Consider the following 72,089-nt stretch of genomic DNA (forward strand, 5'->3'; position numbering starts at 1 on the left):
AAGAAAGCAGATTTTAGGGAGGTAAAGAAATAAGAAAGTGAAGGAATGATTTGCATGTGTTGTGTACAAATGGGAAAAATTTTAGCGATTTTAGAGATAATTGTGTATGTGTTTTCCAATGTGTGGGGTACCATTAAAAATTAATGGCACCTCTAAAGAGCAGAGCATTTGTCTGTGTGTCAGGAACGAGCGTGATTTTGCGCGTGTTCCGCGACATACAGTAAATGGGAACTGACGCTTGGACAGGGGTACCTCAAGACTGAAAATACTTTTCAAGGGTGCCCTGACTGATAAAAAGGTTGAGAAACACTGAATTAATCCAATGATTAACAATGTGGTCACAGTTATTTTGAATCGGTTTCCCAAACAGAATAGTAAAATGAAGGTTAAATTGAGAAAAGTGCACAAAGTATAGAATAGCACATAATAAATATCCTTTGTTAGTGGAAACAGTGCATTTAAAATAAAAAAAAGGGAAATTAGGTAAAGCGTAAGGAGATATATCTGTGGGAATATATTGGAATTGGGTTGTGATATTGAGATTATCACTTGAGTATTACTTTCTGATGTGATGTTAATAATTTTATTAATGATATACATATATTTTAATTGATTTAGACAATCTTTTGGTTGCAAATAAAATACAGGTTATTGGGAAAATATGTAATATGAGGTTAGTTTAGATTAAGATGAGGTTGATAATTATATTACAGCTGCCATAATACTGAACAAAGCCAAGATGGATGGGATACATTGGAATTTTCTACAAAAGATGAAATCTAAAGGTCTCATAACTTGATGTGCGGTTCATGATGTGAGAGTAATAAATAAAATGTAAAATATTACAGACCGATCACATCAGGTTGGGATAGATGCCACCTGCACCCAAGCTGTTTTAAAGTTTTTGATCTGGCTGACGATTGTTCTCTTCTTTCATATACAGTTTGTTGGTACTTGTTTTTATTTATTTTTGAATTCAAAAGCAGAATGTGTGGATTGTGAAATTATGTGTTCCTTTTGCTTGTAAGTGCATTGGTAGACTCCTGCATTACTGCACGGTATTGTTATCATTTATAATGAAATATATTATATTGTCAGATGGAAACTAAGGACTTATGTTATCTTGTGTTATTTGCTAAAACTAACAGCAGCACAAGCAATGAGAAATTATAATATTGCCAGGAAAAGGTTGTATTTTTGAAACATAAAACTGGAGTTTTTGCACAAACAGCATGATAGAAAAAACAAGCCATTGTAATATATTTCATGCAAGCTGGACCCAATAATGAAGGGTTCACCCGGCTAAATCAGAGTAGTAGTAGTAGCTGGGTGCTACTGGACAAAATTACAGACATTAATGGTCAATTACTTAACTTTTAATGTTCCCACGTTTTGTGCAGCAAATATTGCAAACAGCCAAACTAAATATTTGTTTAATGAAAGGTTTACAAAATATGAATTTGTATTGTTGTTTATGTACACATCTAACAAATGAAAAGTGCGTATATTGAAATCCAGCTACCTTATTGCCTTTATTAGAGGAGGCTGGAGAAAAAGCAAAAACGACTTTCTTTAAACTAATGAGGTAGGAATCAGCTGCTGTGAGTCCAGTGAAGGACACACTCCCTGAAGACCCAGATATTTTTTTTTTTTATCCCGGTTTTATACCTAGGATTGCAATCCCCCTACTGAGTATGAAATTATCACCCAGAAGGACTCTCTGTATTCAGAGTCATTGGATCCTTTTTCCCCAGCTCAATAGACAGAGCTCCATGCTTTAGCAAAGCCTGTTGGCTATCAAAAGAGTTTACATTTATATAGATAGTAGAGATTTAGAGAGCTTTCGGTTCCATTTGAAGGGCCAGAAGTTTTTTTTTTTTTTTTTTTTACTTCAGCAGGTAAACCAATCAAACACCTTATTCCTTGCAATTTTGCATATACTATTGTTCACCAATCCCAAAACAAGCTGACCTTAATTTTGGAAACTGGGAATTTTTCTTATCCAGAGACTGCACTTCCATTAATATGGCATACAGAATTGGCGAAGTACTTGAAAGAAAATGAGATAGAAACAGCTTTTGATAGAGATCTGGAAATTGTGGATGCAGATAGGGAACCGCTGAAAAAACTATTTAAGAATCATAAAAAGTTGACTATTAAATTTCGAAATAGAAAATGGGATATTGTTTCCCTCCAGTCACATATTACACATACAATTATCCCTAGGGGACTTAGGGAGAAAGTTACCCCTGCCCAACATTTACACACTCCCAGATTCCTGGAAGTGTGGAGGAATGAGTGTGTTGACAGAGGCATTATATTAATGCAGTTAATTGTGCAGGAGGAACAAACCCAACCTAAAGAAATACAGGAGGAATTGGACCTGAGTAGCCAATCTCTTGAACACTATAAAAATGATGAGGACTTTGCTAGACTAAATGAAATTCTTAAAAAGAAATTTAAAGGATTCAAAAAAGTTTAAAAACTACCAAACAAAATAAATGTAGGCAAAACCTTCTGGACTGGGAGAGAGAGGATGTTTTTGATCCCACCAAAATTAGAAGTAGAAGCAGATCCAGAGGCCCCCGCTCGGGACATAGGACTCCAAATCATTATACAGGTTCCTCCTCAGAGAGCGAAGTGAATGCCACAGATAAGTCGATAACTTTTTTCGAGGACAGACTAAACCATGGGGCCCCCCTAGATTCTCGGACCAAACAGGAACCAAGGAAGGGAAAAAATAAAAGAGAATCAACTAGAAACAAAAGTAAAAGAAAAGGAAAGTTCCAACAGGCAGCGACCAGTCCGATCCCGGAATCAGAAAAAGGCAACAAATAACTAAAGATGGAGATGTGAAAGTGGTGAATCTGTCTGAATTCCCACTGGAAGATAGACACTGTAAGCTATTAAGTAAGGGGATTTCTTTCTCCCCCTCGGCCTCTATGATGGAACTAGAACTCTATAAAGACCTCAGTTTATTCCTCAGAAAGGTCGTCTTCCAAATGTGGCACCAGGGTCAAAATTCGAACAGTACTCCCGTAGAAATAGCTAGCCTGGAACCCGATAGGGAGGCCATTGATGCATTGGTTTGCCTGTTGGATGAAAACTGCTCAGATGAAGAGGAGTTTAATGGCCCTATTAGAGATTTGAATATTAGAATACGTTCCCAAAAAATGCCCCCCTATCTAAGCACAGAATTCTAAAACTTTTCTTGGACTTAGTCCAGGAGGATTTAAAAATGATTAATTGGGACAATAAGGGAAGGGACAATTTATCTAAAGACGAACGTAAGGTCCTTAAAGAGCCTGAGGAGGCCCCCAACCTGGTCATCAAGAGCAGTGACAAGGGAGGAAATGTGGTATTGATGAGCAAGTGACTTTATGAAGAAGAGACACTGAGACAACTTAATAACGTCTCCACGTATAAAAAATTATCATCCAATCCCTTTCCCTCCCTTGTCGCTGCTCTCAACCAAAAAATCAAGCTAGCCCTGGAAGCACACTTACTTTCAAGAAAAGAAGAAGAGTTTCTGAAGATAGACACCTACAATGTACCAACTTTCTATACCATACCTAAACTCCAAGTCCCTAACAAATCCACCAGGAAGGCCGATACTTTCGGCCGTAAAGGGCCCCTAGAAAAAGTAGGGAAATTTGTAGACGCTCTGATTAAGGAAATAGTTTATAAGCTCCCATCCTATGTTAAGGATACCAGAGATGTCCTGCAGAGGATTTCAAATCTGGTGGTGGATGATAATTTATTACTGGTGGGCATTGACGTTGAGACGTTGTGCATGTCAATTCCCCGTAAATGGGGTCTAAAGCCATTTCTCATTTCCTTGATCTGGAGCACCCTGCTCTTGGTGCACATAATGAATTTGTCCTGGACCTGATCGAGTTTATGCTTGAGAACAATTGCTTTCAATTTTTACACAATTACTTCTAGCAGATCAGGGGAACATGCATGGGCGCCCCTTGGGCACCTGCCTATGTGTGTTTACACCTGGGTTTGTGAGAGGAACAGGTAGTCTATCCATCCTCGATGTACCTCAGCCACTGTCGGATGTGGCTGAGGTACATCGATGTTCCTGATGCTCTGAGCAGTATCTGTGACACAACTACAAACCTTTGTAGATAAATTGAATTCCAACGAGAGAAACATCAGGATCACCTTCTCTGCCAGTCAACAAAATCTTCCTTTTCTTGATTTGCTAATATCACAAGAGAACAATAGGCTGACCACCAAAATGTTCCGAAAGGAAAACGGCAGCTAATACTTTACTGGCAACAGACAGCCACCACCCTGGATCTCTGATAAGAGGTATCCCAGTTAGGCAATTCCTACGGATTAAAAGGAATTGCTCCAAGTCGGAGGATTATGAGATAGAAGCTCAGGAACTCTATAAGAGATTCAGGGAAAGGGGCTATTCCTGTGGTGTACTCAAATGGGCATGCAAAAAGGCAGGTAATGGAAATAGGTCAAGCCTATTACAAGAAAAAGCTCCCTCTAATTGCTAAAACAACCAGAAAAGATCCGTGCATTATAACCAAATTTGGAGCCCAGTGGAATCAGGTAAAGCAGGCCCTGGAGTGACATTGGAGGGTTTTAACAGGTTCCCTGGTAATTAAAGAAATTGTAGGCCCACGTTCGCTTTGAACAGCTAGAAGGGCCAAAAGCCTTAGAGACGTGTTAGTCCACTGTGTGTTTCAGAGGACTAGTGGCCTGGGAAACTGGTTAACGTCCCTGCCGCCGCTAAAGGTTATGTTTGCCTGTGGGCACTGTTCTATATGCAAATTTGTTTTGAAGTCAGACAGTTTCACAAACTGTGATGGTATTAAACAGTTCCATATTGATGGATTTATCAACTGCTCTATGTCAAGAGTGATCTATGAATTGATCTGTCCCTGTGGGAAAATTTATATAGGTAAGAGCAAACGCCAGCTAAGAGTAAGAATTAGCGAACATCTAGCGAGCATAAGGAAGAAAGAAGATGAGAGACCCCTAGCTTTGCATTTTTTGGAACATCACAATGCTGATTCTAAGAAACTAAAAGTAAGGGGTATCTATGCCCTGAAGCTCCCAGCTAGAAGGGGGGACTTTGATACTATACTCCTGCAAAAGGAAAATCTATGGATATAGAAGATGGGATCACTTGCGCCTAGGGGCCTTAACACCGAATCGAATCTGCAGCCCTTCCTGGAGCAGTAAATATCAGAAGGGCCACAGATTTTCTGCCCTTACTCCAGCTATGTTTTTATGGGGGTAGGAGATGACCTACAGGTGGAGGCTCCCCCCCCCCTCCAGTTTTGAACATCAGAGTTTGGGATGGTTGTGCCCTTTGGGCCCACTATGGGGAGATTTAATCTGCTCTGTTGAAAACTGTACAAAAACTGTCTAAAATTTGACAAAATATTGATATGACAGGCCTTTAACCTGGGATATCTCCTATACTTATATACTTATAGCTAATTACAGACCACTATACATACAGGGTTGCATGGGGATCAAAATACTCTAAGTATATTCTCATGCTGTTTCCCCATTGACTAGACTAGTTCCACAGGGGTTATTCTTTATGAATGGCAATCCTCATAAGAAAAGTATCATATCCATTTTTCAAATTACATCTGCTAATGTATATCTTGGAAATCCCTGTGTGCCATAATGCATCCATCGAAATTTTGTATTTTTGAGTTTAGGCAGTCTCAGGAGCTGATATCACTATTTCCTTTTCATTTTTATCTTTATCATATGTTAGTCGTTGATCGCATTTGGAAGAGGTCTCTGCACTCTGAGGGCATCTAGTGTAGACTCTGTAAAATTACAGAACTAAATGTTTTCTAATTCACAAACCTGAGACCAATTAGGAAGCCCATATAGAGCGGCATCAGAGAGTCCCCTCCCAGCTCTGAAGAAACCGACGGTGATAGGCCGGTTAAATGCGTCAGTATCTGCGTTATACCCATTTGATTTCCGGGGATACCCAGGAGTCTACATCCGGCGGGTTTGGAGGTCGCAAGCCCACATATCACAGGCTGGTGACGGCTTGCTGCATGTCTCTTACAGACCGGCTTACTACTGCGGAGGAGGTGGAAGAGACACTACGACCCGGATTAACGCTTGAGCCAAGGGACCACTGCGGATCAGCCTATACACAAGACACCAGGACCTCTGCTAATGGAGCAGGTACACCTTTACTTTGACCTACTAGAAGTCTGTTTATGACCTACCAAACTTTTCTTACCCTCTGAAGGTGTACATTAGAAGTCTCTTAGCATGTCCCTACTACCCTGCATTTCCAAGCAGGCAGAAAATCAATAGAAGCAAGTCCAGAACGAATTCCCTGAATTACAGGAACTCCGGATTATCACCCTTCTGCTGTTCTTGTGTTCCTTACATACCGCAGGTCTCGGTTAAACAGACTCTCATTTATCATCCCTGCTTTGAGCTAGCATCCACGTGGACTCAATTCAGATCATATACACATACATGAATTGATATTGCAACCACGTCTCTTAGTGCTGGTCATAGCCTTCTCAGGGTGAGTCTGTTTTAGCTAAATGTACCCCATTCATTTTGATTTTATCAGACAACGTTGTCTTATTTTTAAATGATGTGAGTCAGTGTGATTTTGGAATTGGTGTTTAATTAATTGAATAAAATTTACCTTGATTATACCCAGGTGTCCTGTGTTGACCTTTGGATGAATTTTTCCTCCCCCCCCCCCCAAAGGTGTTGACCTTTGGAGGAATTGTTCCTCTTTTTTTAAACCAATCAAACATGCTAAGTTAATTGATTGGCTGTCTTCAGCCTTCCAGCTTCTTGCTGAGGTAGCCATACTAACATTAAAACTCACACATGGAAGCAGACCAGGTGTCTAAGGATGCTGCATTACAGCCCCGGACACTTGTTGGGAATAATATTCAAAATTTAGGGACCTCAGAACGAGAAGAACAAGTGGTCCACAGGGGGCAACTTCCTATGAAACAAGACTTTGGAAAATGGTGATCTTTTATATCTGCCATTAACTTTTTTCCTTCCAGCTTGACACATGGACCGTGTCATAAGTCAAAGGCAGTTATGGCTATCTTACTAAATGAGTGTGGGATAGTGGCAGGGTTCACCATAGTTGTTTTTTAATTACCTTTTCTTGTTTTACCTCTTACCAAAAGTGCTACCAAAAACTGAACATCCCTTCCAGAGATTACAAAAAGTTATATCCAGATGCCTAAGTCAGGATCTTAGGAGTATGCATTTTATCTGTATGGACATGTTTTATGGATGGCCAGAAGTTTGGCAAGTGGCTAATGCTACTGCAAAGGCCACAGTAAAAGTTTTTAGAGGTAGTTTGTAAGTACAGAGTCTCAGAAGCTAGAGAGATTAACAGAGGAACTATTTTTATGGGGGAATCCTTACAAAAAGTTTTGAGGTTTTTTTTTTACACCTCTTACCATCCACAATGTAGTGGAAAAAGTAGAGTAAGAAACTAGAAAACTATTGCCTGAATGTCTTCTATATTTTTTTATTAAGCCCGCAAGGGGATATTGGACTCTCTCCCTATGAGATTTGGTTAGGGAGTGTGTTGCTCACTTGCATATATTTGTCTCAGCAGCTGAAGGCCTCCACTCAGATCTCACAGAGAATGTTGCTGATCTTTTAAGATTTTGACAAACTATTTTATGTATTTTCTCCCCAATTCCAGATCCTAAAAGTTTGGAAGGATCTCATAAACTAAAGCCAGGTGACTTGTGGATTGTTAAGAGACATTTATATATAAGGAAATGTGTGGAGACACAATACAGCGTCTATTTCATGTACAGTTTACAAAACTTGAAGGAAAAGTCATCTGGATCCACACCAGACACTGCAAAAATGACTAAATGAAATTATCTCTATGTTTGATTTTGTTTTCCTCTTGGATTCGCAGTTTGGGGTACTATTTATTCAAAGGCTTTAATTATAATGGATATAAATATATACAGTGCATCAAGAAAGTATTCACAGGGCTTCACTTTTTCCACATTTCGTTATGTTACAGCCTTATTCCAAAATGGATTCAGTTCATTATTTTCCTCAAAATTCTACAAACAATATCCCATAATGACAACTCAAAAGAAGTTTGTTTAAAATCTTTGCAGATTTATTAAAAATAAAAAAGGAAAAAAAATCATGTGTACATAAGTATTCACAGCCTTTGCTCAATAATTTGTTGAAGCACCTTTGGCACCAATTACAGCCTCACGTATTTTTAACTATGATGCTACAAGCTTGGCAAACCACATTTTGTCATGTTACAACCAAAAACCTAAATATATTTTATTGGGATTTTTTGTGATAGACCAACACAAAGTGGCACATAATTGTGAATTGGAAGGAAAATGATAAATGGTTTTCTACGTTTTTTACAAATAAATATCTGGAAAGTGTGGCATGAATTTGTATTCAGCCCCCCTGAGTCAATACTTTGTAGAACCACCTTGTACTGCAATTACAGCTGCAAGTCTTTATGTGTATGTCTCTACCAGCTTTGCACATCTAGAGTGAAACTTTTGCCCATTCTTCTTTGCAAAATAGCTCAAGCTCTGTCAGATTGGACAGAGAGAGTCTGTGAACAACAATTTTCAAGTCTTGTCACAGATTCTTAATTGGATTTTGGTCTGGACTTTGACTGGGCCATTCTAACACATGAATATGTTTTGATCTAAACTATTCTATTGTAGCTCTGGTTGTATGTTTTGGGTCGTTGTCCTGCTGGAAAGTGAACCTCCTCCCCAGTCTCAAGACTTTTGCAGACTCTAACAGGTTTTCTTCTAAGATTGCCCTGTATTGGGCTCCATCCATCTTCTCATCAACTCTGACCAGTTTCCCTGTCCCCACTGAAGAAAAGCATTCCCACAACATGATGCTGCCACCACTATTTCATAGGGGGGATGGTGTGTTCAGGGTGATGTGCAGTGTTAGTTTTCCCCCACACATAGCTTTTTGCTTCAGGCCAAAAAGTTAAATTTTGGTCTCATCTGACCAGAGCACCTTCTTCCACACGTTTATTGTGTCCCCCACATGGCTTCTCGCAAACTGCAAACGGGACCTCTAATGGCTTTCTTTTAACAATATATTATTTATATATAATATATATTTTTTTATTTTTTCAAGGCACTGTGTGTGTTCTTCATGGCATCTTTTTATTGGGGTCTTAATAGTCTTTTTTATTTTTTTTTTTTAAGTTATTCTCCTCTGACTTCCTCTATTTTGTCAAGGTAGATCTCAACCTCTGAAAGGTTGCCTACCCCTGCTTTAAATGGCGTGGCCCAACTACTGTTTTGTCCTGCAAAATCTGCTCACACCTCATTACCTCTGCAGGCAGAACCTCTGCTTTTCCCTTTAGGCCTGAAGTACATATTTAGTAGTGTAACACTCTCCCCATAAGGCTTGCTGTGTGATTAATTCTTGGGTCTCCCTCTGATTACCTGCAGACAGTTAGTAGGGGATTTTTTACACATCCCTCCTTACTCCTTGTTGCTTGTTACTCAATAAACAGTCCAGGGGATATGATTTTATGTTTATTGCGGAACTTGGATGGGATCAGGGATGAGTGGGATACTCCAAATTGAACTATTCACAGTAGATAAGGATAACTCTCACTTGGCCTCAACAGGTTCTTTGTGGAAGCAGACACACTGCTTTGAAAATACTTCCACTTGTATAGAAGGGTTAAGTCCTCTTGCTCCCTATAGCAGGAGACTTGATGCAACTACATTATCTTCAGGATACTCTCTAGCATCCCCTTTGACTGACATCTATGCACTGACTCTTCTTAGCAGATTGGGTGGCCCTCACAGGACAGCCCCCATGACACAGATCTGTACTCACTGTAGGCAGAATCAGATCCTTTCCAGTATCTCCCTTCCAGCCAGTTCTGCAGGACCTCTGGGTTCAGCTTCTCTCTGACACTCAGGGCCTTTCCAGCTGAAAGACCCCGAGCACATGTGCCCTTGGCATTTATAAAGTACCCCAGCATGCACCGAAGCACTTTCCTCTGCCAATCACCAGGGCTGTAACAAATGACTGTGTACTCACTTATCAGGTTTCCTCCCACTGTTCAATATGCGTCCATATTGGACCAGTGTGAAACTTTTCAGACAAACTGAGTTGCACCTGAGCATCATGAGCAGACCTCACTAATGGATCCTGCTCTCTGGTAGGCAGAGAGCAACATAAATTTACTTGGCGATCTCTCTGGTAAGCATCAAGACCCAAAAACTATACTCTTTCTAGCAACTTCCTAAAAGGGTGCTACATCCACCCCCAAACTGAGCCATGTCCTCACTGGATCTGGGCATCCGCCCCTACAAAAATACCTGTACAAAAATCTACACAGAGTATCCCACAAACTTGGAAAAGGGGAAAAGGAATTAACATATGTACAAGGTCTGGGGGCATACCCCACATGTGGCCAGTAATACAATAATGTACATTAAAAAAATAGAGGTCTACTGTACATTTACAAATTTACACAGAGGTTTCCACCAGGTGCATTATATCAATGCACCCCCACCCCTCCAACAAAAATCTGTCTGACAGGGAAAGGTCAAACATCCTGACTAACCAAACTATAAATAATGTTTGTACACCTATATACAAAATAGGCAATAGGTAGTCTCTCAAAGGCATGAAAATCCTCTGCAAGCCTGCAAAAGAAATGGTGAGCATGTAGTAACCTTGAATTCTATATACTCACAGTGAGACTGTCCTCTCTGCAGAGGGACTCTCTCACCTGACAAATCTCTAACATTAGCTTTCATGTTGAGACAGCTGGAACATCCGGCCCCCTAAGGGCACGCTTGAATCGTCATCCTGTTGTGTTCCTGTTATAGACAAACAGAACAACCTGCCAATCTAACTAACTAAGCGTTTTCGGTATCGGTTCCATTTGGGAACCATATGACTAGCAATAGACAAAGTCCCTCTCAATTACCAGGGCTTTTAGGAAAGGGCTCACCTGCTGGTGGCACTATGGATCCCAGATCCATAGGCTGCAATTCCAGTGTCCACCAGCAGGTGTCTACCAGCAGCCAGAAGCTCATATCATTTGTCATCACCTGATGCTCGTTGCAGGAAGTATATTGAAGTCCTGTCTGTCCTGCTCTGGTTGCCTTGGTGTTTTGCTCTACATGTGCCCCTGACCTGCGATCCTGTGGTCCTGTATCCTGTTTCCTGTTCCTGGACCCCTGCCCTGCAGCCTGATCCTTTCCACCTGCTCTCTTTGTCTGTTTTTACCCTTTCCCTATCCTGTCTTGCCCCCAGCTCCCTCTGCTATATATCCTGTGTATGACTCTTGCTCGTCTACGATTATGATTTTGCATTCCCTACTTGCTGTATATACTTCGTTTAGGTAGTTGTTCATTGTGTGTCACTATTTGTTTGGTTAGCTGGTTTATTTTACACAGTTTGGTATGTTGGAGGTGTGTTTACATGTATGTTATTCACTTATATTTGAAATAAATTATATTATTTCACACTGTACTTGTGCCTGGTAATGTCTATACATTTCTGGTCACATCTGCATCTGACATAACACCAAGGCCAGTCCATACCAGAAGTGGCTGCACAGGGAAGCCATCTTGGCTCCGCTATTATTTGTGGCAAGATGCATCCTCAGGAGGTTGTATACTTTTGTTTGCTAGTGACAGAGGAAAAAGAATAATGCCGTCAGATATTGAAGGAGTGGGCCAGAGATCAGCTGTTAGATGTATTTATCTTGCTCATTCCCTAGTTGATCAGGGCAGGATGTTGTTTGGTGATGTTCAGCCTTTGATTCAGGTTTGTGTTGAACTGGCTTTGTCCAGTATTCCTAAAGGCAGTAATGACATTTCTCACCCCTTCAGTATTGCGAAGGTAGAATCACTGGTATGGTTATTGGAGGATGACTCGGCTTATTTCTTTGAGCACTATTAAGCATGTTACCAACAGGTGCTAGTAGAATGTAATAACGCAGTGCAGTCTCTTGTCAGACAGGCAGCATGTACACTAAATTTTGTTCAAACGCTACTACAAGCATGGTCAGATATATTACACTCAGCTTCAGTAAGCTTGCATCAACCCATTCCTGCTGTTAGACGCCTGCTTTCCCAAGTATCTCTCTCTCCATCATCCAGTATATGTGTGCTTCGGTGCACACTACTTCACTATTCATGTACAGTATGTGAAGTATATGGTAACAGGCTGCAAACAAAAGGTAGTTTTGTCAGCAACAAGTGTATGATGTGGACTCCAAAATTTAAAAAGGGAAGGCACTAGCTAAAGGAAAAAAGCAAAAAGCATACTTCCTCCCTCAAAATAAATAAGCATTGGTAAACTTTACCCCAACCTTATTTAATTTTAACCTAGCCAATAATAAAAAAAAATGGTTTATTGTGAAAAAAGATGGAGGGCAAGCAGTTAAAGAGCAATTGGAGTTGTTGTTGATGCACAAAAAAGTAGTCCTAAAAAGGACTGTTGGGTCTCTGAACTGTGAATACAGGGGTAGGTACACCAGTATCTGTAACCGACAGTTGTTGTTGATGCACAAAAAAGTAGTCCTAAAAAGGACTGTTGGGTCTCTGAACTGTGAATACAGGGGTAGGTACACAAGTATCTGTAACCGACCACACTGCTATTGACAGTATTTTAGCACAATAAAGCACTGTACTTGCAACTAACTCTCCCTACACAGACTGTCAGCAATCCCTAAGCTTACCCCAACACACTGACAAATGGCTGCTGTGACCTCACCATTTTATAGTGGGGAACTGGCTTATCCAAAAGCCCCCTTATTGGCACTTCTAAGCAAGATGACCTAATGTCATAAACTAGGTAATACATTATGGTTACAATTAATTCAGCCTAGCAAATTTGACATTAACCGCTTGCCGACTGCTCACAGTATATTTACTGCGGCAGTCAGCCCCTCACAGGCAGAGCGACGTAGGTCTACGTCGCTAGCCTGTGAGGCTCTGGGGAGCGAGCGCGCGCCCGCGGGAGGCGAGCGCGCGCCCGCGGGAGGCGAGCTCCCTCCCGCGCGGTCACGGACCCCCCCGCGCGTGTGACCGGCGGACCCGATGTCCGCCGGTCACTCGGCGATCGTCGGGGGAGAAAGTCAGGCGGCTTGTGTAAACAAGCTGCCTGTCATTCTCCTCGGTGTAAAAACACTGATCACACGGTTCTACAATGTAGAACCATTGATCAGTGTCCCTACAGCTAAAGCCACAGCCAATCACAGTAAGAATCACGCCCCTAGGGACACACACAGCCCCTCCCTCTCAAATAAAGTTAACCCCTTCACTACCAGTGTATTTTTACAGTAACAGTGCATATATATTGCACTGATTACTGTAGAAATGTCACTGGTAACCCCAAAAGTGTCAAAAATGTCAGTCAAGGGTCCGATCTGTCCGCTGCAATGTCGCAGTACCGCAAAAAAAATCGCAGATTGCCGCCATTACGCGTTAAAAAAAACAACAAAAATGACATAAATCTTTCCCTTTGTTAGTAAACGCAATAACTTTTGCGCAAACCAATAAAAATACGCTTTTTGCAATTTTTTTTACCAAACATAGGAAGCATAAAACAAATTGGCCGAAAATGTTAAAAAATTTTGATTTTTACGTTTTTTTTGGGGAATTTCATATAAAAAATGTGAAAAATATTGTTATTTTTGCAAAATTGACGCTCTTTTTTTGTTTATAGCGCATGATCAAAAAATCGCACAGGTGATCAAATACCACCAAAAGAAAGCTCTGTTTGTGGGAAAAAAAGGACGTCAAATTCGTTTAGGTACATCGTCGCACGACCGCGCAATTGTCTGTTAAAGTCACGCAGTGCCGAATCGCAAAATACCCCCTGGTCGTTTAGCAGCCAAATCCTCCGGGGCTTAAGTGGTTAATTTATCAGGAGTAAAGATTTCAAACCCGCTGGATCTGTCGAACCCATGGTAACAGTGAATTCAAACCTAATACCTAAAAGTATTATTTGCATGCTTTTTAGCAATACCAAGGTCTTCCTCTGTTTTACATAGCAAATAATATATTAACCTCGACAGATATTTGCCTTGCAAAGCACATCTATTAACCTGTGTGTCAGTGATCTTCTGAGATGAGTATGTTTACAGATACTTGTCCTTTGCCCTGTATAGGACATAAACACTCCAGACACTAATGCTGTCAAAATATGTGGGAATATTACCTGTACTGGATGATGGCTTAAATGCAAACTTTCTAATACATTTTTCACTTTCCTCTAAATGCTAGGTTCCAAAAATTCATGTCACATTTCTTCATAATTGTCATTGCTTTCTTCATCGCTATCAAATTATTATTATAATAATACAGGATTTATATAATATAATTCAATTCATTAGCTGTGGTGTAGAAATCTTCTACAGGCTTGCATTTGAAGTACACGGGAGAAATTAGGGTTGTTCCACAAGGGAGTATGAGTGGGCCATTGATTAGAGGGAGCTTTATGGAGAAGGTGAGTCCTGTTCTATGCTTTAACTGTAGTTATCATAGTATGGGTAAGGTAGAAGCGTGGCAGCCCCTATATAAAAGCAACTGTAGGGCCTCATATGAATCCAGAGTAGCCTCTGCCACAACTGAATTACATAGTTAGCCTGGTTAAAAAAAGACACAAGTTCTTCTGGTTCAACCAACAGGAAAAAAAACACACATACACACACACAATTAGAAAACCTCCATATACATAATACTATAACGAAAATTGACCTAGAGGAAGGCAAAAAAAAATCCAGAAAAGCATGATCCAATTTGCTTCAGCGACAAAAAAATTCCTTCCTGATTCACCTGGAGGCAATTGCAAATTCCCTGGAATAACTACGTTTAGTGCTAATACCTATAACAATAAGTATCCAGTTATATTTTGTGCATTTAAGAAGGAATCCAGACCTTTTTTAAAACAATCAGAAGTACCAGCTCTGGAGGGAGTCCTATTACAGTTTTTACAGCTCTTATTGTGGAGAAGCCTTTCAGAATTTGGAGGTTAAAGCTCTTTTCCTCCAGATGTAAAGATACCCCCTTATTCTTTGTGAATTTAAAGTGAATACCTCTACACCAAGTTCACTAAATGGACCACTTAAGTATTCATACATGTAATCATTTTCCCCCTTATTCGCCTCTTCTCAGGAGAGAATAAAATCAGTTCCTCTAATCTTTCCTAATAGCTGAGCTCCTCCATGGCTCTTATCAGTTTGGTTGCCCTTATTTGCACTTTCTTCAGTTCCACAATATCCTTTTTGTGAACTGGTGCCCAAAACAGAATTGTATACTCCAGGTGATTTGTATAGGGGCAAAATGGTGTCTTGCTTTCTGGAGTCCATGCCTCTTTTAATACAAGAAAATATTTTGCTTGCTCTAGAAGCTGCAGCTTGGCACAGTAGGCTATTATTAGGTCTATGATCTGACAATCTACCAATAAACCCAGATCCTTCTCCAATGTTGATTCCCCCAGTTATACTCCTCCTAGTATGTATGATGCATGTTTTTTAACTCAACTTATCTGTCAAGCCCAGGAAATCCATCCAGCCCAACAGGCTCAGTCCAGAAGCCTTAGGCCTATTGGTGGAATTTAGATCGGGCTCTATAGTAGTGTTAAAATCTCTAAGGATTATCGTTCTATATGGATTGGATGATGTACTAAAACCTTGTCATACAAGGTATGTAATATTTGAGGGTCAAAGGGTGAAGGAATGTAAATATTAACAAATACTGCCTCTTATAATTCAGCAATGCAGCTGCATACCTTCCCACTGGGTCCTTAACCACTTGCCGACCGCCGCACGACTATCTACGTCGGCGGTCAGCCCCTCACAGGCAAACTAACGTAGGGCTACGTTGCTTGCTTGTGAGGGTCTAGGGAGCGAGCGCGCGCCCCCGGAGGCGCGCTCCCGCTCCCGCGTGGTCACGGACCCCCCCGCGCGTGTGACCAGCGGACCCGATGTCCGCCGGCCACTCGGCGATCGGCGGGGGAGAGGGAGAATGTCAGGCAGCTTGTGTAAACAAACTGCCTGTCATTCTCCTCGCTGCAAAGACACTGATAAAACGGATCTAGCATGTAGATCCGTTGATCAGTGTCCTTACAGCTAGAGCCACAGCCAATCACAGTAGAAACCACGCCCCTAGGGACACACACAGCCCCTCCCTTCCAAATAAAGTTAACCCCTTCACTACCAGTGTATTTTTACAGTAACAGTGCATATGTATAGCACTGATTACTGTAGAAATGTCACTGGTAGCCCCAAAAGTGTCAAAAATGTCAGTCAAGGGTCCGATCTGTCCGCCGCAATGTCGCAGTACCGCAAAAAAAATCGCAGATCGCCGCCATTACGCGTTAAAAAAAAAAACAACAAAAATGACAAAAATCTTTCCCTTTGTTAGTAAACGCGATAACTTTTGCGCAAACCAATCAAAATACGCTTTTTGCGATTTTTTTTACCAAACATAGGTAGCATAAAACAAATTGGCCGAAAATTTTTAAAAATTTTGATTTTTACATTTTTTTTGGGGGGAATTTCATATAAAAAAATGTGAAAAATATTGCTATTTTTGCAAAATTGACGCTCTTTTTTTGTTTATAGCGCGTGATCAAAAAATCGCACAGGTGATCAAATACCACCAAAAGAAAGCTCTGTTTGTGGGAAAAAAAGGACGTCAAATTCGTTTAGGTACAGCGTCGCACGACCGCGCAATTGTCCGTTAAATTCACGCAGTGCCGAATCGCAAAATACCCCCTGGTCGGAATGGGGGTAAAATCTTCCGGGGCTTAAGTGGTTAACAACTTGCTGAATCTTACAAGACAGGGACTTGCTTACTAGGATGGCTACTCCTCTAGTATAAACAGAGTAAGATGAATAAAATACACTTTGTAACAAGGGTTTACTCAAGGCCAATAATTTGCTGCCAGTAGGGTGGGTTTCCTGACGTTTATGTTGTTTGAGGTAATGAAACACCAGAGCCAATTTTTTTCTCAAAATCTCTTTCAGGACAGCACATGAGAGAACGTAGTTCCTCCTCACGCAGGAAACACACACCCACAACAGACTTTAAATTGGAGGCCTCTCCCCACAGTCCCCAGTTATCATATTTCCTCCGGGCCAGGTAGGAACACACAGGGACAGTGGGAACTACATTCTCTAAGGTGCTGCCTAAGAGAGGTTCCTTTTTACCTTTACTTTTTTGCAACAAGGGTTCTCCAGGCAGTGTTCCAGGTGAGCGGGCCTGTTCTTGGCTCCTCTCTCCCCCTTTAGTGCTCAGGGAGAGCCAATACCGCCAGCAAGCTGCAGCCCCTCATGTCTCCTGCATGGCAGCTGCCATGTTTCCAGCAGAGTCTGGGCATGCCCACAATGTAATTTCCGAGCAGGGGCAGATCTCCATTCCCAGTTGAAGCCTCATCAGGGGAAACGCGTTGGGGGAGAAGCCTGCACTGTCACCACCCGTGGTCTGCGCTGCAGAGCAGCCACGATTGAATTTGTATTTGCCCATTTATCCAACTCAAATGTAAGTGTTCTACCTGTATTAATAAAGCTGTATAAGAGGTAATGCACTATCGCCTGTCTCTATTCTCCTCCATGGGTATTATCTGTGACTGAGTGTGAGGGGTACAGGAAAGAGATTAACCTCCCTGCAGCAACAGAAGTCAGAGCAGGATCTACATGAAAGCTCACTGCCTGCTAGTCTGGACAGTCTGCCTGATAGTTTGGAGAATACCATCACTTACCATCTGACTTGTGAAAGACTTGCCTTTGGTAAGAGTTTTCATATACCACACATCGGGTGGAAAAGGGAAAGGTTGGGACCCCTTATCTATTACACTGGCTGGTGTCATCTCTTCAAGTGTTTTATTATGTTGAGTTGGTAAGGGCATTACCTCTCTCTTCTCCACACGTGGGTGCTAAGAGGGATTCGGTGTTCTGCACATCCTCTTCTTCACCTTTTTTTTTTCACTTTTAAGAAGATCACAGCCCTTTTCAATTTGGGCTTTATTCGGACTGAATAACTTTTCACAGCACGTTTATATTCACTTTGTGTTCCATATATCATTACCTGTGTATTTATATATTAGGTATTGTGTATACAGTGTTTTTCCTTTTGGTTTACCATTCACTGTTCATCTAGTGCACCTATTTATTGCACAAGTAGATAATGTGCCACAATTTATACCTACTTCAATATACTAATCAATGTATAAATAGACTCTTTTATATAGTATACTATAAATCAATAGGTTAATGGATATATTAACAATAGTAAGTTATAAGTTAATGTATGTGTGACTAGCATAAACTAATTGTCAATTCTATTAAAAGCATCCCATAGGCCTTAATATCGATATTGATTTAAATTGTTTTATATCCACTATCTTATCAGAGTATCTGTATACCTGAGTTTATGATGGTGTGAGGTTACACACCATCATAAACTCGAGTATGCAGATACTCTGATACTCTGATACTACAGATACTCTGATAAGATATCAAGACGAGTTGGATCTATATCTAGATGTGTCAAGTACCACTTCAAGCATTATTCCTTTGGTGGCTTGCTTCCGGCGCCTGCACAGACAAAAATATGTGTCCGCTTATTTCTCTCCTCTAATGGGAATGTTGGCTGGTCTTGTCTCTTTAGCCCTGAAGAAGCCCCTTTATGCAAAACCCGTTGGCTGTGCAGGGACCCGCTAAGACCGCAATACTTATTTGAGACCTTTACTGTCATTGGTATAGATACCGATACTCCCATAGAGGAGTATTCCCACATGTAAACAATATTTTTTGTTTTCTTTTATTTATGTATGTTTTTTATATATGGCATGAATATGCACATGTTTTTAATATTTGTAATATAAATAAATAAATAATAATAAATAATAAATATATTTTTATTCAACTGAGTATGGTGTAATTATGATCATCCCTTTACTTGGCCTTCAAAACCCCATCTTTTTTTCTTTTTTTCTTTTTTTGAAATTGTACCTGGGGCTTAGCAAACCAAAGGGTAGATGTCTCCCGGCCATTCAGCTATCTCAGACATAGTAAAGAAGGAATGGCAGGATCCAAAAAGAAAAGCCTTTTTTTTCGAGATTTTACAAGGGCCTAAAGGAAGCAATAGATAAAAGGATGGATTTATTGTTGAAGAGAACATGACAATCCGCAATGGAGAATTTGAAGCCAGCTATAGCTATCACATGCATGGAAATACCTCTAGAACATTGGTTAAACCAGCTTAAAGATGAAAATTATCATGGTAACCCCGGAAGAAGAGATTTTAGATTCTTTCCCTACAATTTTAAGAGCAGTAGGATATACAGTATTGCGGATGCATCCGCAAAATCCATATGCATGATAGCACGCTCAGCTGCCTTATTCAATTCTGCAAGAAGGGCCTTATAGCTAAAAACCTGGCAGAGGGACTCCGCCTCAAAAGTAAGGCTATGCAGAATTCCATTTTCAGGAGATCTCCTCTTCGGGCCAGACTTGGAATCAATTTTGGACCGCACAGCAGATAGAAAAAAACATTTTGCCGTTAGGAAGAAAAAACATATTCTGAAGCAGTTTTTTCGTCTCTGGAGAAATTTGCAGCAAGGCAACAAATCTCAGGGGAAATGGAAAGTCTTGGGGTCACAGAAAGCAAGAGAAAAAAGAGGAGTCCTTTTCTGTACTTCTGCGCAGCCTGAGAAGTCACAATGACTTCTGCTTTCAGTGGGAGGAAGATTACAGGCTTTTCTTCCACAGTGTGAGAAAATAACGTCAAGATTGTACTTCCAGAATCTAGTCAGTAAGGGGTATGAGATAGAGTTTGCAGAGGCCCCACCAAGAAGGTACTTTGTTAAGGATATCCTGAGAAATCTGGTAAAAGCTCTTGCTATGAAGAACCTAGTTCAGGATCTAAAACTTCAAAGAGTGGCTGTACCAGTCCCTGCAGGAGAAAACGAATAGGGTTTTATTCCCAAATTTTTCTGGTCGGAAAACCTTCAAGAAAACTCCATCTAATCCTCAACCTGAAGCTGTTGGACAAAGCGGTGCTATACAGAAAGTTCCAGATGGACTCAATCTTTTTGGTCAGAAATCTGCTGTTTCCAGACTGTTACATGGCATAGATCGACCTAAGGGACGCCTATCTCCACATTACGATCAGAGAGCGCTCCCAAAAGTTTTTGAGACTGGCCCTTTTTGGTCTGTCATCCTCACCCCACCTTTTCACAAAGCTCATGGCGGAGGCCTTAGCTCCCTTAAGGTTCAGGAGCGTCATGTTAATCCCATACCTAGAAGATCTTTTGTTTCTGGCACGCTTCGAGGACCAGTTGAGGAGGTACCTACAGATGCATGGGCTGGATTAAAAATATGCAAAAAATACAACCTGACCCTTGTTAAGAAAGTCCTATTTCTGGGGTTTTGCATTTGTTCGGCTGAAAAGATTTTCTTGCCAGAAGGGAAAAGGTAAAAAGTTTGGGCAGCACTGACTCTGCTGCAGTGCAATCAGCAGGTGTCAATCAGGTTTCTGATGTCACCTCTCGGCTTACTAACAGCCTCCATCCCAGCAGTCCTGTGGGCAAGAATACACTTCAGACCCCTAAAACATTTCAACCTGAGGGTGTGGAATGGGTATTTGGCCTCATCAGACACTAAGGTGAGGGGTCCCACAAGGAAAAAAAGACCCCTATGGTGGTGGAAGAAGCAAGAGATTTTCTCAAGCGGTCTGACTTGGTCTTTTTCATTTTCAGTAGGAATGATCCTCACCATAGACCCCAGCTCCTAGAGCTGAGGAGGGCACTTTGGAAGCTGTCTGATGCAGGGACAGTGGTCAAGGCTACAAGCGGCAAATTCCTCAAACTGGAGAAAACTAAAAGCGATTTCTGTAGCGCTGTTAGCTTTCTCTCAGAAGCTTCTGGGTAATTATGTTCAGGTCTGCACAAACAACACCACAGCTATATCAAAATTGTTGTATTCCTGCAAGCTACTTAATTCCCTGACTAAATGAGCTCAGCTTCTGGCAATGGCCACAATGCCAAATCTGTGCTAGAGTTATTCACTTTATAATGAATTGCCGTGCTTTTACACCACAGCTGTAGCCTATATAAACAGGCAAGGCGGCACAAAAAGCAGGAGCCTTCAAAATCTGGCAGAGGAAATTCTGAGTTGGGTAGCAGTCAATTTGACATCTTTGTCAGCAGTCAATCTCAAGGATTCACTGAACCTGGTAGCCAATTTCCTGAGCAGACATCAAGTGAGAGAGGGTCTTTCATGGCTTAGGTCAGGATAGGGGTCAGCGACAAAAAGATCTGTTGAGCCAGCAGAATGCCAAAATTTGACAGTTTTTCTCCCTGAACAGAGAAGATGGAGCAATGGGGATAGATGCTCTCGCTCAAAGATGGGACTGTGTTACGCCTTTCCCCCCTTCCAGCTATTTCCACAGATTCTGAAGAAAATTCAAGCAGAGAGAGTGGCAGTCATCTTTGTGCCTTCTTTCTGGCTGTAAAAGCTGTGGTTTTCATCTCTCCTGTCAACGAGTCTGTGGTAGTGAGCCCTTATAGATCCCCAGCTCAGGATTCCACAGGGCGCGGAGTCTAAGCCCCAGCCTGCTTCTTCACCAGGGCCCCTGATGGTGGGGATGGACTTGCAGCAGACTAGAACCAGGTCGCGGCCCCCAGGTAGGCCCAGCTGAGGATGTGGAGACAGTTGGCATGTGCAGAGTAAACAGGAGACTATAAGGATATCCAAGAGACAAGACAAGGTCAGGACAGGCAGCAGACAAACATAGACGGAGAAACGAAGCCGGGTCGGTACACAGGAAATCAGATACAATAGCCAAGGGATACACGGATGGGAGCTCAGAGAACAGTGATGTTGCTCAAGCAAGGTGCAGAGCACTGAGCATGTGTATATATAGGGAAGCACACAGGGAGGTGACCCAGGAAGTAATAGACAGGAAAAGGATATAACCCACAGTGGAGCAGGCGATGCCCATAGGAGAACAGAGCAGCCAAACACCACGTGTGAAGATAGCAGCAAAGAGGTAAGAAACATCAGTGGAAGGAATCCAACATCTCTCCTCAGAACCATATCCCTTCCAGTCAACTAGATACAAGAGCCTCCCCCTGGAGAATTTGGAATCCAAGATTTGCTTGATTTCATACTGATCCGAAGTACTTTGCTGTTGGAGAAGGATGACGAATAGGACGAGAAAACCTATTAATAATGTATGGTCTAAGGAGAGAAACATGGAAAACATTGGGGATTTTTAGATGCGATGGGAGACGGAGCTTAAAAGCGACAGGGTTAACTTGGCAAAGGATTGTAAAGAGACCAATGAAACGGGGAGCAAATTTCATAGAGGGTACTCGGAGACGGATATTCTTGGTAGAGAGCCAAACCTTATCACCAGGGAGAATTTTGGGGCCCCACGGCGATGACGATCTGCCGCTACTTTGTACCTGAAAGCTGCCAGATGTAAATTCTTGGAAACATCTACCCAGATAGAATTGAGAGACTGTTGCATCTCTGTGGCCGCCGGCACCTCAGCAGAGATCGGAACAGGAAATGGTACTGAAGGATGGTGGCCAAATACCGTGAAAAAGGGAGACTCACCAGTGCTGGCATTCGCGTGGTTATTGAGGGCGAATTCTGCCCAGGGTAAAAGGTCTACCCAATCATCCTGATGGGCAGAAATGAAGGCGCGAAGATACCGTTCCACATTCTGGTTAACCCTTTCCATTTGACCATTTGACTGTGGATGAAAAGCTGAGGAGAAGTCCAATTTGATTCCAAATGATGTGGCCAGGGCTCTCCAGAAGCGGGCCGTAAACTGAACTCCTCTATCTGAGACAATGTGTGAGGGCATACCATGGAGACAAAAGATTTCCCTAATGAAGATGGAAGCCAAAGTGACAGCAGAGGGTAGGCCTGGAAGTGGAATTAAGTGACACATTTTAGAAAACCTGTCCACCACCACCTAGATAACGGTGGAGCCTGCTGAGGGGGGTAGTTCCGATATAAAATCCATAGAGATGCAGCGCCATGGTACATCTGGAACAGGTAAAGGTAAAAGGAGACCTGCTGGAGCTGATGTAGAGGACTTAGACTGCACACAAATGGAGCAGGCCTGGACATATTCCTCAACATCCTTCCGGAGTGATGGCCACCAGTAGTAACGCTGCAGAAAGGCACAGGTGCGTTGCACACCAGGATGTCCAAAGAGTTTAGAGTCATGTGCCCATTTGAGAAGCTTGGGGCGAAGAGAGGGCACCACAAAGGTCTTTCCGGGAGGGATAAGTGGAGACTGAAGGTGAGTGGAGGCCAGGAAACAATTGGCAGGAATAATAGGTTCAGGTTCGATATGACACTCGGAGTCAGCCACGTCAAATGATCTGGACAAGGCATCAGCAGCACGAGCATTCTTGGAGCCGGGCCGGAAGGTTATGTCAAAATTAAACCTGGCAAAGAAGAGAGCCCATCGTGCTTGCCTGGGATTCAAACGTCGGGCGGACTGCAGATACTGGAGGTTCTTATGATCGGTATAGATCAGAATACGATGAGGAGACCCCTCCAGTAGATATCGCCATTCTTGCAGTGCCAGCTTGATAGCCAGAAGCTCCCGATCCCCGATGGTGTAATTTTTTTCCGCATCAGAAAACTTCTTAGAGAAGAATGCACATGGGCAGAGCTTACTGTCATGCATTTGGAGAAGGACGGATCCCACTCCCAAGGATGAAGCATCTACTTCCAAGAAGAAAGGCTGAAGAATGTCAGGACGTTTGAGAATAGATGCAGATAGGAAGGCCGTTTTGAGCTTGTGGAAAGCCTCGACAGCTTCAGGAGGCCAGGTTCTGGCATTGGCACCCTTCCGGGTCAGAGAGGTAATGGGTGCCACCAGAGAGGAGTAATCAGGGATGAACTGGCGATAGAAATTGGTGAACCCCAAGAATCGTTGCGTAGCTTTTAGACCAGAAGGCTGAGGCCAGTTGGAGATGGCCTGAAGTTTGGCAGGATCCATAAGCAAGCCTTTATCTGTGACTATGTAGCCTAGGAAAGGAACTTGGTTTTGCTCGAAGAGACACTTCTCCAACTTCGCATACAAGCGGTGGTCCCGAAGACGTTGAAGAACCGTACAAACATGCTGGCGATGAGTGTTCAAATCTGGAGAAAAGATGAGTATGTCATGCAGATACACGATGACACAAACGTATAGGAGATCAGAAAAAATTTCATTAACAAAGTTCTGGAAGACAGCTGGGGCGTTACACAAGCCAAAAGTCATTACGAGATATTCATAGTGCCCATCTCTGGTATTAAAAGCGGTTTTCCACTCATCTCCCTCTCGAATCCTAATCAAATTGTAGGCTCCACGGAGGTCTAACTTGGTGAAGATACGAGCATCTCGTAACCTGTCAAAAAGTTTGGAAATCAAGGGTAACGGGTACCGGTTCTTAATGGTGATGGCAATGAGACCTCTATAATCAATGCAGGGCCGGAGTGTACCATCCTTTTTCTCCACGAAGAAGAAACCAGCCCCAGCAGGAGAATTGGATTTACGTATAAATCCTTTCTCCAGATTTTCCTGGATGTACTTAGACATAGCTTGGGTCTCAGGGATGGAGAGAGGGTAGACTCGACCTCGGGGTGGTGAAGTCTCCGCTCCGGTTGGAGGTCAATCTCCCAGTCATAGGGACGATGAGGAGGCAAACTGTCAGCAGTTTTTTTGCAAAAGACATCTTGGAAGGCCAGATAATGCCGAGGGAGTATTGGAGAGGTAGTGACCTCAGCCACCGGTACACGGAGAGGTGGAGATACCTTAGGGAGACAGGTCTGATGGCATTGGGACCCCCAAGATAACACTTGGCCAGAGTTCCAATCCAGATAGGGTGAGTGTTTCTTCAACCATGGAAGTCAAAGAATGATGGGACTAGAAGACTTGGGAAGTACCAGAAAGGAGACTTCCTCCCGATGAAGGACACCAACATGCATGGTGATGGAGGTTGTTTTAAAGCGTAGGGGTCTGAAGGCCAAGGTCGAGCCATCTACTGCCGATACAGATAGGGGCATAGCCAGGGGAACTAGAGGAATGCCCAGTTCAGTGGCCAAGGACTGCTCAATTAAATTCCCAGCTGCTCCAGAGTCCACATATGAAGAAACTTGGTACGAATTCAGGGCCCAATGAATAGAGATGGGTATAACAAATCGAGGGTAAGTGGCAGAGTTCAAATTCTGGTCTAGATCGCCTCCCTCTAAGCGACCTAGACCCGATGGACAGGGCAGGTTTTTATCATATGACCACCAGCTCTGCAGTAAAGACACAGGCCGAGTCTCAGGCGACGTGACCTCTCTTGTGGAGTGAGGCGTGTCTGGCCTAATTGCATGGGTTCTTCAGAAGCCAATACTGCGGGAGAGATGGGTTGTTCAAGAATGTTCTGGACAACAGGAGCGAAGTGACCCACCGGGGGGGGTGACGTGACGAAGTCCTTTCTAGATCTCGATCCTGGAAGCGGACATCGATTTGGATGCTAAGGGCAATCAAGCCATCCAAGGTGGTGAGTATAGTTCTGCCAGCTAGTTTATCCTTAATACGATCTGCAAGACCTTGCCAAAAGGTTGCAGTAAGAGCCTCATTGTTCCATGCCAGCTCCAAATCCAAGGTGCGAAACGGAAGTGCATATTGACCAACAGTCAGGTTACCTTGATGAAGACAAAGCAGAGCTCCAGAAGCAGATGAGGCCCTGCCAGGCACATCAAAGGTGTTACCGAAAGCTTGTAGGAAGGCAGAGAGACTGGAAACGGTAGGATCTTGACGCTCCCACAGCGGCGAGGCCCAAGCCAAAGCTGGTCCTGACAGGAAAGAAATCATGTACGCCACCTTGGAACGATCAGTAGGAAAGTAATGGCCCGCTAGCTCAAAGTGGATTGAGCACTGATTTATGAAGCCCCGACAAGCTTTGGGGTCCCCAGAGAAGCGAGGGGGCGGAGGCAGCTGGAGTTTTGCAGGACTGACATCTGCCGGAGGGACTGAGGAAGCAGAAGCGACAGGGGCGGACACAGAAGCTGGAACGGAGGGAGAGGGAGTAGGCACAATCTGCAGCTGATCCAGACGGGAGGAAAGTGCTTGCAGACACTGCATAATCTGTTCTTGATATACCTGCTGAACGTCAACTCTCTGCGCCAAACTCTGAAGTTGATCCAGAAGTGGCTGCGGTGTCTCCGAGGAGCTCATGGCTTGAGAAAACTGTCAACGAGTCTGGGGTAGTAAGCCCTTATAGATCCCCAGCTCAGGATTCCCCAGGGCACAGAGTCTAAGCCCCAGCCTGCTTCTTCACCAGGGCCCCTGATGGTGGGGATGGACTTGCAGCAGACTAGAACCAGGTCGCGGCCCCCAGGTAGGCCCAGCTGAGGATGTGGAGACCGCTGGCGTGTGCAGAGTAAATAGGAGACTATAAGGATATCCAAGAGACAAGCCGAGGTCAGGAGAGGCAGCAGACGAACATAGACGGAGAAACGAAGCCAGGTGGGTACACAGGAAATCAGATACAATAGCCAAGGGATACACGGATGGGAGCTCAGAGAACAGTGATGTTGCTCAAGCAAGGAGCAGAGCACTGAGCATGTGTATATATAGGGAAGCACACAGGGAGGTGACCCAGGAAGTAATAGACAGGAAAAGGATATAACCCACAGTGGAGCAGGCGACGCCCATAGGAGAACAGAGCAGCCAAACACCACAGGTGAAGATAGCAGCAAGGAGGTAAGAGATCCAAACAAACTACAGTCTAACTTGTGACATCTCCTCTGTTTTGGTGACATGGATGAGTGAGTTTGGGGTGGAGGAACTTGACTGGCCTGCACTGAGTCCTGACCTCAACCCGGTAGAATGCCTTTGGGATGAATTAGAGCAGAGACTTCCCATCCATATCAGTGCTGGACCTCACAAATGCCCTTCTAGAAGAATGGTCAATGGTCAAACATTTCCATAGACACACTGCTAAACCTTGTGGATAGCCTTCCCAGAAGAGCCAAAGCTGTTATAGCTGCCAACTCAGTATTGAACGCTATGGACTAAAACTTGGATGCCATTAAAGTTCATGTTTGTGTAAGGGCAGGCGTCCCAATACTTTAGGTAATATAGTGTATATTACAATGTAGTAATAGAAATAATGTGATTCAATCATCCTGACTCCATATCAAGCAGCCATTCACACAACAAATCACCCGCTGCTGAATTTCCGGTCAACCTGGACATTGACCCATAATCAAATGAGTTCCTTTTATAGGCTTATAGGTGGAAAAGTACACAGAACGTGATAAACTCTGTCCCAGGAGAGAAAGGGGTGATCAAGTAGGGTCTAATTAACTGTGTTCCCAGATTCCCTAGAATAAGACAAATAGATCTTCCAGCCATATGAAATGGGTGAATACAGCTTACTGCAGAGTCCAACCAGTCAATTGCATCCTCAGGGGTAACAAAAAGCCCTTGTAGACCGCTTTAGGCTTACTTGGATACAGTATACTGTAAGCAGTCCCTTCATTCTTAATCTTCTTCTGATTTCAAGGAAGGTTCTCTGGCGTTGTATTTCAGCGGAGAAATCAAGGAACATCATGTAGCCAGGTACTGCCCGCTATGGATCTGCCTGCTCTCCAGCTCGTCCCCCCTGCCAGTCCCATGTAAACATTGGGTGGGCTGCAGGTATCTGAGATGGAACTGTGTACTCCCACTCGCCCCAGCCACTGAGCTGTTGGCAGAGAGAGAGAGCAGGCTACACGTGTTAATGCTGGCTCTCCTCTCAGTTATTTGCAGAGCTGTATGTGTGGGTTTGGTCTCCCACTTAACCCCCCAGGATCTGTGTAACAGATCTCTCTCTTCTCTCCTCCTCCCTCCCTGCAGAGTGGATCAGATCCTATCAAATGGTTGTCACTGTGCAGACACCATGGGTTATAGGAGGTGTAGTTCTTAAAGGGGCGCTGAACTACACTGTCTTCAGAGACTGCGTTAGAGAGAGAGAGAGAGAGACAGAGTCACTGTGTCTTCAGGATTTGAGTTGAGACCGTGGCGTATGTGAGGGGATGGGAACAGATCGCTGGGGACTGCTGATTGCCAAGCCATTGAGTGTGGATTAGCCGTCTACCAGGAAGTAGTGAACTGAGTTATACATCCTAAATGCCCAGCACACACTGTTAGTCCAAGCAGAGGCTGCCCCTACTTAGCAGCCCACCTGCCCTGTCTTACTCACTAGCATCTGAAAGATACAGTGCACCATTTAAAGAAGGGCCCTGCTGAAAGTCAGCCAACATTATTTACTAGACACCAGCTACTTTCTACCACCTCTACTACTCCCATACTAGGAATGCATACACCTGTCCACTGTTGGGGTTGTTTGCACAAGCTGTAGACTAGGACCTTTTTGATTCTTCTGAACGAGTTGAGGTTTTTTAGAGACCCTAGTTACCCGGTAGTAGTTTAGTCTTGCTATAACCTTTGAGTGTCAGCCAGTGGATAATTCACCATTTCCCCCTTCATAGTGCTCTTAAGTCTGTTATAACTACATGTTTATTGATTTACCCTTAGTTTGTTTGCATTGCTTTAATATGTTTAATGGATTATCTCCAGGCTGATTGTGGCCTTATTCCTGTGCATTCTTAGAGTGGTAGCCTACTAACCCTTAGGGTAATGGCTTTAGCGTATGACTAAGTGTGTCAGTGGGGACCAAACAGCTAAAGAGTCATGGCAGTAAGTGTTACATTTGAGGGCTCATCCGGGATATCTTTGTTCTGCACACAAGTTACTGAGACAACAAGTTAGGGACAGCAAACATGGATCTTGTTGCTACAATCCAGTAGTGTGAAGAATACAAATGGCTGACTAAAATCAAGCATAGTTGCCAATAATCTGGGAGACATATGGACAGAGGAGCAGATCCACCAAGCAGTCAGGGCACTGGTTCTTGATCAGTAAGTGTCCACACTGGACATGGAAACAGATCAAGTCGTCTCTCACACCTATGTGCTTCTAGGGTGGAGAAGGGAGATTCCTGTCTGCTTCCAAGGGGCTAACCTACAGTTAATTGATGATGTTGAGGCTCACTTGGTACAGTTGAGAGTGCCAGGCATCAAACCAGAGAGTCCCAGTCAGGCAGCACCAGAGCATGAAGTAGTTGCTGAAGCCTCCACAATTTCAAGGTTCCTTCCTGCCATTGTTTATAGATGTGGCCTAGCTGGTGGAGAACTTCTTTAAGAACAGTTTTGTCTCCTTTAACCATGGGTATAGGAAACTAAGGTTGTTTGTTAAGAAGAGTTCCCATCCCATCAGGAGAGGAGGACTTTGAAACATACGGGTTAAGCTTCCCAAACACTAGAGGAGTGGGAGATCCCAGAGGCCCTAAAGAAGCACAGAATCAGTGAGAGTCTAAGGGGTCCAGCTGCTTGAGTGACTCATAATCTAAAACTGGGAAAACAGGACTGTACAGCTTCAGACTACATTGAGGCACTGTATGCTGTGTTCAGTAGAGTAGAGAAACTTCCTGGCTTAAGATACAAGTTCGAACACACCTAACACAAAGCGGAGGAAGTGATCCAACAAGAAAGGGGGGATCCTGAGCCATGGTGTCCAACCACCAGGACAAGCTTATGCGCAGGAGCAGAAGCAGACTCTAAATGATAGGCAGGAGAGAGAAGAAAAAGCACTTCTAAGTGCAGATAGTTTACAGATTTATTAGGTGCAATAAGATACAAGAGGAAACTCACAGTAGTATGACGAGCTCTTTAGGAAGGGGAGCCTGGGATGTTAGTGCTGGATGTCCGTGATGTGGATCGCCAGGGTCCACTGCTGCGTGGAGGAGGTCAGGCGGAAGCCCTCAGGTGGAAAGCTGAGCAGAGACGATGAAGCTGGACCGCGGTGTGGACTGCAACGCGTGCAGATGACGTCAGTGAAGGGGGGGAGGTCACGGGGTTCAGGGTGGACAGAGCTCCCCAAGACATGTTTGTTTTCTCTCAAATCCTGGCCACACCTCCTTATAATCATATTTAATCCTCTGATCTGTAGGATCTCAATTTCATGAATAACTATGTTAGTGCAATGGTTACTTACATGGGTGCAATGAAAAAAAATTATTTGAGAGATATTTACATTTTGGGCTAGTAGAGGTGGGCCAGATCACCTAAGAACAGCTGAAGTATCCTTGCCATGGTTTTCTGGCCACTACCATTTTGTTACGCTACTGGGGACAGAGAGTGGACAAGGACAGCTATTAACCTGTCACAGCCAAGACTCCCAATGCATGACTTTGGGAAACAGTGCTAGGACTGTAGAATACATGCTATTCAACAGGAATCAGGAACAGCATTGTTTCCCTGTCTCTCTCTGGAAGCAGTGGCAGTCTCTAGTGCTGCATAGGATCCTTAACTGTGATAAGTAAAACTCATTCCTGGTTTTAATAGTCATAGGTACATTAACTTTAAATTAGTAAGAATTCTGCAGGTTTTAGGCTAGCAAAAACATTTAGAAAAATGGATCAATGTGAATTAAAAAAAAAAAAAAAAAAAAACTTCCTTGGCTTTTTAATGACCTTGTCATTATAGGGACAGGAAATTCCCCAGAGAGATCTTAAAGATGAAGCATCCAATAACTCTAAAAACCTGGTGAATAATTCAAACCATAGCCATACACTGAAAACACAAAAAAACTATTTTGGTATTCTTTGCCTTTAGAGAGATTGAAGACAGAGAGCTTAAAAGAGAGGAATGGAGAGAGAGCAATGATATTCTCATCAGTTAGAAGAATAAAAAATATTTCAGATTATAAAGTACTATAATTAAAAGTCAGTAGTACAGTTGTCATGTTTTAATGAACTTTAAAGCTTACAGATAATGACAATGCAATATGCGTCATATTATTGTTCTTCAGCCATTGAAGGGATCTTTTCCTTTGTTTATGCCCCCTGCAGTACATTTCAACACTCCTGATGTTTCATAAAGAGCTCTCTCTGCTCAGGAAGGTCAGACAGCTCAAGTCCTTTTATTTCAGTTGAAAGAAGGAAATGTAAAATGTGTTAGTTATGCACATTAGAAATGGTAATGAATCATTCAACAACCATCTGCTACTGGTTTCAAAAATAAACATTAGACATCGCTGCAATTCTCCAACAATGTGTCTTCCCAGGTTAGCAGCAGAATCTAAAACATCAAAGATTCATTATTAGGTAATATATTAAAAAATATATGTTCATGGATGCATATGCCATAGAAGAAAAATAAGCTCATTGCTAGCTGAACATACCTGGATTCGAATAAAGGCGGGTTCGATGAACATTACTGAAGTTCGAGTACCAAATCCGAAATACATTAAAGTCAATGGGAACTAAATGTTAAAAAACAGTAATGGCCATTTTCTAGGCTAAAAGGCAGGAAATTGACAAACAGATGGAACTGGGAGCTAAACAGTGTCCTGAGGGACGTGAAACAAAGCAACAAAATAAAATTAAAATTCTGTTTGGTGGGGAGCAACGATTTTAATACTGCTTAAAGGTCAACATTAAAATTGCATTAAATTAAAAATAACATGCCTTGAACCCTCCCATGAAGTGGCACATCTGTATGATGGTCACAAAAAAAGTGCAGCGCTCTCCTTCAATAAAGTGCATTCAAATATTAGTGCATAAATAAATGTCTGAAACCAGTGTAAAAATCATCTATATACAGTATATATATATATATATATATAATACATTTGCATAAGTCCATCTTTTCTTTTAAATATAATACAGTCCATCAGTAAAAGATTCAATGTCCGTGAAAAAAGATTGCAGTCTCATACACCAGAAACTCTTCAGTAATTGCCTCTCGTCACCATAGTGCCCTTCACCCCACCTATGGATGTCTTCTCACCTGCTTGAATGGACTTCACTAATAAAGGAGGTCTATATGCACTTTGCAGTGTTATAAGTGGCACCGTTCCCATTGGCTGTACACTCAAAATCTGTGGCTCTTACCAGCTCTAAGCATGATGTCAATCATATAGGAGGCAAGAGGAAAGAATCATAGTGCAAATCACTAATAAAAAGTATTTATTTCTATATAAAAATCCACTCACATTTCAGAAGTAAATGTTTTACTCATGTAAATGTGTTATATATAGACATTTTTACTCTGTTTTCAGATATTTATTTATGCACTATAATTAGAATGCACTTTATTGAAGTCTATATCAGACCCTTATCCCAGATGAGGGTCTAGTATGGATGTTAATAAGGAAAAAAAGAAAACAAAAACACTGTGTGGTTCCCCCTAAGAATGCATACCAGACCCTTATCCTTGATCAGGGTCTGGTATACTGTATCTCACAAAAGTGAGTACACCCGGAACATTTTTGTAAATAATTTTATTATAGCTTTTCATGGGACAACACTAAAGAAATTACACTTATCTACAATGTAATGTAGTGAATATATTCACTACATTAACATTTGTTGTCCCCTCAAAATAAGTCAACACACAGCCATTAATGTCTAAACCTCTGGCAACAAAAGTGAGTACACCCCTAAGTTAAAATGTCCAAATTGGGCTTAAACTTAATATTTTGTGTGGCCACCATTATTTTCCAGCACTGCCTTAACCCTCTTGGGCATGGAGTTCACCAGAGCTTCACAGGTTGCCCCTGGAGTCCTCTTCCACTCCTCCATGACGACATCACAGAGCTGGTGGATGTGAGAGACCTTGTGCTCCTCCACCTTCCATTTAAGGATGCCCCACAGATGCTCAATAGGGTTTAGGTCTGGAGAAATGCTTTGCCAGTCCAACACCTTTACCCTCAGCTTCTTTAGCAAGGCAGTGGTCGTCTTGGAGGTGTTTTTGGGGTCGTTATCATGTTGGAATACTGCCCTGTAGCCCAGTCTCCGAAGGGAGGGGATCATGCTCTGCTTCAGTATGTCATAGTACATGTTGGCATTCATGGTTCCTTCAATGAACTGTAGCTCCCCGGTGCCAGCAGCACTCATGCAGCCCCAGACCATGACACTCCCACCACCATGCTTGACTGTAAGCAAGACACACTTGTCTTTGTACTCCTCGCCTGGTTGCCGCCACATACGATTGAAATCATCTGAACCAAATACGTTTATTTTGGTCTCATCAGACCACAGGACATGGTTCCAGTAATTAATCTCCTCAGCCTTATCTTCAGCAAACTGTTTGCAGGCTTTCTTGTGCATCATCTTTAGAAGAAGCTTCCTTCTGGGTTGGCAGCCATGCAGACCAATTTGATGCAGTCTGCGGCATATGGTCTGAGCACTGACAAGCTGACCCCCCTCCCCTTCAACCTCTGCAGCAATGCTGACCACACTCATACGTCTATTTTCCAAAGACAACCTCTGGATATGACGCTGAGCACGTGGACTCAACCGCTTTGGTCGACCATGACAAGGCCTGTTCTGAGTGGAACCTGTTCTGTTAAACCAATGTATGGTCTTGGCTACCGTGCTGCAGCTCAGTTTCAGGGTCTTGGCAATCTTCTTATAGCCTTGGTTATCTTTATGTAGAGCAACTATTCTTTTTTTCAGATTCTCAGAGAGTTATTTGCCATGAGGTGCCATGTTGAATTTTCACTGACCAGTATAAGACAGTGAGAGCGATAACACCAAATTTAACACACCTGCTCCCCATTCACACCTGAGACCTTGTAACACTAACGAGTCACATGACATCGGGGAGGGAAAATGGCTAATTGGACCCAATTTGGACATTTTCACTTAGGAGTGTACTCACTTTTGTTGCCAGCGGTTTAGACATTAATGGCTGTGGGTTGAGTTATTTTGAGGGGACAGCAAATTTACACTGTTATACAAGCTGTACACTTACTACTTTATACTGTAGCAAAGTGTCATTTCTTCAGTGTTGTCACATGAAAAAATATAATAAAATATTTACAAAAATGTGAGGGAAGTACTCACTTTTGTGAGATACTGTAGCTGTCAAGAGGGAGCTATGCATGTATTGTAAATGAGGTACATATGTAAATGTTAACTACTGTTAATGTTTTAAAACCCTTTTCACACTGGAAAATATCTGCAAAAACAAATTCACACATCTACAACTAGGAATTCCTTAGCCATGTGGCCCTCAGTCACCTTTGGCATTGCCATTCGCATCAGGTGCTCATTAACCTGTCTTAGTACTTTGACTAGTGAATAGTAAAGTGCTACCCCTAAATTGTGATATAAACATTTACAGTGCCCCTAAATACAATAATACATATCAAATAAGATAATAACCACAAATAAATAAACAAATATTATTAATACACTATATCCTTAAAGACAATATGACAAATATATATTGCTCAGTGAAGAAAGTGTCAAAGTAAATAAATAAAACCACTTTAATGGTGTCACACTGCTCAGGGGTGACACTTCATGCAATAATGTTCAAATATGAAGCAATAAACAAAGTTTTTAATTGTGAGTTCAGTTTTCTGTGACTCAAGTGTTCATTATCTTAAATCACCTTGCATGCCCCTCCACCTTCCAAACTATACGCTCACCTCTGTAATAGACCTTCTGCAGGTCATATGAGCCTTTCCCTTTTAAAGGGGTCTCCCTCTGATTATCCTGTTGCCAGATACCGGACATTTTCACACACTACCTGGTGCACATACACTCTTTCGCTCTGTCTACAATGACCAGTCTAGGGGATTTGTTTCTGGTAGTTTATTTGGAGAACTTGGATAAGAGAAGGGATTAATGGGACACTCCAAATTCAACTTTTTACAGGTGAGGACAGCTCTTACTTGGCCTCACTTGGTAAAAATGAATAGCAGATCTTCTGATGAGCCATACAGCACTTACATGGGAAGAAAAAGGCCTTTGCTTGTGTTAGCAGCAGACTCTGTTTTTCTAATGACACTATCAAGTATCCCCTTTATCCCTTTTAGTGCGTTGACTTTCTAACACCAAGAGGGGGATTTTAACAGCATTGGTCTCTAGGATCCCTTGAGGGGAGTCTGTACTCACAAGGCCCTGGTCACAGGTCACCTTCCACCGTGATACCAGACGAGATCCATAGACATCCTCTCTGTCAGGTCTCAAAAGAAGCCCTGAGTTTCAGCATTTCTGTTTCTTGCCCTCAGGTCAACCACCTGAGGCCGCATGGCAGCCTTTGCTGGGGAGAGGCAGCAGCCCCCTCCCCACCTGGACCCAGCTCTCCAGCTGAATACCAGGAGCCACATGTGCACCTCAGATATAAGTACAGTCAACCAGCATGCCCTGGGGCACCCTATTGGCCAGGGCTGTACAGATATCTCCTGCTCTCATCTGCATGGTTTCCTCCCACTGTCCAATGCACTCTATCGCTATTGGATCAGTGTGAAACATCAAGCCAGGATGAGCAGCATTAGAGCACACTGGGCAGGTTCTATCCAACAATCACAGCTCTCTGTTAAGCAGACAGCTCCTAGATTTGCCTGGCTGTCTCCCTGTTAAGTAGAGAAACCAAAAACGATATTCAGCTACACTAGCACCTATCTAGGAGGGTATTACAGGTGTATATATACCACAGTAAGTTTTTGAGGTCCTGTTCCAGGTATACTTTTTCCAGCGTATGATAATCCGAATAAGAGGTAAGGCACTTGAGAAGCAGCACACGTTCTCTGGATACATGGCTGGGCGGCCTCTGGAGTTTATTGGATGTACACCAGAGATTCACACCAGTCCCCGCATTGTGATTGGACGAGCCCTGTAGGCTCCTCCCTTGGACGTTACATCTTTGGCGGTCCCTGTGTTCAGGGAGGAAGAAGAACGATGTGGTTGCTATGATACAGAATTGTGTGTCACCTGTCTCAGTACTAACTGCATCCTTATTCTCCAAACACATCCACTACCGAATATCCCTAAGATATATTTTTCATGAAATGTTTTCTTACTGTGTTTTTCTGCCCCCTTTCACATCCTCCGTGAGCTCCTGAACCTCTTTTTAAATCAATTCTGTTTGTTTGGAACAAGCAGTGCATGTTAGTTTCAGTCATATGCATTGTTCTATGCACAAATAAAATCCCATTTGTAGCACACCCCCATAGGGACTGCTGATGAACTTGGATACATAGCCAGACACACCAAATTTTCACAAACACCCAGAGTCAGAAAACAGTCTGACTTTGTTTTGTATTTTTTATTAGAAGGTTAATAACTTGGATAGGGATGGGAGGTTATGGGATGCCCCCTTGACTTCAACCAAACTTCAAACAAACTTCAACAAAACTTCAGGGACATCTTCCTATATACAGTCTCCTTCACTCTCCTCCAGCACATTCACTTGCTTGCTCCTGCTGAATCACTCTGATTTATCTGACAGGCTCCTAGTCAGATTAGCAATGGTCCATTACAGGCAGGAGCCCGTAGCCCCTTTTTGGGTAGCACAGTGGTAGTGAAACCGCTTGTAACTTCTCCTCTGGGGTCACTGACTGCAGCTGCCCCTTTCACCAGCCCTCCTGGCTGTCTCACTCTTCAATAGCCCACCTCGTTGACTCATTCTTCATCAGCCCACCTGGCTGACTCTCAGGAGATCTCTAGGGACAGGGCTGAAGACTTAAGCACACTACTGTCTTTATGGGATATTGGCTACATGTGGCAGTCTCCCTCCTTTGTTAGTCCCCACAGTGTTGACTACTCACTCTGTTCTCTCTCTTGCTCTCGTGGCTCCAGGAAAGACTTCCTCCCATGTGTTATGGCAGGATCCTTTCAGCACCTGAGCCCCAGCCCAAAGCAGGACCCCCCTAGACTATGGGGCACCCCTGAGTGCCACTGACAGCCTCCTCCACACTGTATCTCCATCTTCCATCTGACTGCCCCTGCTGGCATGTCCCATGTCTATTTGTGGAGTGGTCTCAGCCCCCTGCCACCCCACCTCTGCAGATTCGCTGAGGCTCCTAAATATTCAAGGCAGCTCCTCCTAAGCCCCACCTTCTAATTCTAGAAGATTCTCCAACCTTCTATCCCGAGGGGAGGCACTAGAGAGCTGCCAGGATGAGTCACCCAGCCCTCAACCTTAGTAAACCCTGACCCAGATTCCATAGCTCAGGCTTAGCCCTGAGTTAAACTATGTTTTTCCTACTCTAACTTCTAGCACACACTAGAGGATGCTACACATACACCATAGTCCATAATCTCTAGTCCATTTTGGAAGTAAGCAAGAGAGGGTGGATAAGTTCCTACATAAAGCGGAACCATGGAGAATGGATGTAGCCACCCTATAACAGGAAGTTGGGTTACAGCAGAAAAAAAGAGGAATTTAGAGATTTGAAGGAGGCTGAGAGCAATAAAAAGTACTTTTTAAGTTAAGAATGCATATTTGAATTTGTTTTTTTTTTTTTCTTAAACCTGAGTTTAGTTTAACTTTAGTATAACTAAGAAATGTGCCGCTCCTGGTTTTACATCATTTTTTTTTTTTTTTAATTATGTCATATTTAGGCTGTCTAATTAGACACATAGAGTAAGCAAACTTCTTACCTGCCAAAGGATTTGTAATTCTGTTCAGCCAGTTTTGTGACCGTGTACCCCTGTAATATAGCACAACCAGGTCCTGCACTTGTTGATACCTTTATGAAGACTACATTGCGGATTTGCAAAATAGTCTGGTCTTTAACTTATCTCTACATGTGACTGGAAAAATTAAGGAGCTGCAGCATACTAATTAGACCATCACTATGTTCCTTCCTCATCTCAAAAAGCCCTCAGAGTTAGATGAAAAGTGTTAGGGCCCTTTCACACGGGCTGTCTGATCAGGTCCGCCTGTCAGTTTTTCAGACAGACCTGATTGGACCCTCTATTCACCCCTATGGATCTCTCATGGAGATCGATATCTTATCACTCTCTTCATATCTCTCATATCTGCCTTGCGTATCCAGGCCTCGCTCCCTCAGTGCCCATGTTGGATGTATCTCCGGTTTACACATTACCCATGATACAGTTGATACCTATTGTAAGTTAAATATTTGTTAGGTTTTTGAGGTACATGTGTATATTTAATGAACTGTTATTTATGAATGTATGCTTTTCCTAGATAATTGAACTATGCATACTCCTGATGAAGTGAATCTTCACGAAATGCGTTGAGTCATACATAGGCATATTCTATCATTATCAGTCTCTATTATGTATTGTATTATACAACCTTTTTATTTGTTTACTATGCATCAGAATGTACCAGTATTACACTGTATTTTTCTGTATCATTATCTTGGACCATGTACACCTATATGTGTATCACTTATGTCTATCCCATTACCATGGGTTTACATAATTTTTGTGAACACTTTGGTTTACTGTTAACTGGTCTATAGATTTTTAATAAACAGATGTATTATTACTCTTCTGGTCTTTCTTATGACGTACTCTTATTTTTTCTATTGCTGGTCACACCTCATATAAAGTCCCAACTTTTGCTTTTGCTTGCATGCATTAGGGATGGAGACTCAGTTGGTTACAAGTCTCATATAAAGTCCCAAATTTTCTCCCCCTTCCCCACCCCTATGGATCGGCGGATGTCAGTGGTGACACGTTCGCTGACACCCGCTGCTATCCAATCCGATCTTGTCCACAAAATCCAGAAGGATGTTGACCCTCATTTCCATCCGTCTGGTGGATCTGATTGGATATGATCAGATGAAAACCGACAGGTGGTCTGTTTTCACCCCACCGCCCCATAGAGGAAAGCGGACTGTCTGTCTTCACTCTGCACAGTGAGCAGAGATGGACCTGTCAGCCCCCTGTTCAGCGGGTATAAGCAGAGCAATCCCCCACTGAGCAAGCAGATCCCACACAACGGCGGCACCTGTGTGAAAGGGGCCTTTGGGCATTTAATCAAATTGTATGGAAAATACATCTCGCGATACCTAAATGTATAATATGATGGATTTATGTCTCACTGGAATTCAATTCTACTGATATTTGTCCCATATAGACATGCTGGTGCTTACAGGATGCTTGCAGGATATATCCAGGTTAAACAATGACCTTTGCTGTAACAAAGAAACATTTAGAACAGAACTGCAGCAGATGCATTGGGTTTGACAGCTGCTTGAGTTTTATTGCTCTCAGCAACAGAAGCGGACACCAGTGCTTTAAGAATTAATTTTATTGATTTTTTTTTTTCTAACCCTGTTTTACAGCCACAAGATAAATGCTTAAAAAAATCAATGCTTCCCCAGATGCTGGCTGTTGATTAGGGTTACTTGTTCAATTCTACTAATGTTTTCCAGAAATGAAGTTAGCGATATCAGAGATACCGTGTTTATTAATACTTAAATGGAAGACACAATCACAGGGGCAAAGTTCTCTAAATTCCACAAAAAATTTTTGTATTTTAGAGACAGTTTTTGCACAAACCTCCTATGTACAATATCTATATTTTCTTAAAGCAGAGCTAAACTCTTTCAATCAACTTTTAAACTATTTTTAGCCTTATGCTGCTAGCCTTAAGGCCCGTACACACGTACCGATCGCCGGCATACAAACGTCGGCGGACGAAAGATCTGCCGATTGTACGCTTGTTAGTATGGTGCCTCCGACAGCCGTCAGCGCACATTCTGCGGACAAGAATCTGTCTTGCAAGCATTGAAATTTTTGTATGCCGACACCAGAACGGCAGATTGTTCGCCAGTCAGTACAGAATTCTGCCGACACACAGGTACAAATCCCAACACGCATGATCAAACCAAATGAGGTCCCGGAAGAATTTTCTCTAGTAAACTCAACATTTTATCCAGAAAGAACTTTCGGCTCGCGGCAGTCCAAGAAATATGTGAAATGCGGAGCACATGCTCATCTTGATAAATGTAGAAGGAAGATGCTGCTCATAATGCCATACTTTTCTAATAAAAAGGCATGTGTTCTGTTATGATGAAGATAATGTTTGTCTATTCTATCTGTTCTATCAAATTTTATAATTAAATAATTTGAACTCTTCACCATTATTTTTTTTTTTTAACAGCAAAGATCTAACTATTGATATGACCCTTTATTCTTGTATGAATTAATGTCTAAAACATATTTTTCAGGTTATGCACAATATTAAACATGTTAACAAATTCAGATAGGCCATTTTTTATTTACAATTTTCTTTATTTTTTGGATCTCTGAAAAAACAAATGAAAACATCAATACTCTCCGTATAAAAAAAATCAACATAAAAAAGGTCCATTTGGACTAAATTAAATTAGAAACTGCCAAACAGAGTAAAATAAATAATAGGGGGTTACAAAAATTAAAGTTGCTGGTAACTGTAATCAGGTTGCCATGAGGGCAGGTTTGGATCCTGCTGGCCATATTGCCACTGGCCATGTGGCATTTGGCGAGGTGGTGGGTGTTGTGGAGGTGGAGGGCATGGGTGCTCCTGGCATGCATGGCTGTGCTCATTAAGGATGCCGTTTTCAGCCTTTTGCAGCACATCCAGAATACTTTTTCTGGCATACTGACACGGCCTGAGGTCCACCTTATCTAAAATTTTGCCCGTCATGTTGCCAAAGGACTCATTGGCCTCCGGTTTGCGACGTAGGGCTATGGTGGCCTCCTGTATAAATTCATCGGTGATGTCGTCGATGTGTTTCCTCTTTTGCCTCCGTTTGGCAGGAGGAGGTGGTGGTGGAAAGAGTTCCACAGGCTCCTCAGGCTCCGCAGGCTCCCCAGGCTCCTGGCTGCCACCTGCCTCCTCCTCAGTGACACTTCCCTGTTGATGAAATGAACAATTGTTTAGAATGTTATAGTGTATATAAAAATGCATGTTTGTTATATTATTGTGAACAAATAGCAGACTTTACATACAGTGGCGTATCTAGGGTCTCCAGTGCCCTTGTTGAGGAGCTGTATTTGGCAACAACCCCCCCCCCCCCCCAAGATCAATGTAAAAATGTAACCCCCCCCCAAAAAAAATATAAAAGGGCATTAAATGTTTTTCATTTGTCCCTTGTTGGGCAATCATTGTCTCAGGTGTGAAAAACAAGAAAGAGAGGGGTGAGAGATAGAGAGAGGGAGAGAAAGAGGGGGTGTGAGAGAGAGAGAGGAGGGGGGTTGCAGAGAGAGAGGGGCCTGAACTTGCAGAGGGCTTGATGTAGGGCATTAAGGGTGAAGCATTGCAGGAAAACATGAATAAGGGAGCCACCTGCCTTGCTGACCCACAGTGAGAGACCAGAGACATGGAAGCAAGGATGGATGTATCATTTGCAGGAGCTGTTAGTTTGTTAGTTTTTTTTAAAAAAAGGTTGAACCAGAGGAATACTGAGGCTACAGCAGTGTTTGTTAGGACCAGAGGTGTGCTGGGGATGCAGCAGTGTTTGTAAGACCGGAGGTGTGCTGGGGATGCAGCAGTGTTTGTAAGACCGGAGGTGTGCTGGGGATGCAGTGAGAGGCAGTCTCAGTCTCCTGGTCTTTTGGCTCAGCTGCTCTCAATGTTTTACACCTGCATGAAGCAGCTCTCAATGTTTTACACCTGCATGAATCCGCCTGCAAACTGGGGGTTCTGGGGTGTGCAGGCTGAGTGGATTGTTCAAAAAAACACTAAAACAATGCCAATGTTTTTGCGACCCACCCCCCTTGGCCTGCGCCCCTGGCGGTTGCCTGTCATGCCAACCCCTTGCTATGCCAGTTTACATAAAGGGTCAATTATGCTTTAGCTTATAATATTGTTACATGATTAAATTTTAGCAGACAATATATAGTGAAATGCCATACCTGAGTAAAACTCTCCTCCAGGATATCTTCATCCTGGCTTGGATCAACTGACACTGAGCCCTCTGCCGAAGTCGAAGGCAGTGTTGAGATGGATGGCCTCGATTCCAAGGTGTCTGCCAGGAATCGCAGGTTATCAAAGTACCACAGCCGTGGTACATGTACATTCCGTGCACCTGCTCCAGACTTGGTGGTATCCTCAATTTTCTTAACCTCCCGCCTGTAGGCACTGCGAATGCTGTTAATTTTTCGCCGTACATACTCCACATTTGCCCCAGGACAGACGGGCTTGTAGAAGGCCACTAGGTGTTCAATGGCCTGTTGTTTTAGTTTCTTATTTTTATATTCAGCCGACTTGACTTTCCACAAACAGGGCAGTTGCCTGAACTCATCAATGAAACTGATGAGAAAGTTGTGTGTGGTGTAATTGTCCACCATTTTGCAGGACAGTATTTGCCTGCAAGACACAACACAACACAAAACATATTAAAATAGCATGTATTTTGGGACATAATAAAGATATTCATAGTAAAAGCTATATAGGGCCCAAAACACACACTTTCTATTAAAATAGTCGTACCTTTGTTTGTGGGGAAAAGTTGTGATTCGCCGTTCGATCGTGCTCCAACCCTCGATATGTCCGCTAGCAAATCGTCGGCCGAAAGATCTGGCGTCCTTTAAATACAGCGCATGCGTCAACTCCTCCTCCAGTGGCGGGCTTGTGCAGGGGTGTGTACGTGCTGAAGATCAGGCCTACATGCGACACACACACCTGAAGCAGTGGAACAATCTTTTCATCAAGAAGAATGTCTGAAAGATCTCAGAGTTCATCAAGTGGGGGCCACCAGAAAATCAAGGGCTACACCCATGACAAAGGCAGAAATGGTGGAGATGGTCGGAATTTTAGAAAAAATGGACTATGATGGCAAGTTGGCAAATTATGATCGGCCCAATGCCAGGAAAGATGGCATCATGGATAAGGTGGTGGCCTGTTTGCTAAAAAAATTTGGTGTGGAGCGATCGAAAGATCAAATTAGGAAACGGTGGTCCGACCTGAAACACCGTGAGCAGGATCAGCTGGGCCAAATCCATCGGATTTTGAAAAAAAGTAAGTTTTATTTTTTATTTTTTTTTTTTAACATGCAATATGTTTTTTATAATTTTGTGTATGTTGTATTAACATGTCTAGATTATAATGTCTATGTAAAAAGTTAGATTACTCATTTTAGTTGTCATGTCGTGATTAGATCGATCTATTGTTGATGTTTTAGTATATGACATTAAAAGTCAGGAAGCCATAGTTAAAAATATATGTATTGTGTTGCAACGAACGTTCTTTCCTGCACAAATCTTCTTTGCAAACATTCCTATTAATCACAGATTATTAATCAAACCTTTAAATAGGAGAAAAACGAAAACTCCGTGCCAAACTATGGGAAAGGAGGAGGAGAGGTTTGGCAGCTCCATCGGCAGTTGTGGAAGAAGATGAGGACATGGGCCCAGATGGTGGCACAGATTCCACTAAAGGTAATTGGTTCCTATGCACTGTCAAACATTAATGTACCATATTTTTCATAGATAACCATGTACATGTCTTCATATTTGTTACTAAAAGAGCTATCAAGCAGGGCACCATGTCCTAACAAATGTACCTCTTGTGACTTTTATGATATGGCAACTTTTTTGTATTATGTAGATGAAGACATTATTCCTGAAATAATCCTGGTGGAGCCAACAAGTGACCAGACACCAGAGCAACAAGAAGGTTGGTAGGCACAGATTTTTGTGTAGTGGGATCATAGAAATATGTGTATTTGCAATGATTGTTTAACCTTATATTCTTGTATTCCCTTACAAATTTACATTGCAGATGTTGCGTCATGCCAGGATGTGGCATCCCCAGCCAGGTCAGAACCCAGATCTCCTGGCAACTTGCCAAGCAGCGTGGAAGCCACTTCCGAAACTGTGGAGGATCCAGGACCAAGTGTCAGAGAGCCAGTTGTGTGCCCACGTAGGTTTTTTCATAATGATTTTTATCAGTGTTATTTGTAGCCTCCAATTGTCAACACTAGTTCCCTATGGGAGCCTCTTTATTTGAATGGAAGTGGCACCGTAAGTCGGATCAGGATGCTCTGACTTGCGGGGCCACTTGCGCTGTGAAGATTTTTGAGGGGGAACTACACAGACAAATTGAATAACCCACCGTGGGTGTCCCCCCCAAGTTCACAACCAGGCCTTTGGTGTGTGGTATTGATTTTGAGGGTATGCTCACAACAAAAAGACAGCGTGGGTTACCCCCAAAACCCCTACCAGACCCTTATCCAAGCATGCAGCTTGTCAGGCCAGGAAAGAGAACGAGCAAGCGGACCAAACACCCCCTGGACCACAGCAGGACACATGCCCTCAACATGGGGGGGTTTTATTGCTTTGGGCCATGGGGCCTCTGCACCGCACACCCAAAAGCACCTTGCTCCCATGTAGAGGAGGACAAGGGCCTCATCCCCACAACCCTGTCTGGTGGTTTTGGGGGGTCATGCGGCCAGGGGGTTCCTAGGACTTTGGAAGCAACCTTTAACAAAGGGTGGCCCCCAGATCCCAGACCCCAATCACTATGTGAATGGGTATGGGGTACATAGTACCCCTACACATTAACCACATAAATGGAAGTGTATGTGAATAACGACAGGAGACGTTTATGAAATGTTCTTAAATATCTTCATCCGGTCTTCTCCACTCTGCTCTTTGGATCTTCTCCTTCTCCAGTCTTCTGCTGTCCAATCTTCTGCTCTTATGTTGTCTGCTCTTTTGCCCTAGGCTCTTCTTCTTTCTCCTGTCCTCCTCCGATGCTGTTGCTGTGCATTCTGCCTGTCTCTGGTCTCTGCATCTTAATATATATACATTACGACCATGCCCTCACAATGACGTCATCATGCGTTCACACCCCTAATGAATATATAGTAAGCTCAGGAGACCATCAGAATCATCAGCAACAGCATTGGAGGAGGACAGGAGGAAGAAGAAGAGCCTAGGGCAAAAGAGCATAAGAACAGGGTAGGTATTAACTTGAGAGGATTTTAAGATTACCTGCACACCAAATGTTTCTCTATTATGACCTCATGTAGGTGATTCACATTGACTCCGTTGTATTTTATTTTCCAGATCATGTATTACATAGTTGCACTTTGGCCAAATTGACCCGTGAGGCTCTTCAATGCTGCTCAGACCTAGAGCAAATAAAGGAGACTGCAACCGCATTGCAAACCAAAATGCGTGATTTTGTGGACATGCTTGGCAAATTTTAAAAAAAATTTTTTTAAAGTTTTTAATGTTTGTATTGGAATGTTCCTGATGTTCAAAATTTTATAGAATCTTTTATGCCAGTTTTATGACACTCAGATGTTAAAGAGTGTACCCAAGTTTGGGAAAAGCACTTTACAACACCCTAACCCTAACCCTAACCCTGTGAATGTTTGATACTAAAACATTTTTACATTCAACAATGTGTGTTCAATTCTTTATTAGACTTTCGTTGGGGGGTCGAGGTCTAAAGCTGTGTAAAGAAGCACTAAATGTATGATGGCTGTCCTATTCCCATATTTACATGTTAATGAAAGCATTTTGGACACTGCCATATGCGAGTTGCTGGAGGTGTCAATGAAATGTTAAAGATACCCCCAGTTTTAACGCATATCACAGTGCGATCTGACATTTCACACAGGATCGGATCACACAAGTTTGAACGACTGTGCGATCCTATCCTGATGCGGCTGAATAAATGCATCATGTGCGACTTTTGTGTGAGTGCAGTGCGAATTGAGCCATACAAACTGTATAGATGATTTTCGCATGAACATCTGATCGCATGTAATAAAGGAGCAGTGCACTACGATATTACATGCCATCAGATGTGCAGTGTGAATTGAGACATATACACTTTGTATGGCTACATTCGCACTGAACACGCATACAAGTCGCACATGACCCTTTATTTCGGATGTATCTGGATTGGATCGCACAGTGCTTAACACTTGTGGAATACAATCCTGTGCAAAAAGTAAGTGGCGGGTCACCCTTATGCAATGCTGGAAGGCTGCAAAGTCGCAGACTTCCCACATCGCATAAGTGTGACTCAACACTCAAGGTACTAGCAGTCCTAGGATTCAATATGGCATTGATATTGCCAGTAGCAATCAGTGTAGGGAGATCAGTGTAATCTATAGTGTATTGCTTGTTCGTTGCTCTAGTTCACTTCCCATTACCTATATATATATATATATAACACTTTGAGATGAACAATGATCAAGTTTCACATAACACTGACATATCCTAACATTGGTGGGCAGTGAGAAGGATGTCATAAATGAACACAACATAACAGGTGTAGGTACGTTGTTAATACCCTAATGTATTATATGAAATATATAGTATGGGCACCTTCTGGACAATGACCACCAATGTAAGATGACATTAGATGAACCTTGGGTGTGACCTAGTTCTCAATGTGAGAGGGTTTGTGGAAATTTTATGGGGTGCAGAAGGCCCTTGTATTTACACCACTGGCTAAAAAATAACACATGGCCATCATCACTTTGGATCAGCTGGTGAGAGACTACAGCAAAGAAACCCAATGATGAATGTATTAACCCTTCCAAAGTCACACATATATAACACATGATTTACACAAAAAATTATGTTGGCCATATGTGCCCAAATGATTAGAATCCACAATACAGAATCATAGCAATTTTTGTTTAATGTGTTCTAAAATAATAGATCGCTGACATTTATCTTGTGTGTCAAATCTTTAACAACATTAATGTGTGTGTGACATTGATTGCTGCCATGACACAGCTCCTCTCCCCAAGAAATAGTCCAGATATTTCTGGCGGATCTGACGGGCCCTGTGTGATGCCAATCCTGACCGTCCAACTTGCATTGACGTCATGGACTCCACTTGGTCTGGAGGTTGGGCCTCTCCACTTGTACCTGGCATAGCAGGGTCAGTATCCAGTTGCTGCAAAACATAATTGTGTACATTCCTGCGTAGGAAGTTGTGCAAAATGCAGCAACACAAGACCACATTATCCACTTTGTACAGTGCCAGGTGTATGGACGTCAGGAATATCCGGAACCGGTTGGCCATTATCCCGAAGGCATTCTCCACAACTCTGCGTGCTCTGGACAACCGGTAGTTGTAAATCCTTTGGTCGGGGGTGAGGTTCCTCTGAGGGTAGGGCTTCATGAGATGCTCCCCAAGCGCAAAAGCATCATCTGCGATAAACACAAAGCTCATACCCTTAACAGTTTGCTCCCTGGATGGCAGGTTCAGAGTGCCGTTCTTTAGACGACGAGCGAACTCCGTCTGCTCAATAACTCCCCCATCCGAATTGCGGCCATTTTTGCCAATATCCAAATAAATAAACTCATAGTTTGCATTAACTATGGCTAGCATGACTATACTAAAAAAACCTTTATAATTATAATAAAATGTGCCGGAATTCGGAGGGGGGACAATGCGGACGTGCTTCCCATCAATAGCACCCCCACAATTGGGAAAATTCCACTTCTCCAGAAATTGAGCAGAAATCAAAAAGCACATCACATTATTAATTACACACACAGTTGTCTGTTAAATGCTTATGCAACTTGTTAAAAATATAAACAACAGGAAGGCAAACATTTGGATTAGGTGATGTAACATATACATACATTTATTTTCAACCTCCTATTGTTCTTATATTGTAAAGGGCCATACACACTATAAGATTCTCTGAAGACTTTTTCCTGCAGATTTACCTTTTCTATGTAGTGCAAGGGCCTACCAGATTGCATAGGATTTGAAAGTGTTTGTTGGACCTCATATTATTTGGTTTAGGTAAATCGGAAGGATAAATTGTTCTGACAATCTTATAGTGTGTATGGCCCATTATACTCACCAGCTAGAGCAGAGATTTACAAACTATGGCCCTCCAGCTGTTGCTGAACTACACATCCCATGAGGCCTTGTAATTCTATGACATTCACAGACATGACTAGGCATGATTGAAATTGTAGTTCCTGAACAACTGGAGGGCCGTAGTTTGAAGACCTCAGAGCTTGAGCTTTGGTATATGCTGACTTTGAGATTTAGCATGTGGGTGGGGGATGGGTAAGTAAAACTGGGCATTTATACATCAATAAGGGCTTGTGGTCAGTGAAGGTTTTAACATCATTACATAAACATACACAATCATAGTTGGGAATGGATGGACTGATGTATTTTAGATAAATCATAAACTAGGTAATAAAACATTGGCCAAGGAATAATTGTTTGAGGGAAAGTAATAAAATGACCCAAATTAAAAATACTGTTAACAGGCAATGCGTTTAGGGACACATAGGAGAGAATGCTGGGGTGGTTAGTGGGTAATTTTACAAATGGTTAAGATAATCTACATCTTTACTACTATGTGCATGCGGACAGAGGGTAGTTACAAAATAATGGCCTGTGTCAATTGCTGTACATCCAAAAACCTAATAATTCTGGTGAAACGACTAATACATGTAATGTAAAAAATAAAACATACCTTGATATAGTCCTTCTGCAAGACCTTGATGATGGCAGAGCAGGTCTCAGGGATGATGACTCCAAGTGCTTGGGGGAGATGCCTGTGGTGAACTTCAGATCCTGCAGGCTTCTCCCTGTTGCAAGATACCTCAACGTCGCAATTAACCTTTGCTCAGGAGTAATTGCAAGCTGCATACAAGTATCCTGCTTCAGAATATAGGGGGACACCAGGGCAAGAAGATGGTAAAAGATGGGATCCGTCATCCTCAAATAATTCCTGAAGTCATCAGGATTATTTTCCTGGAGCTCCCTCAGCAAGGACATATGAGAAAATTGATCACGGTTAAGCAACCAATTTTTCGTCCAGGAGGTTCGCTTCTTCTTCCTATTGCTCGTACGTCGTCTCAGAGCCAAAACTCCAACACTAACGACAGCAACGGACGAATTCACGGTCGCCATAATAAATTCTCGAACGATGTCTCGGAAAATAGCGAAATGTCGTCAACCAAACAAATGCTACCGAAATCAGCGCGAGATGCCCAGAAGGGTCACGGCCAAACACTCACTTCCTCTTTTGTAGCGGCGAACGTGCGTGGAACGTAGTGACGTCATTTTCTGTCGGCAGACAAATGTCCAGGGCAAGTTTTGTGCACTTTTCAACAGACAAACAACAAACACGCCAGCCGCGAACATTTGTAGGACGTTCTGTCGGCTGACGATCGGTACGTGTGTACGGGCCTTTAGTAAACAGATAGGAAGGTACACTGCCAGCCCAAAAAAAAAAAGTCGCCACCTGGAATTAACTAAGCAACTAACTAAACTAAGCATGCCGTAACTATCCTATTGGATAGTTACTGCATGTGCCCAAAGAATGAGGTCAGTTGACTACCTGAATATACTGAATGACCAGGTTATTCCATCAATGGATTTTTTCTTCCCTGATGATATGGGCATATTCCAAGATGGCAATGCCAGGATTCATCGGGCTCAAATTGTGAAAGAGTGGTTCAGGGAGCATGATGCATCATTTTCACACATGGATTGGCCACCACAGAGTCCAGAACTTAACCCCATTGAGAATCTTTGGGATGTGCTGGAGAAGGCTTTGTGCAGTGGTCCGACTTTTCCATCATTTGGTGAAAAATGATGCAACTCTGGACGGAAATACATTTTGTGACATTGCAGAAGCTAATCGAAACAATGCCACAGCGAATGCATGCCATATTAAAAGCTAAAGGCAGTCCAACTAAATATTAGTGTGTGACCTTTTTTTTTTTTTTTTTGGCAACTTTTTTTTTTGGCCAAGCAGTGTATATTACTGCATACTGTATTTACTTGGTTTAAACTTTTTTTTTACATTTCTTCGGTTGCTTCCTGGTTTTTGGCCTAGGCTAAAATGATGTCCTACATCCCAAGAGGCTTCATGAGCATTTTTTTTCTTTCATATGGGGGAATGGAGAAGGGGCTTTATTAGCTAAGCACACCCTCCTGCCTGCATGCCTGAGCAAAGGGCAGATAGGTTTCAGGAAGTAAATTCTCCAAAAATCATCTGCCCTTACTCAAGATGGCCACAGCTACACATGCTAAGGTTTTTATTCATGATTTCTGGTTAGTGAGTTTGATTTGAAAATGAAAAATGAATTACATAGTGTTTTCAGTTTGTTGTGCCCAGATGCAGGTGTGTTTAGCTTTAAAGTAGGCAAAACTGCACTTCGATTTTGGATAGAGTAAGGCAGACTGGGCAATGACATCACCCATAGGCTTACTATGGGGCATTTATTGTTGGCTGTCCCTCCCCTACACTGAAGCCAGTGTTGGGAGACAATTATGTGACCTGTGACAGACTCAACTGGGACAGGGGCTTATGGAGGGGACTGCAGGGTAGCCTCTTGCCTACTGACTACGGGCACTGGCTTTTCAGGGGGGCTCTATTCTTGGGATGTGTGTGTCTGGGGAACCCTTGGAGTGATCTTGCTTCAGATTCATGTCCATGTCTCCCCAAAAAACACAGACCCTAAGAACCTAGGACCTGTTTACAGATTTGGGGCCTTTGTGCCTAAATCAGGTTCACCCCCTCCTAGAATGTAAAATTCAAAGCAGATGTTAATATAATCAGCTCAAAACAACCTGATGCTGGGGTCTCCTGCTATAATCTGTTTACTAAGGTGTCTTTCTCCCATGGTATCATTTCCCCATTGTGTGCCTCCTAGGTGTGAATTCCCATTGTTAATTGAGTCATCTTTAGAGATTTGAACAGCCCTAGATCTTCTTACTGGGGAACTGGTGCCAAACAGTCTGGGTGGGCACTGAGTTACGTAGGCTTATCTAGGTGATTAGTTAGTTTACTGTTTATTTAGGTTACTGTTTGTTTATGTTGGCTGTTCCTTAGCTATGCTAATTATCTTACTGTCTTGCATACCAATCAAGCTCTGGTTTTCTGTGGTAAATACTGTACATTCTGTGTGAGTTTACAATAAAGTGAGTTCCAGTTTGCACCTAAGTTAGTGTAGTCTAGTCCTTGGGTGCAATATTCTGCTACAATACCTGGTTACTGGTTCCAGACTGGAGGAAGCTGTATCTTTGGGGAAAGCACCCAGGCTGGGTGCCAGACATTCTTTCACATAACCCAACCAGAGCAACTTTAGAATAAGTAGGAATAGACATCTTTCCTTTCACAGGATAGATAGAATAGGCTTAGAATGGGGGTGGGAGCGGGTTAAGGCTTAGTTAGTATTTGGCTGGAATTCCACTTTAAGAGCTATGCGTACGGCCAGGGCTGGTCCAAGAGATTGTGCTGTCTGGGTCCAAGAATGAAACTAAAAAAATCACGCCCATCCACCAAAAAGACATTTCCATAAAGCAAAGAGACATTTCAATAAACCAAAGAGACAGCCCAATCTAGCAGAGACATCCCCATATATTCAACAAGAGACATCCCCATATATTTAGCAAAGAGACATTTAATTAAAGCAAAGAGACAGCCCCATATAGTAAAGAGACAGCCCAATCCAGCAAAGAGACATCCCCATATATTCAGCAAAGAGACAGCCTAATATAGCAAGGAGACATCCCCATATATTCAGCAAAAAACATGCCAAATCCAGCAAAGAGACAGCCCAATCTAGCAAGGAGATATCCCCATATATTCAGCAAAAAGACATGCCAAATCCAGCAAAGAGACAGCCCAATCTAGCAAATAGACATCCCCATATATTCAGCAAAGAGACATGCCCAATCCAGCAAAGAGACTTGCCCCCCCTGAGCAAAGAGACATGCCCCCTCAAGCAAAGAGACATGCACAAAAACATCAGCTCAGCTCACAGGTATATGAATTGTTCAGCACCATGAAAGCTCCCCCCCTTCCTCTTCACTGCCACCGACCAACTACGCTACGATCCAGGCTCAGTGATGCAACATGCGGCAACAGCAGCACTGCAGTGGTGGCCTGTGCTCCTGCTTTTGAAGACTGTGCTTTTCCGGGACTGGGAGAGCTGCTCCATCCTCCGCCCCACTTGGCTTCCCAGCCTCGTCCTGCTCCGCTCCCCAGAAGTACAACTTGGGGCTGGGGAGCGGAGCATGATGCAAGGATGACAGTGCCTGCTCTAGAGAGAGGGAGCCTCGGGTCCTCGGGTAGTGTGCTCTGTTTCTGCCCCTCTTAAAGTGCCACCTTGGTCCCATGGACCCACCAGGACCCACGGTAGGTCCGGCCCTGCGTACGGCCACGTAAGCCAAGGATATAATAAAAGAAGCAAAGAGGAACAGATACCTTTTTTTTTTTATTATATAATATTTACTGTGAGTAAAATATCTAAATCACTGAAAAAGCAGTTGAAGAGTTTCCAATAAGAAAGAATTCACTGCAGTCTTTCTGTCTGTCAGGCGCCCTCTGAAAAGCAATCCACCATGAGATGCTCTCCAGAGGACGATGCAAGTTTAAACAAACCATTACTAAGCTGGTGGATGCAGGGGAGCTCTCTTGTAGGGGAAAAAGTTCTAAGCAGAACACAAACTTTGTCTTAAAGATTGCATATTACTTTTGGCTCAGCTCTGGGCAACGTTGTGTCTGACAAATACAAGAGAACTGAGCTCTACATAAGAAAGATGGGGGCTGGGGGGCTGCATGGCAACTGTTGAAACTAACTAACAAATGTCGCCTTTTGCAATTCATTTTAACAAAGCACGCGTCTGCTTTAGCCACACAGATATGGCAAATGTAAAAGAGTTCTAATCCTGCATATCCTAGACCTACAGCATTGGTTGCCTAGAAACTGAAAGCTGTAAGAATGTGCTGACATGTTAAAAGCTCATGGACTACCACTGCACCACCAGTATGACGTCTCATATATTTGATGCAAACAGCATTTTTAAATTGAAATGTGCAGCAGGTTAATATGGCTTACGAAAGGACAGGTATTTATTGCTAAAAAAAAAATCATTAAAAGTGGGTGTAAAGCTAAAACCTTTTTTACCCTAATGCATTCCTTGCTTGCATTAACCACTTAAGCCCCGGAAGATTTTACCCCCTTCCTGACCAGGGTTTTTTTTTTTTGCGATTTTTTTACTGCGTGACTTTAACGGACAATTGCGTGGTCGTGCGACACTGTACCTAAACTAATTTGACGTCCTTTTTTCCCCCACAAACAGAGCTTTCTTTTGGTTGTATTTGACCACCTGTGCGATTTTTTGATCATGCGCTATAAACAAAAAAAGAGCGTCAATTTTGCAAAAATAACAATATTTTTCAAATTCTTTTATATGAAATTCCCCCAAAAAAATGTAAAAATCAAAATTTTTTAACATTTTCGGCCAATTTGTTTTATGCTACATATGTTTGGTAAAAAAAAATTGCAAAAAGCGTATTTTGATTGGTTTGCGCAAAAGCTATCGCGTTTACTAACAAAGGGAAAGATTTTTGTCATTTTTGGGGTTTTTTTTAACGAGTAAATCTGCGATTTTTTTTGCGGGACTGCGACATTGCGGCAGACAGATCGGACCCTTGACTCACATTTTTGACACTTTTGGGGTTACCAGTGACATTACTGCAGTAATCAGTGCTATACATATGCACTGTTACTGTAAAAATGACACTGGCATGGAAGGGGTTAACTGTATTGGAGAGGGAGGGGTTAAGTGTGTCCTAGGGGCGTGTTTCTAACTGTGATTGGACATGGCTACTAGTGTAAAAACAGAGATCAATGGTCCTACATAGTAGAACCGTCTGATCTCCATTTTTATACAGGGGAGAATGACAGGCGGCTTTGTTTACATTAGCCGCCTGCCTTTCTCCCTTCTCGGCGAAAGATCGCGAGTGACCGGCGGACATCGGGTCCGCCGGTCACACGCACTGACTTGTTACGGAATGAGCCGGGGTGGGCACGCGCCTAAGCGGGCGTGCGCTCGCCCGCTTTTGGCTCACAAGGGAGTGACAGGCTAGTGACGTACCGGTACGTCACTTTGCCTGGCCGGGGCTGACCGCCGCAGTATATGTACTTGCGGCGGTCGGCAAGTGGTTAAGGTAAAAAACATTTTAGGACTTGCTGTTCTCCCCTCCCCCTCCAATCACAAACCTCATTCCTGGATAGATCCAGTGCGGTGCCCAACTGTAGTCTTCTCTCGTCACACAGGGACTGACAGGTAGCAGCGGTAGCCATTAGCTCCTGCTGCTGTCAGTCAAAACCAGTGAGGATTGAGCAGGGTCGAGGCCAAGTCGGGCTGTGTGTGTAATAAACACACAGTCCAGCTTAGGAGTGAGCCTGCAAAAGCGCCCCCAATAGGAAGAGACTTCCTATGGGGGCGCACTAGGAAGAGGAGGTGCCTAAAGAGCCAGCAGGGGACCCCAGACAAGAAGGATCGGGGCTGCTCTGTACAATACCATCACACAGAGCAGGTAAATGTAATGTTTGGTATTTTAGGGTGAAAAAATGCTTTTGGAACCACTTTAAGAGTCAGCACACCCAGAACAGTAAACGCCTAGCTGTTTCCATTTTAATGCTTTCTGAGTTACAGGCCCAAAACAAATACCCAAAAATTTAAGTCAAAGTGAAAACTCCTACAATAGGGTCCTAACTGAACTGCAGCCCCATAGGAAAGCTGGGGATTGAAGAACCACTCCTACATTAAATTGATATATACAGTATATACTATATATATATATATATATACAGGCTGTTTCAGGCTTTTTGGCCATCATGAATACAGTGTAGGGCAGGGGGTCAGCAATCCGTTGAACGCAATCTACCTGTTGATCCCAGGCAGGAGACAGGAAGATTGGGTCCCTTACTTGCCGATCCCCCAGGACCTGGACAGGAGTGGGGCCAGCATTTACTGGAATTGATCCCCTGTGTTTTTTTCCTGAAGCAGCTGAAAGCAGGCTTCTTTGCCTTCCCCTCCTGATGGCATTCAGCTGCCACAGGAGGAAAATACAGGGGATAGGTTCAAGTAAATGTCACCCCCACCACCCCTCCTGTCCAGGTTCTCCTTTCTTCTGCTGCCCGGGCCCCCTGTGTGCTCCCCTGGTACCCCCACCCTCCCTTACAGGGCTGCCAGCTTCCCTCCTCTCCTTCCAGCTGCTGTGGGTTCAGGATGGAAAGGGGAAAGGGCCAATAAATACAGTATATCATTTACCAACCCCTTCCTTTTCAGAATGAATTGATACCGATCACTCACTGTTTTCATTCATAACTGAAGCATAGTAAGCTGTGTTTACTATGCCTCAGTTTGCGAATAAACAGGGAGACTGTGCAGAGCTGTTCCTGCAGCTGAGTTAAGGACTCTGCCTGAAAAGATAGACATCAGTGGTCTATTTAGATCACTGATATTTTATCAAAGCCCCAAACAGTGCTGCTAAAAAATAGTAAAAAATGGAAAGAAAAAAAAACAAAAAACAAAAAACTACTGACACTGTCCACTGCCCTACTGACGCCAACCTCTGCCCTACTGACACTATCCTCTGCCTCACTAACACTATCATCTGCCCTACTAACACTATTCTCTGTCCTACTGACACCATCTTCTGCCCTACTGACAACGTCCACTTCTCTACTGATGCCAACCTTTGCCCTACTGACACTGTCCATACACCATCCACTGCCCTACTGACACTGTCAAAAAACCATCCACTGCCTTACTGACATTGTCCACATGCCATCCACTGCCCCACTGACATTGTCCACACACCATCTACTGCACCACTGACATTGTCCACACACCGTCCACTGACCTACTGACATTGTCCACACACCGTCCACTGACCTACTGACACTGTCCACACATCATCTTTGCTTCAGTTTGTGAATAAACAGAGAGATTGTGCAGAGCAGTTCCTGTTCATTCTATGCAGCTAAAGCTGCAGAAATGGAAATGAAGGGCTCTGCCTGAAAAGTGAGACATCAGTGGTCTATTTAGATCACTGATATTTCATCAAAGCCCCCCAACAGTGCTGCTAAAAATTGTAAAAATAATTTAAAAAATAGGATAATTAAAATAGAAAAAAACTACTGACACTGTTCACTGCCCTACTGACACCAACCTATGCCCTACTGACACTATCCTCTGCCCTTCTGACACCCTCCCCTGCCCTACAGACAAAGTCCACTGCCCTACTGACTGACAACGTCCACTGCTCTACTGACATTGACCACTGCCCTACTGACACTGTCCATACACCATCCATTGCCCTACTGACATTGTCCATACACCATCCACTGCCCTACTGACATTGTCCACACACCATCCACTGCCCTACTGACATTGGCCCTCACACCGTCTACTGCCTCACTGACATTGTCCACATACCGTCCACTGACCTACTGACATTGTCCACACACCATCTACTGACCTAATGACATTGTCCACACACTGTCTACTGCCTCACTGACATTGTCCACATACCGTCCACTGACCTACTGACATTGTCCACACACCATCTACTGACCTAATGACATTGTCCTAGCATAGGGACCAGGACGACCCGATCGGGAAAAATCGTCAGAAATGGTTCTTTGCAACCCAAGTCACTAATTTCAGAGACACGTTTAGCCGATGTGATGGCTACTAAAAAGGCCGTCTTCATAGACAGATTCTTAAGGAAGAAGGAATCTCCATGTTCCAAAACTGTTGCTGAGAGGAACTCAAGGACTAGTGGAAGGTCCCATTTGGGGAACCTGGGTTTTCTGGGAGGTCTCATTCTTGACGCACCTCTGAAAAACTGCCGGACCAAAGGGTGTTTTGCCCATGAGGTCCCCGTGAAGGCAGAGATTGCTGAGATCTGGACTCTGAGAGAGCCAACAGCCAGAGATAGGTCTAAGCCTGTCTGGAGGAACCCCAGAATGTGATGGATCTTAGGATTAGTGATGGAATCAGACTCATTAGACATGTAATCCTCAAATTTAGACCAGATCCTCTCGTAGACTTTGTTGGTGCCCGGTCTCCTGGCACTCATCATTGTGGACATTGCCGCACTTGGACAGCCAAGAGCTTTTAGTCTTTCCCTCTCAAGGACCATGCCATGAGATGTAACTGCGCCGGGCATGGATGCAGCACTGGACCCTGAGATAGAAGGTCCGGCCTGAATGGCAGGGGAACAGGATCCCGAAAGCTCAGTTGGAACAATAGGGGAAACCAGGGCCTCCTTGGCCAAAACGGAAGAATTGCCATGACTTCTACCCTCTCTCCTGAGTCTCTGCAGGAACTTGATTATCACTGGTACCGGGGGAAAAGCATATGCTTTGTGGAACTTCCAGTGGTCCGTCAGAGCATCTACCCCGTAGGCTTGGGGATAACGCCATCTCGAGTAGAACTTCGTCAGTTTGGCATTGTTTGGAGAGGCAAACAGGTCTACCTCCGGAAGAATCCCCAGAGAGATGATCCACTTGAAGGTTTCTGGATGAAGAGACCATTCGTTGTTGTCTAGATTGGTTCTTGACAGAAAATCTGCCTGAACGTTCTGGACTCCTGGAAGATAAGCAGCTGATAGATTGGAAAGATTCCGTTGGGCCCATGCCATGATCGGTTTCACTTCTTCCAGAAGGGAGGAACTGCGGGTGCCCCCTTGCCTCTTGATATATGCGACTGCCGTCGTATTGTCTAGCCGTAGGAGGACCGAGGACCCTTTCACCAAGTGATGGAAAGCCTGGATGGCACGAAAAGCTGCCCGAAGCTCCAGGACATTTGAGACCAACCCAAGGGTGGGAAAGTCCCACCTGCCCTGGGCCACCTCTGACAGGCAGTGCGCGCCCCAGCCTGTCCGGCTGGCATCCGATGTTACAACGATCCAAGGAACTGGAACGATCGAATGACAATTCAGGAGGTTTTCCCGTTGTAGCCACCAAAACAGATTCGCCCTCATAGAGGATGTTATCCGCACAGGAGTGTCTGGATTCCCGGAGTTCCATTGACGGAGAAATCCGATCTGAAAAGGCCTCATCCTCCACTGTGCCCATTTGACCATGGGGGCCGTGGAGACCATAGTCCCTATTATTTTCAGACACTGTGAGGCCCGAAGATAAGGGATTGACATTGTCGGTTGTATTCTGCTGCGGATCACCGGAATCTTCTCCACTGGAAGAGAGATTGTGCCTCTGGAGGTGTTGAAGAGTGCCCCCAGGAAGATCAAGGATTTTGTCGGATCCAGATGGCTTTTCTCCAGATTCAAGAGCCACCCGAATTCTTGAAGGGTGGAGATTACCTGAGACCTGTGTTGTAGAATCTGTGCTTGGTCTTGAGAAAGAAGAAGCAGATCGTCTAAGTAGTGGAACAGTCGGATCCCTTTCGATCTGATCAGGGCTACAATAGCCAGTAAGATCTTTGAAAAGACTCGAGGTGAGGTGGTAAGCCCGAAAGGGAGACAGGTAAACTGGAGATGCACTTGACCTACGGCAAAGCGAAGAAATCTTTGTAGTTCTGCTGCCACTGGGACATGGAAATAGGCATCTTTTAGATCTATGGAGATCATCCAATCTTCTGATTGCACCACTTGGCGGATAGTGAAGAGTGTCTCCATCCTGAACCTCTCTTTCCTTATGAAAGAGTTTAGATGAGTCAGGTCTATGACCGGCCTCCAGGAACCGCTTTTCTTTAGCACCATGAATAGGGTTGAGCGGACACCTAGATGTCCGTGTTCGACGGGTTCGGCCGAACTTTAAAAAAAAGTCCGGGTCCGTGTCCCGGACTTTTACCGAACTTTTCCCGGACACCGAACCCCATTGAAGTCAATGGGGACCCGAACTTTAAGGCACTAAAATGGCTCTAAAACACCAATGGAAAGGGCTAGAGTGCTGCAAATGGCAGCAAAACGTAGTTAAGAGCGTGGCAAGTGCTCTGCAAACAAATGTGGATAGGGAAATAACTTAAAACAACAAAAAAAAACAGAAAAATAAAACAATGTTCTTCATCTCTGAAGGACGAGGCCCATATGGAGTAGGAGGGAGGTTGAGGTGGTGGTGGATGTGGCGGTGTCATAGGCGTGCGCACAGGGTGTGCCTGGTGTACCTGGGCACACCCTAATCACCTAGGGCACATAGCATTATCGCTCTGTTTGCCAGTGAGGAGATGGGAAAGATCTCCCTCGCACCTGCTCTGCTCTATTTCTCTTTGCCAGCAGGGAGAGTAATGTATCGGGGCCATGTACATGTAGGCAAACACATGCATGTGTATTTCAACTTTGGGGTGCACACCCTAATGCAATAGGCTGCGCACACCTATGGGCGGTGTAGGTGGAAGCGGCGGTGGAGGAGGACCAGGGCCGGATTAAGAGCATCATGGTCTTGGTGCTGAGGATTTTGAAGGGCCTTAAGGGCCGTGCCTTGGCATGCACCCAGAGGAGGAAGGGTGCAGCCATGCATGCCTAATTCAACATGGGATGCTGTCTAATTCAACATGGGATGCTGGAGGTTCTGAGGGTGCTGCCTGGGGAAGCGAGCATAGAAGCCAGACTTCTGTGTTTACAAGTGACAGAAGAGCGGTCACAGTGAATATGGCCAACCCGGGGCCTATATAAAAGGTAGGGGCCTGCATGGAGCTGCAGCTCCAATAGCCCCTACGTTAATCTGGCCCTGAGGAGGAGGACGAGGTAGCCAACACTGCTTCTTTTCACAAATTTTAAATGAGGGTACACCCCAAAAGAGTGAGAAAGAGTAAAAATGGAACAATGGCTGGGTAAGGTCGGTATCCATTGCTATTCTGCACAAGGTACGGAAAAGTCCCGTGGGATCCATGCCTGGTTCATTTTAATGAACGTGAGCTTGTCCACATTGTCTCTGGACAGGCGGCTGCGCTTGTCTGTTATAACACCCCCAGCCGTGCTAAATACCCGTTCAGATAATACACTGGCTGCAGGGCACGCCAGCACCTCCAAGGCGTAAAGGGCAAGCTCAGGCCATGTGCCCAATTTGGAGACCCAGAAGTTGAAGGGGGCAGACCCCTCATTCACTACATGTAGGCGTGTGCACACATACTGCTCCACCATGTTGGTAAAATGCTGCCTCCTGCTAAGACGTTCCATCTGAGCTGCTGGTGCTGCTGTTTGTTGTGGCGTGCTGACAAAGCTTTTCCACATTTCGGCCATGCTAACCCTGCCTTCTGAGGTGCTGGCGGTGCCCTGGTTGAGTTGGCGACCTCCTCCTCCTCATCCTCTGCCTTGTGCTTCCACTGTGGCCCCGCTGTCAGATGGGAATGCCAGCAGCATCGCGTCTACCAGCGTGCGCTTGTACTCGCGCATCTTGCGATCGCGCTCCAGTGAGTGAATTAAGGACGGTACGTTGTCCTTGTAACGGGGATCCAGCAGCGTGGCCACCTAGTAATCAGCACAAGTTAGAATGTGGGCAACTCGGCGGTCGTTGTGGAGACACTGCAGCATGTAATCGCTCATGTGTGCCAGGCTGCCCAGAGGCGACGAAAGGCTGTCCTCTGTGGGAGGTGTATCGTCCGTGTCCTCTGTATCCCCCCAGCCACGCACCAGTGATGGCCATGAGCTGGCCTGGGTGCCACCCTGCTGTGAACATGGTTCCATCTCCTCCTCCAGCTCCTCCTCCTCCTCATCCTCCTCATCCTCCAGAACTGTGCCCCTGCTGGACAATTGTGTCCCTGGCGTTTGTGTGTGCAGGAACCCACCCTCGGAGCCCCTTGCGAATGACTGCCCTGAAAGCCTTTGAAATGTTACCTCTTCATCCTCCTCCTCCTCCTCCTCATCCTGTGCCACATCCTCTTCCATCATCGCCCGAATTGTTTTTTCAAGGAGGCATAGAAGTGGGATAGTTAAGCTGAGAACGGCGTCATTGCCACTGGCCATGTTGGTGGAGTACTCAAAACAGCGCAACAAGGCACAATATATGCAAATGTCAAATATGCAAACTATGCCGCAATTTAATGTTTTTTACACCAAAAGGGTGTGTATTGAATAGCGGAATAGGATAAAAAACTGTGTATCTCACACGTACAAACACAGACTAGGCCCGATTAAATTTTTTCCTACCCTAAAGGGAGGATGAGGAAGAGGAGTATGGAACAGGCAGCACCCTCAAATCTTCAGAAGTATGAGATGAACCCCAAAAACTTGGAAAGGTGGATCTCACACGTACCGACACAGACTATTCCGCAATTTAATTGAGCCACAAAGGTTTTAATTGAATAGCGGAATAGGAAATATGATCAAAAAAAAAAGTGTATGTTTTTCACACGTACAGAAGCACACTAGGCCCCAATTACTATTGTTTGTACACCTAAAAGGATGGATGAGGAGGAGGAGGAGTATAGAACAGGCAGCACCCTCCAAGCTTCAGAAGTATGAGATGAACCCCAAAAACTTGGAAAGGTGGATCTCACACGTACCGACACAGACTATTCCGCAATTTAATTTAGCCACAAAGGTTTTTATTGAATAGCGGAATAGGAAATATGATCAAAAAAAAGTGTATGTTTTTCACACGTACAGAAGCACACTAGGCCCCAATTACTATTGTTTGTACACCTAAAAGGATGGATGAGGAAGAGGAGGAGGAGGAGTATAGAACAGGCAGCACCCTCAAAGCTTCAGAAGTATGAGATGAACCCCAAAAACTTGGAAAGGTGGATCTCACACGTACCGACACAGACTATTCCGCAATTTAATTGAGCCCCAAAGGTTTTTATTGAATAGCGGAATAGGAAATATGATCAAAAAAAAGTGTATGTTTTTCACACGTACAGAAGCACACTAGGCCCCAATTACTATTGTTTGTACACCTAAAAGGATGGATGAGGAGGAGGAGGAGTATAGAACAGGCAGCACCCTCAAAGCTTCAGAAGTATGAGATGAACCCCAAAAACTTGGAAAGGTGGATCTCACACGTACAGACACAGACTATTCCGCAATTTAATTGAGCCCCAAAGGTTTTTATTGAATAGCGGAATAGGAAATATGATCAAAAAAAAGTGTATGTTTTTCACACGTACACCACCACACTAGGCCCCAATTACTATTGTTTGTACACCTAAAAGGATGGATGAGGAGGAGGAGGAGGAGGAGTGTAGAACAGGCAGCACCCTCAAAGCTTCAGAAGTATGAGATGAACCCCAAAAACTTGGAAAGGTGGATCTCACACGTACCGACACAGACTATTCCGCAATTTAATTGAGCCCCAAAGGTTTTTATTGAATAGCGGAATAGGAAATATGATAAAAAAAAAGTGTATGTTTTTCACACGTACAGAAGCACACTAGGCCCCAATTACTATTGTTTGTACACCTAAAAGGATGGATGAGGAAGAGGAGGAGGAGGAGTATAGAACAGGCAGCACCCTCAAAGCTTCAGAAGTATGAGATGAACCCCAAAAACTTGGAAAGGTGGATCTCACACGTACCGACACAGACTATTCCGCAATTTAATTGAGCCCCAAAGGTTTTTATTGAATAGCGGAATAGGAAATATGATCAAAAAAAAGTGTATGTTTTTCACACGTACAGAAGCACACTAGGCCCCAATTACTATTGTTTGTACACCTAAAAGGATGGATGAGGAGGAGGAGGAGGAGGAGTATAGAACAGGCAGCACCCTCAAAGCTTCAGAAGTATGAGATGAACCCCAAAAACTTGGAAAGGTGGATCTCACACGTACAGACACAGACTATTCCGCAATTTAATTGAGCCCCAAAGGTTTTATTGAATAGCGGAATAGGAAATATGATCAAAAAAAAGTGTATGTTTTTCACACGTACAGAAGCACACTAGGCCCCAATTACTATTGTTTGTACACCTAAAAGGATGGATGAGGAGGAGGAGGAGGAGGAGTATAGAACAGGCAGCACCCTCAAAGCTTCAGAAGTATGAGATGAACCCCAAAAACTTGGAAAGGTGGATCTCACACGTACCGACACAGACTATTCCGCAATTTAATTGAGCCCCAAAGGTTTTTATTGAATAGCGGAATAGGAAATATGATCAAAAAAAAGTGTATGTTTTTCACACGTACAGAAGCACACTAGGCCCCAATTACTATTGTTTGTACACCTAAAAGGATGGATGAGGAGGAGGAGGAGGAGGAGTATAGAACAGGCAGCACCCTCAAAGCTTCAGAAGTATGAGATGAACCCCAAAAACTTGGAAAGGTGGATCTCACACGTACCGACACAGACTATTCCGCAATTTAATTGAGCCCCAAAGGTTTTTATTGAATAGCGGAATAGGAAATATGATCAAAAAAAAGTGTATGTTTTTCACACGTACAGAAGCACACTAGGCCCCAATTACTATTGTTTGTACACCTAAAAGGATGGATGAGGAGGAGGAGGAGGAGGAGTATAGAACAGGCAGCACCCTCAAAGCTTCAGAAGTATGAGATGAACCCCAAAAACTTGGAAAGGTGGATCTCACACGTACCGACACAGACTATTCCGCAATTTAATTGAGCCCCAAAGGTTTTTATTGAATAACGGAATAGGAAATATGATCAAAAAAAGTGTATGTTTTTCACACGTACAGAAGCACACTAGGCCCCAATTACTATTGTTTGTACACCTAAAAGGATGGATGAGGAGGAGGAGGAGGAGTATAGAACAGGCAGCACCCTCAAAGCTTCAGAAGTATGTGTTCACTGTACCCCACAAAGATTGTGTTCACTGTACCCCACAAAGATTGTGTTCACTGTACCCCACAAAGGTTTTGTTCACTGCACCCCATAAAGATTGTGTTCACTGTACCCCACAAAGGTTTTGTTCACTGCACCCCACAAAGATTGTGTTCACTGTACCCCACAAAGATTTTGTTCACTGCACCCCACAAGGATTGTCTTCACTGCACCCCACAAAGATTGTGTTCACTGCACCCCACAAAGGTTTTGTTCACTGCACCCCACAAAGATTGTGTTCACTGCACCCCACAAAGATTGTGTTCACTGTACCCCACAAAGGTTTTGTTCACTGCACCCCACAAAGATTGTGTTCACTGTACCCCACAAAGATTGTGTTCACTGCACTCCAAAAGGATTGTCTTCACTGCACCCCACAAAGATTGTGTTCACTGTACCCCACAAAGGTTTTGTTCACTGCACCCCACAAAGATTGTGTTCACTGTACCCCACAAAGGTTTTGTTCACTGCACCCCACAAAGATTGTGTTCACTGTACCCCCCAAAGATTTTGTTCACTGCACCCCACAAGAATTGTCTTCACTGCACCCCACAAGGATTGTCTTCACTGCACCCCACAAAGATTGTGTTCACTGTACCCCACAAAGATTTTGTTCACTGCACCCCACAAAGATTGTGTTCACTGTACCCCACAAAGATTTTGTTCACTGCACTCCAAAAGGATTGTCTTCACTGCACCCCACAAAGATTGTGTTCACTGTACCCCACAAAGGTTTTGTTCACTGCACCCCACAAAGATTGTGTTCACCGTACCCCACAAAGGTTTTGTTCACTGCACCCCACAAAGATTGTGTTCACTGTACCCCACAAAGATTGTGTTCACTGTACCCCACAAAGGTTTTGTTCACTGCACCCCACAAAGATTGTGTTCACTGTACCCCACAAAGGTTGTGTTCACTGCACCCCACAAAGGTTTTGTTCACTGCACCCCACAAAGATTGTGTTCACTGCACCCCACAAAGATTGTGTTCACTCTCCCCCACAAAGGTTTTGTTCACTGCACCCCACAAAGATTGTGTTCACTGTACCCCACAAAGGTTTTGTTCACTGCACCCCACAAAGATTGTGTTCACTGTACCCCCCAAAGATTTTGTTCACTGCACCCCACAAGGATTGTCTTCACTGCACCCCACAAGGATTGTCTTCACTGCACCCCACAAAGATTGTGTTCACTGCACCCCACAAAGGTTTTGTTCACTGCACCCCACAAAGATTGTGTTCACTGTACCCCCCCAAAGATTTTGATCACTGCACCCCACAAGGATTGTCTTCTCTGCACCCCACAAAGATTGTGTTCACTGTACCCCCCAAAGATTTTGTTCACTGCACCCCACAAGGATTGTCTTCACTGCACCCCAAAAGGATTGTCTTCACTGCACCCCACAAAGATTGTGTTCACTGTACCCCCACAAAGGTTTTGTTCACTGCACCCCACAAAGATTGTGTTCACTGTACCCCCCAAAGATTTTGTTCACTGCACTCCAAAAGGATTGTGTTCACTGCACCCCAAAAAGATTGTGTTCACTGCAGCCCACACACAGAAAAATGGATGTGGATCACTGACACCTGCCTATCTCCTATCCCACACCACACAGCAATATCGATTGTAGTTTGTAGAACACACTTTCCCTAAAATTCAGCAGACTCTGTCCCTAACAGGATTGAGAAGAGATCGTAGATCAGGAGAACTAAGTGCAGACCCCACCCCACACAGCAATATCGATTGTAGTTTGTAGAACACACTGACCCTATAATTCAGCAGACTCTATCCCTAAAATGCCTACAACTCGCCCTGCCTAAACACTCCGACCTGTCCCTCAATTCTATCCGGACACAAATGTTTTTTTCCTGCCTATCTTTCCCTAATCAGCAGCCAGCACGTTGATGTGTGCTCTGTCCCTGATCTAAGCAGCATAATGACGCCGCTGCGGCTGCCTCGAACTTATAAAGACTTGGTCACATGCTTCAGACGGCCAATCACAGCTACTGAGACATTTGCAGGCATGGCTGGGATGGCTTAAGGCACACCAGTTAAACGATTGTTGATTGGCTGTTGAAAGCCCGCCATGAAAAGAGCGCCAAAGCATGCAAAACCCGGAAATAAAACGACCGAACACGGATTTTTACCCGAATATACAGTAAAGTGTCCGTGTTCGTGTTCGGGTAACAAAAATCCAATTATTCGGTACGAACACGAATAATACAGTCCGTGTTCGCTCAACACTAACCATGAATAGAGGTGAATAAAGGCCTTGAAACCTTTCTTCGGCCGGAACTGGGATGACAGCACCTTGAGAGATCAGGGAATCTACGTATGACAGAAGAATTGACTTCTTTTCTTCTACGCGAGGTAGAGCCTTATGAACAAACCGCAGAATTGGAGTTTCTTCGAAAAACCAAACGTGACCATGAGACACGGTCTTGACGGTCCATTGGTCTGTAATCGAGGCTGCCCAAACGTGCGCAAACTGACGTAGACGAACACCTACTCGCAACGCTTGAGCAAAAAGACTTTGTGTTTTCCCGACCACTTGAAGGTGTCCCCTTGTTAAACTTTTGACCTGTAGGTTGAGATCTTTTCCAATTCTTCTGAACTCACGCCCAGGCCTGTAAGAGCGGGCTTCTCTGGATCGATCTGAACTTGGTTTGTGCTGAAATCTTCTGCGGTCAAGCAAACGGCGATCTTGAGGGAGGAAACCCGATTTACCACCAGTGGCACGGGTAATGGCACTGTCCAGTTTGTTGCCAAAAAGGGACGCACCCTCAAACGGGATCCTGCACCAAGCTTGTTTGGAAGCAGGATCGGCCAGCCAGGGACGTAACCACAAAGCACGTTTGGCTGTGACAAAAGAGAGCATGACCCGCGCCACCAGGCGAATGATATCAATGTAAGCCTCTCCCAAAAAGGCCGTTGCCAACTTTAGTTCATACACAGCCGAGTTTCTGGCTGCTTCCTCTGAGACACTTTGCAGTGTGGTCTCCACGTTATCTACCCAAGCCTCCATAGCTTTGGATGTGGCTGCTAGGGCCAGGGCTGGCTTGCAGGTCATACCAGCTAACAGATAGATCTTTTTGAGATCCGTATCAATTCGTCTATCCAGACCATCTTTAAATGAGACGGAATCCTCCAAAGGCAGGGTAACGTGTTTGACTAGCCTCATTAAGGCTGCGTCAATTGTAGGTGCCGAATCAAGATGTTTCACTTTGTCGGTCTTAAAAGGATATAACCTGGAAAACTTGGACGATAAGGAATTCTTTCTTTCAACTCCTTGCCATTCATCTGTAATGATTTCCCCCTGCTCACTCAGGAAAGGGAAATGATCCCGTTCTTTCTTGAGGTGTTTAAAGTATCTCTTCTGTTTTGCAGGGGAATCTGCTGGCTCTTCCCATTTTAACGCCTCTTTTACCACTCTCACTAGCGGAGAGATCATGGCAAAATCAAAGCCTTAACTTTGGTCTTCTAGGTCATCTTCACTTTCAGAGGAATCCGAGAAGCGACTTGGCTGGGAAGTGCCTGGCTCTACATCTTCCCTCTGAGGGGGAACTGGAGTATCAGCTGTATGACCAGACAGCCGGCTGGGATCCCAATCCCTTAGGGATTCTTGTACGATCCGCCTGACCAGGGTTTCCACTGGTTGATCTGGGACCTGTTTTTCCTTGATTGCCCGAGAATAGCAGGCATCACACAAGGATCTATCCTCAGGGACTACAGCCCTACAACTCCAGCAAGATTTGCGTGCGGGGCGGTCAGTATGGCGGGAAGACCTGCTTGGACAATCTTCATGGCGCCTAGACCTAGACCTGGATCTACGGTGCCTGGATTTGGATGATGCATGGTGATGGCCTGAAGGTGATCTATCCTTTGATCCTGATGCAGGACGTTGGTCAGACCTAAATGGGCTGAAAAACAAAGGAAAGAAAGTTCAGGCTACAGTAAGCCAGCTGGCAGACAAGCGAGAGTTTAAAGCCAAAAACTCACCTGTTGCGCAGGGACTGGCCACCGGGGCGGTGAGGTATCCATTGCAAATCACAGCGAGATAACCTGCAATAGGAAGGATGTAAGAACTCAATCTTACCTTCCCATAGCCGCCCTTCCCCTCCCCCATTCAAGCAGGACTGACCCAGCACAGGACTTACCAAACACAGGCAGAGACACAGCGTGGGGAGGCCGCCGCAAAAGCCCACAGACATCCCAAGAATGACAGCTCCATCAGCTGTTTAAATTTCCCAGGAGCCGTAAGGCCACGCCCCCCCCCCGACGCCGCCGCGTCATGGAGGACCGGAAATGGCGTGCGCTCATGCGCAGACCACTTGGAAACCAAGCCTCACACTGAACACCCAACTAGGATTCAGGAGGCAGGGGGAGGAGCCGAGAGCGACGGTCTGGAACGCAGGAGCGCTCCAGCCGCCATACTAACCAGGAAGCAAAACGATACAAAATATAAAAGTAAGCAATACATTACCACCAACACTGACAGAAGGACCTGGAACGCTCCTCAACCGGAGACTGGCGTGTGCATCAGGGCATAAGGGCCTCCCGCTAGTAGCAAGGACGTTTGGCCAAGTGATGCAGCCCACCTCTCATTCAGGATTTACGGCATCTTCCGGCATCATTTCAAATTGCCCGGGTCCACCCAGTAGTACTGAGATTGCTGGACTAAGGTAGAAAGGCATCATCCAGGAAAGCCACACGCCACCAGGTATGTAAGAAAACGCATCCTATAAGGTAAGACTTCTCTTGCGGAAGGAGGACAAAAAAGGAACACGGCTCCTGGCTCGGAGCAAAAATTTATGGGAGCGGGGTCCTATAGGGTAGGAGAGGAGGCGGAGCCTACCCATACGTGTGCTGCCATGGAGTCTGTCAGGAAAGCCAAGCTTTGGTATGTTCAATATTTGATGGTTCACGCAAAATAGGTTTTGGTGTTGGAAGGAAGTCCATGATATCATAAAAAAAGTCACATCAAGTGAGATTCCCTTCACTCCTGAGAAGTTCCTTTTGAACTTCTCTCCTAGAACACCCAATTCTCTACAAACTGTACTTGCCCGTCACATGATGAACGCTGCTAAACTTTGTGTACCTTGTCATTGGCGTTCAACAGCAATCCCCACACTCACAGAGTGGTTCCGCAGACTGAATAGAACTGAAGAAATAGAGGAATTGATAGCCATTTCAAGAGATGACATATCCAAGTTCTCTGCGGAATGGCTGGACTGGCTCCGATACAAGGAGACAGATGAATACAAGTCCATCATGTGTGTTCCATAACCTGGTCTCATGAGTTTTGTTACTAAAATACTACATTCCCTACTGCCCCCCCCCCTAGTCCTTCCCACCCCCCCCCCTCTCCCTTTCCCTTTTTTTTTTTTTTTTTTTTTTTTTTTTTCTTTCTCCTTTTTTCCCCTTTCCCCTCTCACTCTCTTCTCTTGTCTTCCTCTAATTTATCTATTCTTATCTTTCTCTTTATCAAATTATTCCCCTGCACCCCCAATGATTTTATTTACCAAGAATAACCTGCATCCTTATTACAGACATCCTAAAGAAGCACATTTCTGTTTCTTTTTTTTTTTTTTTTTTCTTGCTCATTGCAACTCTCTTATCTAGCAAAATGCTCTAATCATACGCTTAGCGAGATGCCTTCATATGTCTGTAAATATGCAATTTCATAAGCTTCCACACGTGTTATGTCCTGTTATTATGTGGGTTCATTGACTTTCAATGTACTTGACTGTATTCATTTCATGTTATATCTTGCTTTCAATCAATAAAATAAAAACTTGTTTATGGAAGAAAAAAAAAGTGTTCAGTTTGGGTAATTATGTGTTGTAAAACCCAATTTAACAATAAATAGCCAAAGTCATCAAATGGCATTCTAGAGTGGGCAGACAGGTCAATTTCCACTAAGGCTCCGTTCACATGTGAGCGTATGGATCGCGGGCAGAATCGCCGCGGTTCCGCCCGCAATCCGAAGATTTAATGCAAATCGCGGGACGCCTAGCGTTGCCCGTTGATTTGCAATGGCCCCCCAAACGCCGAGCGATGTTGCCGCGATTTCCGCCTGCCGAATCGCGGCAACATCGCGCAAACAAAATCGCGGGACGCAATACGCTCCAAAAAAGTACAAGAGCTTCTCTGGAGTGTATTGCGTCCCGCGATTTTGTTTGCGCGATGTTGCCGCGATTCGGCAGGCGGAAATCGCGGCAACATCGCTCGGCGTTTGGGGGGCCATTGCAAATCAACGGGCAACGCTAGGCGTCCCGCGATTTGCATAAATCTCCGGATCGCGGGCGGTTCTGCCCGCGATCCATACGCTCACATGTGAACGGAGCCTAAGTGAAAAAAGTATTTTAAGGCTTATTCAAATGAAAATCACTTACATATCTTAACCTTCAGTGGTACAGGTCTATAAAGTAAAACCCAGAGGCTTTCCATTGGATTTAAAGCAGTATTAATCCCAAAACCAAAAATGTGGCATGTTACAGCTTATTAATCGTTAGATGTGGTAGCTGCATTTGTTTTCTTTACTTTTTTCAGTTTTTTCCCCCCTGTTTTCACCTGGTGATCTTGCCAGTAACACATCTCCTGTATTAGAGTGCCTCCACCCTGGATGGAGGAACACAGGGGGCACCTTTGGAGAGCAGCATTGTCAGAGGGGAGTTTTCAATGGACAAACAAACTTAGATACACTGACAAATTGAAGCCAAACTCTAGCTCACACTTTATAATCAATTAGAGCAAACTGTTTTTTCCTTTTAGGATAAAGGTTTTACATGAATAAATTAAAGCTGATCATTGTAAGCACCCCTGTCAGTGGTAAATGGTTTGCCTTAACACTCTAACTGCTACATATGCAGGATAACTTGTTTAACAAATTTACTGGCTGGATCGGTAGAGCTGCACGATTCTGGATAAAATGAGAATCACAATTTTTTTGCTTAGAATATAGATCATGATTCTCTCACGATTATTGGCGTAACATCATCTTTCACATTATACAAAAAAATTGGGCTAACTTTACTATTTTTTTTTTTTAATTAATTAAAGTGTATTTTTTTCCCAAAATTGCATTTGAAAGACCACTGCACAAATACAGTGTGACAAAATATTGCAATAACCACCATTTTATTCCCTAGGGTCTGTGCTAAAAAAAAAAAAAAAAAATATATATATATATATATATATATATATATATATATATATACGTTTGGGGGTTCTAAGTAATTTTCTCACAAAAAATACTGATTTTAACTTGTAAACAACAAGTGTCAGAAAAAGCCTTAGTCTTTAAGAGCCCATTCAGACTAGCGCGACTTGTCAGGCGACTTGTCAGCCTGACAAGTCGCGGTAGGTCGCAGTCCATTGAGTAGTACAGGACCCGTTCTAATAGGAGCGACACAAGTCGCTCCGACTTAGATAAAGGGTCCTGTACTACTTTGGGGCGACCTGGGAGCGACTTGCATAGACTTCCATTATGTGAAGTCCCTGCAAGTCACGCCGAAGTCGCGGTGCACAGCGGTGCACGCGACTTCACAGGTCGCCCCCCGAAGTGGATCGCCTCAGTGTGAACCGGCTCTTATTGATTAAACTGCCCTCATTTACAGACCAAAATTTATTTCTTTGACCTAAAAGAGCCAAATGATACTTTGTTTATAGTTATCTCCCGACCCTAGCAATGTTGATAAACATTTGCCAGAGATGCTTTTTTTTTTTGACAGCTGTGAGTGAGCAGTGAACAGCTCTGCTCTGTATGAATCGAGGAAATGCCATTTTAAGATCGTGAGGGGGGGGGGGGGGGGTCAATTGAGATCTTGATTTTTTAACAATTAATCGTGCAGCTCTACTGGATCGTTAGATGAAAATAAGGGGGGAAGCCTAAAAAGGAAAAGGAATGCAGCCATCATACCCAAGAATTGGTACGCTGCATTATAATAAATGTTTGCTTCTGGGCTAAATACTGCTTTATCATTTTTTAATAGGTAAAATATTGAAGTGTTCACATGCATTCCTACGACCCGTATATATTTGTTCAAGTCAGTGATTCAGAGAGTAATGAATCCATTGTATTATCATGACAGCCAGACTACATTTTCTTAAAGTGAAGTCAAGTGCTGCTGAATCAACCACAAGCCATGGATTGGTGCCATGTTGACTTTTGAAGAATGGAATGGAAAACTGCAGACTGAACACTGACGGCATCCAATCAGATACAATCACTGTTGTGGTATTATGCCGCAGGTGTCAGAATACAATAGCTTGCAGGTGAGATTCCTCCATCCATCTAGTGGAGAAATCCATAAGATCTACACTATATTGTCAAAAGTATTGGGACACCTGCCTCATAAGTCACTTCTCAGCCAGCATGCATTTCCTAGGAGCCCAGTTCTTGCAGGAGAGACCATGTAAGGCTAACCCTATACATATACACTATATTGTCAAAAGTATTGGGACACCTGCCTTTACATGCGCATGAACTTTAATTGCATCCCAGTTTTAGTAAGTAGGGTTCAATATTGAGTTGGCCCACCCTTTTCAGCTTTAACAATTTCAAGTCTTCTGGGAAACATTCCCATAGACACACTCCTGTTTAGGAGTGTGTCTATTGGAATGTTTGACCATTCTTTCAGAAGCGCATTTGTGAGGTCAGGCACTGATGTGATCGAGAAGGCCTGGCATGCAGTCTGTGCTCTAATTCATCCC

The 72,089-nt window shown here is 43.7% G+C and overlaps 1 protein-coding gene across 1 annotated transcript; it reads right to left on the minus strand.

Moving 5' to 3' along the window:
* Positions 1-1,703: 1,703 nt before the first annotated feature.
* Positions 1,704-47,329, minus strand: LOC309550453 (uncharacterized protein; the record flags this gene model as incomplete). The annotated part of the gene is made up of 3 exons (XM_082250829.1): positions 1,704-1,794; positions 1,972-2,128; positions 46,717-47,329. 3 exons carry the CDS (start codon positions 47,327-47,329, stop codon positions 1,704-1,706), a joined length of 861 nt encoding a protein of 286 aa, XP_082106955.1.
* Positions 47,330-72,089: the final 24,760 nt, after the last annotated feature.

The sequence above is a fragment of the Pelophylax lessonae genome (assembly GCF_965119305.1).
Source record: "Pelophylax lessonae genome assembly, chromosome: 3".
NCBI classification, from domain to species: Eukaryota; Metazoa; Chordata; class Amphibia; order Anura; family Ranidae; genus Pelophylax; species Pelophylax lessonae.